The sequence below is a fragment of the Peromyscus maniculatus genome, chromosome 9 (genome assembly GCF_049852395.1).
Source record: "Peromyscus maniculatus bairdii isolate BWxNUB_F1_BW_parent chromosome 9, HU_Pman_BW_mat_3.1, whole genome shotgun sequence".
Classification (NCBI taxonomy): Eukaryota; Metazoa; Chordata; class Mammalia; order Rodentia; family Cricetidae; genus Peromyscus; species Peromyscus maniculatus.
Window position 1 is genome coordinate 68,668,596 of NC_134860.1, and position 72,089 is coordinate 68,740,684.

Genomic DNA, 72,089 nt, shown 5'->3' on the forward strand with positions numbered 1-72,089 from the left:
CAACTGTTTTTCCTCTCCATTTTTGCTTTGGTACTTGCTTGACACATTAGTGGGTAACAACTTAGGTTTGTAGATCTCATTAGAAATTCTAGTTTGGACAGAGCTGACTGGGGCACTATAAGAAAATGGTTTGTCACTTTCCATTAGAAAATTGACACTTTTGCTGAAAGTCATTATTTCTTATTAGCCAGGCATGGAGGAGGTACATGCCTGTAATACCAATACTTAGTATATGGAGCCAAATAGGCCCAGGAATTCAAGGCTAGCCTTGGTTACAACATAAGTTTGAGGCCAACCTGGCCATGAGAACACGTATCAAAGAACAGAATTTAAAAACCTATTATTTCCACTCTGGGTAAAACCCCTTCTTTGGTTTGCACTTTAGTAGGAAAATACTACATTTACTTGGGTTAAGCTAACAAATACATATGCACATAATAAGATTTAGTAGTTGTCTTTAAAAGAATAGGTGTTCAGAATAGCTGATTCCAGGAATCACTGTGTAGACTTTGATCTGATGAACCCAGTGCCCAGAAACAGCATGGATACCCACAAACAGTTTCCATGATTGCTAAGAAGATAGACATTGTCTCTTTGTAGTCCGTCCTGACCTTGAACCTCGATTTGCCTGCCTTTGTCTCTCAACTGCTGGGGTTAAAGGCATTTGATACCACACCAATTGAAGAGTAAAAGACTTAAGATTTACACAGTTTGGTGGGGCTGTGGAAGATCTTAACCACGGACACTTCACTGTGATGCACCAAAGATACCACCATCCCTAGTGAGTTTCTTGCCTTGGGATCATTTTGTGGGAGAGAAGGAAGGACACTGGGATTTTGTTGACCAACTGTTACCTTAACATACTTGCCATTCTACTTGCCTTGTAGACATGAAAACACAGTTTTTTGCCTTTTAGGACCCAGCAGGCAGTACCAGTTCCCAAAGGCTCAAACAGCACAGAAAAGTACTAACTAGCATACCTAAGAATGTGCAGATTGGCACCTGGGCCTGTGTAGGCAGATACACACACACAGCTGTCTTCTACTTTTGTGCTTTTCAATGGTCCTGGGCAATGGAGATCCCTCCTACTGAAGGCACTGTGTAGCATAGGGCCATAATCCCAGAAACTAGTGTTCTTTATTTGCTTGATCTTGCCCCTGCATTCTGTGGTATTCCAGGAGAAACATCTGCCTCTAACTTTTCAAGGCCTGATAAATGAAGCCCAGCCTATATCAGAGAAGCAGATGGAAGGACTAACAAAATGGGGCTTTCAACTACTGCTTATATGCAGGGAGTCATTTCATGACCTGAAAAGAGGAAGAGTGGCCTCATTCTGACAACTCTGGAGAGCAATACACTATGTTTCAAGTATGTTCGCTGAACCAGTCATATTTTTAAAGAATTGAGTCAGATACAGTGAGTTAATTTTTTAAGGCAGAGGGACTTCTGTATCCGGTGGCTTTTAAAAAAGAAAGCATGATTGATTAAATTATCTCCATGTGTTTAAGTGAGACACATCCCTGGACACACTACACTTGACTGCTGAAACCAGGTCAGTAGAAACCACTGAAGTTTATTGGCGGTCACAATGCTTACACTGTATGCAGCAAACACCCTTACAAGTCTATCCGCAACCTGATCACGCAAGAAAAGATTCACCACACAGTCGCCAGAGGAGAAGGAAATTAACAGGCTTGTTTGTGAGGGTTGAGGAAAATAAAATAAAACCTAATTGATTAATGTCCCATGGGTAAGAGCTGAACTAGAGAGTGTACAACTAGCAGCAACAGTTGTGGGGAAGTACAAGGCAAATAGCTTTCTCCATTGAATTTTCCTCTGTAGGTTAGCTTTTCTTTTTTAATATTCAAAACATTTATTATGGTTTTTATTTTATAAAAATGTATATTTTTCAAGGGAGAATGTTAAATACTTCATGCTAGGTAGACCTTGTTATTAAGAACCTCTCCTCTGTAGTAACTTCCTCCAGTTCATACATTCATGAGTGCAGGGTACATACATAAACACACACACACACACACACACACACACACACACACACACACACACACACACACACACACACTGCCTCAAGGGCTGGGGAAGACAAAGTTATGGCCACACACATCAGGCCTCTGGTGGACTCATGCAAATTGCTCAACAAGAGAGCAAATGGCTCAATTCTCCATCGTCTCCTACAGAGACCAAGAATCCTAAGACATACATCCAACTTTGAACAGCAAGAGGCATCTGTCTAAGGATGAGGGTTAAGTAGAATGGAAGAAAGGATAGCGATCAGAACACCAGACATTTTTAGCTGGAGTTGTTTGTTACTGCAGGAGGCTGGGGCCCAGGGCAGCATCCATGCATGGGGAGGATGGTGCTCCCGCATGGCTCCGAGTTCCTAATAACAAGGGTTACTACAGCAACAGGAACGCATCATTGGGGGCGGGGGTGGGGAAGGGCATTAAGAAAAAATATACATTTGGAGTTTTTCCTTTTTTTTTGCCTCTCTACACTGTGTCACTAAATATATCTCTGCACTTTCACACATCCTTGTCCAATAAAGCTTCAGGCCACCACAATACACATTTTTCTTCACTCACCATACATAACCCCTCACATCAGCATTGGTGCACTAGACTCTGTAAAAATTTTTCAGTCACACTTTTGTTTTTAAACTTGAGTCAATATAAACCTTGTTCAAAATGTTATGAAAAAATGTACATGTTTATACAAGGCAGGTTGTGGCAGGACACTGGGCTCTCCCTGCTTGGGTGGCCCCAGGAGGGGGCTGGAGTCTCAGACGTTTGTCTCTGTCTCCTCCCACCACCCTTCCCACCCAGTCCCCCAGGAACCAGCAGCGCCCTGCCCTTAGTGAGTGCACGCACACCCCCGTTATTTCTTGGGGAAATAGCTAGTTGACCTTTGCCATTTCCCCCACACCTCTGGAGGAAGGAGCTGGGATCAGCCAGGCTCTCTCCCTTGCAATTGTTCAACCTCTGGACCAGACCAAAGGGACGCTGCTCTGTACAGGTAGAGTCCAAGAGTTGTCAGCTCATCATGTCATTGCTATTCACTCCATAAGTGGAATTCTTCATTGAGTCGTTGACTTCTCGACGGAATGCTGACAGGTTCTGGGTGAACCTGCAGAAAGGATGCATGTGGTTTGGGGGAGGAGGTAGAAATGAAAGGTCTTTGCCTAAAATGTTGTTATCCTAAGTACAGAAATAGCTACTGAGAAGCAGAGCACAGGAACTGTGTCTAATCAGCTAGCCTTAGTCTCAGGACTATTAGGGAAAGGTAGCCTTGTTTACATTTCTACTTTTGCCTGGCAACTTCTCAGCAGGCCAGAGATGGTCAAACCTGGAGCTAGGAGGGCCATGCTGGGCTCATGGCAGCACCATAGGCAACATTAACTGCTTGACAAGAGATGGGTATTAACCTTAGGAAGTCAATGCTAAAAGACCGAAGATACAGAGCTGTGTTTTTCCAATATGGAAGCTGCTAACCACAGATGGTTAGTGAGCCAGTGAAACTGAGAGCTGAATCAAATTTAATAATATTTAAATTCAGTTCCCCATCACAGCCTAATCACTTATATTAAAATGCTTTCATTAGAATTAAATAATGAAGATAATCTAGATAGTTAATTAATTTCTTAGAAAACTTCCAAGTATGTTTGGCATAACCAGGGTACAGGAATCTATTAATCTGTGTCAAGTTTATGAAATGTAGTTCAGATTAGGTGTTTCTGACAAAAACTTAGCATCTCAGTTTAGATATGCCATTAAGTGTAATATATATGCATATATATGGTTTTAAAGATTTAGCAAAATAAAGTTTACATTCTCAATTTTAAAACATACACTGACATAACTTTAGATGTTTTGGGTTACTACTAAAACTTGTCATGGAGAAATTTAAACCAGACATGTAGCTTGCCTCTCTATGAGACAGGACTGCTTTAGGTAGATCATATCTGGTGAACAGAAATGTTTATGGAACTGCCCTTGTTTCTCAGTAGTCTGAAAAAATAACAGTACTTGATGGCAAGACCCAGACACTTACCTGTCTCTGTTTTTTGTCAGAAGATTCCGCTCAATGCCTTCCATCAAATTTTCAAAACATAGATGCATGGCCTGCTGTTTCTCTGGTGGTTGGCTATTGACAATGCTGTTTCTTAGGTCAGAAAAATACTGTGGGTCAAGGAGCAAAACAGAAGGTGAGAGAAGGCAGGTGAATGTTCTTCAAGGAAGGCAGTGTCTACTACAATTCAATATATACTGCACAGTTCAAACACTGGCCTCATCAGGACCCTCAACTTCTGGATCTACCTGCCTCTCTGTCCACTCCCCAAGTGCTGGAGCTGTAAGCATGTGCTACCAGACCTGGCTTCGGACTCCCTTTCAGGGGAATCGCAAGGCTTTGTGACAGCTGGATCTAGAGTGTAGGTCTCAGGTGCTCTGATGTCTAAGGGACAACTTTCCCTTTAAAGGATTTTTTTCACTACTTAAGGGAGAGTGCTCCTTCATCCTTCCCATTAACTGCCACCTGTGGATTGTTTTTATTAAAACGGTCTCATGTAGCCTAGACTGGCCTCAAACTCACTGTGTAGCTGTGAATGACCTTAAACTTTTGCTCCTCCTGCCTTCACCTCCCAAATGCTGGGATATTAGGCATAGGCTGCCAAATCTGACTGCAGACTTCAATAGGCAAGTAGGAACAGGACACATTTAGTCAATGGCCCATACCCCCAGGCCTCCTTGCCAAGTGACAGCCATGTGAAGGCTTATTACCTTATAAACCTCTGGCTGGGCCAGGAGCTGGCATTCCTACCTTTTCTTTTTGTTTTCAGAGATTTATTTCTATTACTATTCTGTGTGTGTGTGTGTGTGTGTGTGTGTGTGTGTGTGTGTGTGTGTGTGTGTCTGGGTGCCCTCAGATGACAGAAAAGTGTCAGACTCTTTGGAGATGGAGTTACAAATGGTTGAGTGCTGCCTGATGTGGAGGCTGGGAATCAAACTTTGGTCCATCTGGAAGAAGAGCAGACACACTTGTCACTGAGCCAGCTCTGTAGACCCCTTTTCTTTTCAAGCCAGGGTCTTACTATCTGGTTGTCCTGTAACTTGCTCTATAAACCAGACTGGCCTTGAACTCGAAAGATCATCCTGGTTCTGCATCCTGAGTGCTGGAATTAAAAGTGTGCACCACTACACCCAGCAACACACACACATACACACACACACTCTCTCCTAAGGGAGGGGTGGTGGCTGGAGAGATAGTTTAGCAGTTAAGAGCACTGGCTGTTCTTCTAGAGGACTTCAGTTTGGTTCCCAGCACCCATATGGCAGCTTGTAATCATCTGTAACTCTAGCTCCATGGGCTCTAATGCCCTCTTCTGGCTTCCAAGAGTACCAGGCACACACGTGGTATATATACATACATGCAGACAAAACACCCATACACATAAAATAAAGATTTAATTTAAAAAAAAAAAAAGTCTGAACTCAGGCTGTCAGGGTTGGTGTAAGTACCTATCTCCTGAGCCTCTTGCTGGTCCTTGCCTACCTTTTCATTAAGTAGTATCAAGCCAAGTAGGGGTCGGGACATAGACCACTGATTTCTACAGTCTTCAAAGATGATGATGTTCAGCACCGTGGACAGCATCTAGCAGCAAGAAGGCAGAGATCCAGTTAGCGTGCAGCTACATTAAGTAGGAGGACAGGCTCCAAACAGGGTTTTTTTTTTTTTTTTGGTTTTTCGAGACAGGGTTTCTCTGTGTAGCTTTGCGCCTTTTCTGGATCTAGCTCTGTAGATCAGGCTGGCCTTGAAGTCATAGAGATCTGCCTGGCTCTGCCTCCTGAGTGCTGGGAATAAAGGTGTGCACCACCACCACCCGGCCTAAACAGGTCTCTTCTATGCAGGGTAAACTAGAAAAATATCTGTAAATCTTCATGGTAAACTTTTATTTATAGGTAGTCTTTCCCTGTTCACTCTGACTTGTGGGGAATAGGATGGGGGGAAGCATACAAAATTTAAGCAGGCAAAAAGCTCCTTGTACTATTATTTCCAAGTACTGGTCTTAGAGAAGAGAGCTTTATGACACTCTGAGAGTGTGATTAAGATGTGAATAATTTTACTGCTATTTAAGAGAGCAGTGAGCAGTCGTGAAACTGGCTTGGACATTATCAGCTTAAACATTCGCCATATTACTGACTTCTACTTCCTTATCTATTTGGTGTTGTATCTTCCTCCACACATTGTATAACAGTCTTGGCTGTCCCGGAACTCACTTTGTAGACCAGGCTGGCCTCAAACTCACAGAGTTCCGCCTACCCCTGCCTCCCAGTGCTGGGATTAAAGGTGTGTGCCACCACTTCCCAGCTTTGTCTTGTATTCTTGCTCTAAGAAAGCTAGGTGTGGCTAACTTATGCTCTGTTTCCCAGCAGTGAGGGAGAAGAGCAATTTTCATGGAAGTGAGTGCTCATGAGATAGGACATGGGTAGATGACACTCAGATCATTTCAGTTATTTTTCAGATCTAGAAAATTCAAAACCCACTGCCATTTTAAGAACACGAACATAGTGAGATGTGCATCAGCTGGCTTGGCCTTCCCTCTCTCGCAGGAGTTCATCCACAGCGGGACACACCACCACTGCCAATTAACCCTCAGATTCCTTACCTGCTGGATCATAGCTGGATGCTGCTGCATGATATGCAGAAAGCAGTCACTCTCCCGGTTCAGGGGTGTTGTCCTTTTCTTGGTGCTTCGTGACAGCTGTTTGAAGAGGTATGTCACAATATGGTCCAGGCAGGAACAGCAGCCTGTGCATACCATGGTGTCTGGAAGAAAGATGTGGGAGAGCAGGAATGCTGAGCTGCGGATGACTTGGGCAAACAGATTAATACTGGCTGCAATCCCCTAAGATTATGTGGTTAGACTGGGAGCTCAGCCAAGGTCACTACTGAGTACACACAAGGCCCAGTTTAACTTTGAAATGGAATGTAATACATAATGGTAAGTACTAAATTATTGGCTTAATGTATTTTATTTCACTTAAAAAAATCTTATTCAACAAGTGCTATATTTGTGCCAAATACTTTGTTAAATGCTTCCCCCAAGACAGGGTTTCTCTGTGTAGTCCTGGCTGTTCTGAAACTAGTTCTGTAGACCAGGCTGGCCTCAAACTCAAAGAGATTCATCTGCCTCTGCTCCAAGTACTGGGATTAAAGGCATGGGCCATCACTACTTTATAAATACTTTAATATATGCTCTTGAGAACTCTAGGAGGTTAAGTATGGTTTCTGACAACAGAGACACCAGCCTGGAGAGATAATGAGACTCATCTAAAACCATACTGCTGGAAATAGAAAGAGCTATAGAACCCAGGTGTCTGAAGTATGAGCCTGAGTTACTGGTGGAGGAGGGCATCGTCAAATCCAATTTTATATGGCCTGCCCACATTGGCCTTGGTTAGAATGGGCTATGTACTGGCCCTTATCTCTAAAGCATCTTGGGGAGGTCCACAGCTTATCTGAGGAACGGGGCAATGTGTAGGCAGGCTCCCAAGGCAAGGTCTGATACCTTGGGGATGGACTATCCTAGATATGGCTTTGTCTTGGAAAGAAGAATGGAGGTATCACGAAAATGGCAGTGAGGTGTGAATAGTTCACAATAGATAATTCAAAAGTCCTTTCTCTCATGACTGCTCAGCCTAATACCAAAATGGTTGAAAGGACTAGGAGGGAAACGGGGAACTAGCTGAGGAAACACTTCTACAGCTTCTACTATGCTCAAGAGAGAGGACTGATCCTCTAATACGTCCCAGGGGACCTTGCTGGATGTGCACACTGTTTCTGCTTATTTTCAGCTTGACTTTATTTCTCTGTAGCCTTCCTCATAAGCCAGCTGGATTTCCTGGTTTCTTCTTGCCTATAAATGTTAGTCTTGCTGTGCCTGCAACTGTCATGGACCTCCTATCCAGCTTTTACATGTATACTTTGATGCCAGGCTTTCCCTGATCCCATCTTCTCAGGGCCAGGAGCTTACTTATTCCTCTGTATTCACTTGCCATGTGTCTTGTCTATTCAGGTATTTGTTTTACCCACCAGATGAAAAATTCTGTAAGGAAAAAGTATGTTCTGTCACTGTATCCTGAATATCTCACACAGTGGTACCTGAGCCAGGACCAGTAAGCACTTGCTTGATGAGACTATACCATGAGTATCATATTGGGTTGTCAAGGCCAACATTTTACAGCAGCAATGTTTTTAGAGACTGGTAAGTGGCACACACCAGACAACCTTGGTCCTTACCAAGTGCAGTAAGTCCTTCAGAAATAGAAGAGAGGATGTACATGATGACATGAGGTTCCAGGCTTGCAATAAAGTTCATATGGTCCTGGGTCAGGACTTCCAGTAGTGAATAGTAGGACTGGCTGAGCTTGGGGTAATCCTGGGCAAAAAAGAAGGAAGAAAATCAGTTGAATCATTTGGTACTTTAGCACAAAGGGAAAAGGTCTTTAATAAACTAGTTTCTTCAGTTGGGAAAACAAAAGACACAGTTATAGCAGAAAGGAATAAGGTTGCAGTTTCTTGTCTGTCTGAGACACAATCTCTATATAGCTCTCTCTGGCCTAGAACTTGACGTTGACGAGGCAGTTCTTGAACTCAGAGATCTGCCTTCCTCTTCCTCCTGAGTGCTGGGATTAAAGGCATGAAGCTGAAGTTTCTTAGAAAAAACATTCAGTTGTAGTCATAGGCATAAAAAATTAACATGATCTGTGCATGATACTGCCAATGGGGCTTAGGCTTACCAGGAGGTCACTGTGAGGAATAGAGAGAAGCAGTTTGATGAAAGTCTGCAGGGCATTTTCCAAGGCATCATCTCCATAGAGACGGAAGACCCCAAAATTGACATAACTCCCACTGAGAGCAGCTTTTAGCATGGAGAAGCAGATGGAGATACCCTTGAGCTTCAAAGCATAGACCTGATCTTTCGGCACCTCTCCCAGTGTCAGGATACGATTGCCTGAGAAAACACAGGAAGTATTTATACAACCATGTTCATAATACTTTTTTGTAGTCAGGGTTGTACTATGTAGTTCTGGCTGGCCTTGAACTCACAGAGATCTGCCTGCCTCTGCCTTCTGAGTACTGAGATTAAAGGCATTTGTGTTTATAGTTTAAGCGTTCACAGTTTAAGTCATCCCAACTGTCCTATACACAGGCATATACAACATATTTCAGCAGGCCTTTGGTGACATCCAGCAGTCTCATACTTATATATAAGGAACACAGCACCCCATGGGAATGCTCTCCTGGCTACTCTTAGTCTAACCTGAGACCACACACAGTTGGATTCACTTCCAGGGACATGCCTCTCTAAAGTACCTACCATACATTGTTATCATCTTGCTGGTTTCTCGGAAAAGTAAGATACCATTGGGAGATGATACATCAAACTGGAGTCGCTGAGATCTGAGCAGAAAATACAGAAGGACAAAAAGTTAAAGGTTTTTCTTGGTAGAACAGAACAGGATATTCTAGGTTCTCACTGGTGCTCTACTACTGCTGCAAACTGCTTGCTCCACCGAGGGAAGAACCATACTTTTTATACAATGATGGTGCTTTTTCTTAAAGCTCACCATTTTAGGTTCAAGTTCTGCTCTTCAAACAATGAAAACATTAAAATAAAACCAAACCAAACTAAACAACAGGACTGTAGACAAAATTAAGCCTTTTAAAAATTCTCAATTTTCTTTAAGGTATAGCTTCTACCAGTCATTTGTTGGTACTAACTCACAAGTTTTTGTTTGCATTTACCCACAGTCTCGGTGGCAAGAGACGGAGGGGCGTAGACACTATTACCACTTTCTAAGAAGAACACTAAGGGACTTGGAATGCTCTAACACTCAAATATCAGGCAAGGGAGAATACATTTCAATAATCTCAGTTTTGGTTCTTGACTGTTCATGAGCCAGAACATCTCTTTTAGCTACTTTGGAGCTAAATGGCACCTGACTAGTTAAGGCCTGCAAGATCCAGAGGTCCTTCTTGACACCCCACCCCTGCCTGTCTAATCATGCTCAAGTCCACTCACTTCCTACATGTTCTCCGTTTCCACTCTTGCCTCACTAGTCTATTCTTCACATGGCAGGCAGCTAGAATGACACCCTTAAATGAAGTAAGCAAGATCACCGACAAACCTGCATGAAATGCTTAGTAACTTCCTATTGCAGTGAGGATAAATGTCTGTTCTTCCTTTACTGCTGTACCAAGGCACCTCTGCCCACAAACTTGACTTCCTCTATATCCTCTGCTTGCTCACCATGATCCAGCCACAGAGGTGGTGCTCTGTCTCAAATTCCAGCAAGCCTTAACTATCTTAGGGTGTCTACAGTAGTATTAACTGCTTACAACAGCTTTCACCTGGAGTTCTACCAGAATCTTGTCATTCAGATGCCAGATCAGCTTCTCAGCAGGGTGGTGGTGGTACACACCTGTAATCCCAGCACTTGGGGAGGCAGAGGCACACAGATCTCTGTGAGCTTGAGGCCAGCCTGGTCTACAAAGTGAGTTCCAGAACAGCCAGAGCTGTTACACAAAGAAACCCTGCCTTGAAAAACCAACAAAACAAAGAAGCACACAAACAAAAAAACCCATCAGCTTCACTGAGAGGCTTTCCTTGACTTCCTTCCTACTCTTCTCAATTCTATTATATATTTTTTTAAATTAAGTTTCTCGAGGCAGGGTCTCTCTGTGTAACCGCCATGGCTGTCCTGGAATTTGCTCTGTAGACCAGGCTGGCCTCAAACTCATGGAGATCCACCTGCCTCTTCCTCCCGAGAGCTGAGATTAAAGTTGTGTGCCACCACCGCCCGGTTCAATTCTATTACTTTTAAAATAACATTTAATCACTGCTAAAATTCTCTTCCGTACTTTTTAAGTTTTTGGGGGGATAGGGTCTGATGCTGCAGTCCAGGCTGGCCTGGTACTCACCATAGCCTAGTCTGACCTCAAATTCATAGCAACCCACCTGCCCAGCATGTTACTTGTTTTTAGTGTCCTTCTTACCATATGTTACATCAATTGAGGGCAGAGATTCTGTCCACAATAGCTAAGAAGTTTCTTAACAGAGACTGGGTACTCTCAGATAACTATTTTATAAATGATTAGCTCTTGAATGTAGGCTTCATGGGAGGTTATGGCCCCTCTGAATATTATATTCACTTACTATAGCAGTTTTAAAAATTCTCAGCAGTATCATGAGAAATTGATTAACATACCCACAAATGCAAAGCTAAGGCACTATTTTTTTCTTTTTGCTCTAAAATGTAAGACAAATCTAAAATTTGGTGTATTGAGTTTTTCTTTTTATTATCTTGGTCTAGCTACAGTTAGGCTAATACACAACTTCGTGTGTGTGTGTGTGTGTGTGTGTGTGTGTGTGTGTGTGTGTGTGTATGTGTGTGATGATATATGCATGTGTGTGTACATGTGTGCTTGCCTATGTGTTTGGAGGCCACAGGCCTGGATCAGGAGTTCTTGTTACACTGCTTTTCATCCGCCCCCCCCCCCCCCCCCTGCAACAGGGTCTCACTATATAGCTGTGGCTAGCCAAACTCACAGAGATCCACCTGCCTTGCCCCTTGAGTGCTGTGACTAAAGGCATGTGCCACCATGCCTGGTTCCACTACTATATTTAGAGACAAAGTGTTTTACTGAACATGGAGCTCAGTGTTCTGCCTAGACTGGCTGGTCAGCGCACCATGAGAATCTGCCTATCTCTCTTTTCAGTATGGGTTATGGATATGTATAGCCATCCCTAACTTTTATGTGGGTGCTGGGAATACAAACACAGGTCCTCCTGCTGCATAGCAAACACTTCACCACTTTACACACTGCTGTTTTGAGACAGGATCCCACTTTGTAGCTTGGGTTAGCCTGAAACGTGGCAATCCTCCTACCTCAGCTTCCTGAGTGTTAGGATCCTAAGTTTGAGCCGCTTGCCACACATTAAGAAAAGGTTTAGGAGCTGAAGACATGGCTCAGCAGTTAAGAGCATGTACTGTTCTTGTAGAGGACCTGAGTTTTGTTGCCAGCGTCCCTATCAGGTGGCTTAAAACCACCTGTAATTACACTCCAGTTTTGGAGGTAGCCAAATGCCTCTGACCTCTGCAGGCACATGTACTCATGTACATACCCATTCACATAATTAAAAATAAAATAAGATCTCAAAAAAAAAAGGTATTTAAAACAGTATATCTTTCTTATATATCACTACTCTAAAATGGACAGACTACCATTATCAAATGTCAACTTGTGTATATTTGGGCAGGGGAGAAAACAAAATCTTGGTTGCCAAGTTTCCTTCTTATTAAGAATGGATATCCTGGTGGTAGGGGAAGAGGACAGATACCCTGGGTTGGGGATCTACCTCAGTTAGTAAGTGCTTCCTAGCATGCAGGAAGCCCCGATTTGATCCCCAGCATTGCACAAATCAGATATGTTGGCACATTCCTGTCACCCTAGCACCCAGGAGGAGGAGGCAAGATTAGGTTCAGGTCACCTTCAGTTATATATTATTTAAGGTCAACCTGGGCTAGTGAGACCTTGTCTCAAAACAACCCCCCAACAAACACACAAAAGAGGATGTCCTGAGCTCATCTGGTGATCTATTTCCTGTAGACAGCAATGGCTTTGTGTGGCTGGCAGTATCCTTCTTTCAAACAAGAACACATACACTTTTAGAGCTTTCAAATTTGATAGCAGTGCTCCCCAATCTGCCCAGAGTACAAGAAAGTGAATCACCTTAGGGGTTCTCAAGCAGCAGAGCAGCTACCATCCCGCTTACCTGTTATGAACTAATTCAGCCATCAGCTTGAGCACAGGTGTGGTACAGGCTGGGTCATGGTACCAGAGCTCAATTGCCCGCTGGAGAATTGGCATGTAGGAGGGATAGCTATAAAGGAGATGCTAAGGAAGATATTCTGAAGCCACAAGAAAGAGTTTAAATAATTTTTCAGTGCTCATCAAGCACAAACTCATATTACAGTTCTTTATTTTTCTGTTTTGTTTGCTAACCGCTATCCTGGGGAGTTTTTCTATGTGTGCAATCTCTCTCTCCATGCATGCAAATAAGCAAACATACATCCATACAATAGGCATTGAGAGATACATTTCAATTCTCAGTGCCTTTCTTCTGAAGAACATAGTGTATTTCCTATTTTTTAAATATTTATTTTTTAAAATTTATTTTTTGGTATTTTGACTGCATGTCATATGGATATATGGATACTGGGAATTGAACCTGGATCCTTTGGAACATCAGTCAGTACTCTCAATCACTGAGCCATCTCTCCAGCCCCCATATTCCATATTTTTATTTATACTTTACCATTTACACGACAAGAGATCAACTATTTCTTTTATGTTGGAAGAAACTATCGGAAAAACAAGTCCTCAGATTTTGATGACTGATTGAGCCAACGTCACAAGGTCAGTAAAGTTAAGGCTTTCTTCCTAGACAGATCTACAAGTTTTTTATGTCTCTCTTCTGCCTTTACTTTCATTAGACAGAACTTGCTATGTTGCCCAGGCTGGCCTCAAAGTCATGATTCCCAGTCTCGCTCTCTTAAGTGCTGGAATTACAGGCATGGGAGACCACGTGGCTTTCTCTTTTTGATTCCTTCCTTTTTTTGTTTTTTGTTTTTGTTTTTTTGAGACAGGTTTTCTCTGTGCAGCCCTGGCTGTCCTGGCACTTGCTTTGTAGACCAGGCTGGCCTTAAACTCAAGGATCCTCCTGTCTCTGCCTCCTGAGTGCTGGGATTAAAGGCCTGCACCACCACGGCTTCCTCATAGTAAAATTCATGTGCAGCAGTTCCACATTGGTGCTTGGTCCCACTGCAACTTTTAGCAGATCTTTTGAAAACCATTTTCTCGCCTCCCCAAACCTCGTCCTTCGCACTCCCAACACATAGCTTCACTCCAGTTACTGTCTGTGCAATAGGTTTCTAGTAGGAGTCAGGATACATCCATTCGAAGAGCATCATGAAGCTGGTCTTGGCATTGAAGGCAAAAGCTATCCCTCTCAGGTCTCTCACTAGGCCAACAAGAGTTCTCTGTAACAGGATGTAGAAACAGGAGAAACACCCCAACTATAACCCTCTGATAGGAATTTTACACAATTGCAATCAAAGTCTTCCTTTCGCAGCACCCCCTCCCCCAATATTCTGAATCCATTTCCTTCATGTTAGAATGGAATCTTTTCACCTGGAAAATTAGTTTTAGAAACTTGATACATGGGCTAGAGATTTCTTGTAACAAGATCTGAAATTCAAAATCCTCCAAAATACAAAATACTTTTCAGTGTGTCCAGTAAATGATGAAACTGTTCATACAGACTTACTGGGCTGGGGAGACAGGTCAGTGCTGTGTCCCCTAAGTTCCCTGCACTGCAAAAGAATAAGAAAGTCCCCATGATCAATAGAAAAAACAAAGTTACCTTTAGGCCACGTGCATAAGGTGGATGTGATACATAAGTGAATTTTGTATTCAGACTTGGGTCCCATCCCATTCTCAAATTATCTCATTTTATATATATGCAAATATACCAAAATCTCAAAAAAACAAAAAAAGCCCTGAAATCTCAAATATCTCTGGCCCAGATATTTCACATAAGGGACACACACACTCTATACTCAGAAAAGCAGTATGGCTTATGGCTCCTTATAGAGAAAAATGAAGTTAAGCTATCTTGCTCCCCATACTTGAGCTTGAATCCATAGCCTCATTGTCTGCTAGGAAAGGACTCTCAAGGACGGTACATTTTAAGACATTAAAGAGATGTGTAAAGATAAGGAAATCACAATAACTCAGTTTTTCAAAAGGGAAAATGCTATATAAAGGCAGAAAAGGCTTATGTCCAGAGTTCTTTATCTTAAAGGAACTCAAGAACACTCTACCAAGAGGAAGTGAACATGGTACCTTCCCTGGATCCTTAGTACCGAGAAATAAGACTCCTGTGTTCAACGCTGGAGCTGTAAGACGTCATACTTTCCCTTTCTGACAAGGCCTCGAAACTTTTCCACGGTCATGCTGCTTCTCAGAGTAGAGATGCAGTTTGCATCAAGATTCCCTCTCTGGTACTGCTAAGACGGCTCAGGGGGAAAAGTACTTTCTGTGTAAGTTGGTAAACTGAATTTGATCCCTGGACTACATAAAGGTAGAAGAGAACTGACTCCACAAAGCTGTCCTCTGCCTCCATATATACTCTGGGGCATGTGCAACCACCCCCTGCAAATTATAAATCTAATATTCTCTTTCTCAATAGAATTTCTACTTGGGCATCCTGATTAATAGAACAACTGCCTTAAAAATCTATTATTGAAATCCCTGGGAATTTGAGGATGTTGACTTGTTTAGCAAAAGCTGCTATACTACACTACGAATAGTCTCCTTTAAGCAAACAATTCTCTTTGAGCTGATACCATGAGCTTAACTTTCTAGCCTGAGATAAATCAATCTAAAAGACTTGTTACAAGGGCCATGGCAGAAATAATGGGTGACAACTATAGTCTACGGTCAGCCTGGTTTCTTTAGGTAATTTTACCTGCTTTGGATGGCACTACGATGATGGAAAAGAGCTAGCATTCACTGATACTCTTAACTAACTGGTATGTTATGTAAAATCACTCCCCTTAGAATGACTCAGATGCCCGAACACAAGCACAAAGTTGACAAAGTTATACAGAGTGCTATTGTTCTCTGACTACCTTGCTGTAAAGTCTCTTAGATTTCTATCTTTCAAAATTAACAAAGTTTCTAAACATTTTATTTATTTTTTGTGTGTACATACACATGTATACTCATATCCATGTCAGAGTGCATTTCAGAAGACAACCTGAAGGAGTTGGTCCTCTCCCTTCACTGTGTGGGCAACAGAGACTAAACTCAGGTTGTCAGGCTTGGCAGCAAATGTCTTTACCTACTGATCTACCTTGCTGACTCTAGAGGCTTTTACAAGATAAACTGTCAGGTCAAACCTCACATTTCCCTCTCATCAACACCCTTTTGCTGTTTGGTGTCTCTCTGCTCAGCCTGGGTGTCCTTAGGAATACTGCAGAAAGCATTACTACCAACACTAACATCCTCAGGTCTTCCTAGTTTGGTATGGGTATCTACAGGCCAGGAGAGTAAGCATGTATTAAGTAAAAACAGGAGAGTAACAATCAAATGATTCTGAGAGCCAGAATCAAGAACTAAAAAAGTGACTTGAAATTCTACACATGGGGGCTGAAGAGAAGGCTCAGAGGTTCAGAGCACTGGCTGCTTTTCCAGAGGTCCTGAGTTCAATTCCCAGCAACCACATGATGGCGCATAACCATTTGCAATGAGATCTGGCACTATCTTCTGGCCTGCAGGCATACATGCAGACAGATCACTATACATAATAAAAAACAAAAAACAAAACAAAAAACTCAACCCAAAACCCTATGCATGGACTATGGAATTTCAAAGACTAATCTCTTACGGTATTTGTTTTGTGGTGCTGGGTTTTGAAACAAGGTCTTCCAGTACCCTAGTTAAGTGCCCTACCATGAAACCATAATTGCTAGGCCCCTCAAAAGAAATCTTCACAGAAATAAGGAGTTACAAAGAACTCAATGATAATGAAATGGCATCTATCAAAATTTTGGGGTTTTGAAAAATCTGTTTTGGGTAGGTGGGGGAGGTGGGAAGGATCTGGAAGAAGCTGGGGAGAGTACACTATGTACTCAAAACACATGGTGTGAAAACATTTTTTTTTTTTTCAATTAAAAAAGAGAAAATCTGTTTCATGATAGTGGAGAAACATGTAACACTATACATGTAAAATAGTTAAGATAGTACAGTCTGTTGTCAAACTAAAAAAATTTCAAAGAAAAACTTTTGGAATATGACTAAAGGCTCTTATAGTTTTACAGCTTTACAGCAAGAAAGAACTGAAAAGAACTGAATTAACTCAAGAAAAGTATGAAAACAAAGGTAAGAGTAGAAAACACAGATAAAATAGTCTTTTTTTTTTTTTGCAATGACGAATTACCTGGTACTGGTCTAGAAAAACAGTGAAATCACTAATAAACACCATTAAAAATTAAAATGGGACATTATTCAAGATATAACAGTGATTCCAAAGACGGTAAGAAAACTGTAACCTCATGTTGATACATCTAAAAATGTATACAACAATCCCCAAACACTGTTTACGAATACATTTTAATATGAATAGGCTTTATGACTACCAGACCTTCAACTGAAAACTCTCAAGAGCACAAGAGATTCATATGCCAACCAGGGGATAGTTTGTAGATAAGTTGCACCATTTCAGCAGCTGGCAGCTGCCCAATCCCAGCTTTACCAGGCTCTGCCTTTAGCCGGAAGCCAACTGGTTCATAGGTGGAGGACTCACCTTTGCCTCTTGTTCATTGAAGCTGTTAGTGCTGAACATCTGGGCCACAGCCTCAAACGCTGCCGTGAGTGGAAGCATGAATTGCTCATACTGATCTTCATCCTCTCCTGCAAGGGAAACAACCCTAGGTGTGACTCTGAGGCCAACAAGTCCAAGCTGTGAATGCTTGAGAAATAAGATGGGGTGAAAAAGGTGGCTGTCCCAGGGCAATCCAAAGGCTCCCTTTACTATCCCAATGGGTGTTAGTAGTAATTAAAGTCAAATGTTAGCAGAGACCTGCATGTGCACAAGGTACTACATACTGTTTGGTTTGTACCAAGGCTGCCGTGTTAGAACTAGGCGAGATGCTTCTGGAGGCTTTAATCACATGCACTTTCCTTAGTAGTGTTTCATTTGAGTAGGAGTAGATTAAAATAGCTCAAAATCACAACAGCAAACACCACTGAGCATTCGTGATTATTAGTTGGACCACCAGTGCTACTCAGGTGACTGAACTTCCCTGGTTCCCATGCACTGAAGACTACATAATTAATTAAACCTCTGTTGACTGGGTAAGGTGGGTCTGCTTATTAGTGTGGGGTGGAGGTGGTTCTCGCCAACAAGATGCACTTAAGAATCTCAATAATTCTCTTATTTTACACATGTGGTTGTCAGAGAGAGAGAATTTTATAGTCTTCGAAAAAGTTCTTTTAGACAAGGATCTTATCATATTGCTCTGGCTCGTCTCAAACCCAGGTTTCCTGTCTTAGTCTCCCAAATAACTGCATCTAGTGGAACAACAGGTGCACACTACTGCATCTAGTGGAACAACAGGTGCACACTACTGCATCTAGTGGAACAACAGGTGCACACTACTGTATCTAGTGGAATAACAGGTGCACACTACTGCATCTAGTGGAACAACAGGTGCACACTACTGCATCTAGTGGAACAACAGGTGCACACTACTGCATCTAGTGGAATAACAGGTGCACACTACTGCATCTAGTGGAACAACAGGTGCACACTACTGCATCTAGTGGAACAACAGGTGCACACTACTGCATCTAGTGGAATAACAGGTGCACACTACTGCATCTAGTGGAATAACAGGTGCACATTACTGCATCTAGTGGAACAACAGGTGCACACTACTGCATCTAGTGGAATAAAACAGGTGCACACTACTGCATCTAGTGGAATAAAACAGGTGCACACTACTGCATCTAGTGGAATAAAACAGGTGCACATTACTGCATCTAGTGGAACAACAGGTGCACACTACTGCATCTAGTGGAATAAAACAGGTGCACACTACTGCATCTAGTGGAATAAAACAGGTGCACACTACTGCATCTAGTGGAATAACAGGTGCACACTACTGCATCTAGTGGAACAACAGGTGCACACTACTGCATTTAGTGGAATAAAACAGGTGCACACTACTGCATCTAGTGGAATAACAGGTGCACACTACTGCATCTAGTGGAATAACAGGTGCACACTACTGCATCTAGCTTGAAGAGAATTTGAAAGCCATGGCACATCAAGATTAAAACTTGGTTGCATACTGTTACTCTATTCCAGTACAGGGAGCATGACAGCATGGTGTGTTTTTTTGTGAAAAGAGGGTGTTATTTCAGATGTTTTTGTTACTATTGAAACAACAGAGAAGAGGTCCCCCATATCTACTACTCTGTCCTCAGATAAAAATTTAGTACAGGGCCAGATGACTTGAGCTACTAGAGTTCATTGCAGTACCTAAATCCACCATGAGGAGACGCCCAAGTGCTGTGTAGAAGGTAGTCCGACACCGCATGTCTGTCAGGTTGGACTGATTGTTAATACCCAAAAATGAAAAGTGCTCGCTCTATTAAAAAAAAGAAAACAAGTTAAAAAGGTAAAAACATGGGTTAGAGGTAGAATAGAAGTCAGTAATTTCAGAATTACTGAGCCCTTGCACACTAGCGGCCCCATGGTCACTCTTTAAGGATACACGGATGCTTTAATTTTTCAAAGGTATCATGGCTGTTACTACTGGCTTATCCCGAGTATATACAGCAGGAGGTGACTTTGGTACAGCCCAGGCATCCTGAGGAGCTCTGATGATGGGAGTGTAATCTGGCAGAATTGCAGGACCCAGGGCCTCAACTGAAGCAGCTGCTTTGCAGTGCTGAGGAAGTGCTATGTGGGTGGCTGGAGAACAGACAGGACAAGGGCCGCGATCACTCACCGTGTGATTGTTCAGCATGAACTGTACCGCGCTAAGCTTCACTAGCTTCCTTACACTACTGTATGTAAAGACAAAGGGACACAGTCAAGGAAAGTGTGGCACACACTAAGACATGTTCAGAGTTAGCATGCTTTCCCTAGACATCTTATTTTCTAAACCACAGGAGCACAATATGCCAAATAGGAAAGTGTTTGTTAGTACTTAATTGATTAATAAGAGAACACTCACACCAAACTGCTACTTTTAAGAAAATCAGTACCACAGCAATTTCTCCTCAGAGTCAGACTATCCCAGAGCAGCTCCTCCTGGCAGGATTTCAAGAGGGACTTTATGCCTTAAAGCCCTGCGCAAGTAACCACTGTGCATTGTGAATAGACTCCTCTCCTATCTAGAAAGGGACTAGCTATGACAGTCTTTGAAGACTGTGAGAAAAAGTTGCTGGGGAAATTGTACAGTGTTTTCTGCACTTACTGGCTCCCTCCCAACTGTGGAGTAATCCAAACTTCACAGCAGATGTTGTTCAGATCAAGGGTTCCAGGCCACTACTGGGGGAAAGCTTAGTGTTAGGATGAAGCTTTGCTAAGAGCTTAGCTACAGAGAGCATACCAGTGAGCCAGGTCCCAGGTCTCCTAGTATTTATGAATTTTAGGATCAGTCAGGGATATGTCTATAGTCAACTATTATATTGGGTTGAGCCTCACTTTTAGGGACTTGGAATTATTGCCTTTGGCTCCTAGGAAAATAGAAGACACTTGAGTCCCAGCTACACCCAAGTTAAAGTGGCAGCAGAAACCATGTGACTTTCTAACTTGCTCAGAGTCTCAGAGTCTCACTTAAAGGATATCCAATGGAGAGGTCATTGAGAAGCTGCAGCGTCTTGGAGGTGATTGGTTCACAACGCCCCCAGTATTTCAAGTTGGTGATGCTGGAGGGAAAAAAGAAAAAAGAAGCAAGAGAAACTTTTGTTGCACCTGATTTCCTTAAGGGATGAAAGAAGAAATTCATCAATCAAAAGTCAGCATACATCTGTATCACCAATTCACAGACATCACGACCACAAGAAAAAAAAAAAGGGTATAAAATCTCTGTACTTACATTTGGTTGACTAGAAAAATTATCCTTCAGATAATCTTCACTACTTGGTTCCAAAGCTACACTGGCCCATACCCAGGCCCTTGGAATTCTGGGGCACTCCAGGGCTGATTTCTGCAGCAAGGGTAAGAGATTTCTGCGGCAGTGATAACATGCAGACGTATGCACCTCTGCACCTGCACCATCCACTGTCAGCTGCAGAACTCTAGTAACCCTTGCTTCTGGTCTTGGCTGGCAGAGTCCTTTAGACCCCCTTGGCTTTTTCCATCTTAAATTAGTAACCAGCTCATGGGTATCAGTGTTTAGGCTGGGACAGTTGCAAGGAAGCAAAATGGTACTTTGCACACAGCCCTGGGTTATTATTTGACTCCTAGTGTGTGCTATGATAAATTGAGCTCCTGAAAAGAGGAAAATGTAACCAAGGGACATAACTTAAAAACAACAGAAACAAAAACAAGAAAAGGGCCAATTAGGAGCACCAACTTTGAAGACATTCCAACAGCAGGAGTAGATTTTGGAAACTCAAGACTCCTGGAGGGTATGATGCTTCCTGAGAAGAATAAGCCCATGGGAGAGTGAAGCTCTCCCCTTGAGGTTGGGCAGGCATTCCTAATGGAAATCAGCACCAGAAAACAAATGCCTACTTTGGGCATCCCGGACAGCTCAATGACCGAGAGTGAGAGGACAAATACCAATCACCAGGGAGGAGCTCCATTTTATGAATGCCTTGACAGGATTTCAACTGTGATTCCAAAGGCTAAAGAGAAGATTCGGTAAAATTCTACACAAGCCTGGAATGCTCTGGGGCCGGGCCATATCTCTAAGCACAGCGTGTCACACACTCAAATGCACAATTCTCTGACGCAAACGATCAAGGCTGGAATAGCAAGGCAGTGGCAACACAGTGCCTGGGTCACTGCACAGTTGCAACAGGACTGCAGGGCCTCTTGCTGACGGTGAGCCACAACACTTACACTTTTCCTATGAAGACACTCAGCACCATCGTCTCATCATTCAACCCCAGAACTTCTGAGAGTCGGCGGTACAGCTGGCGTCATGCAAAGTAAGAGAAAACAATCAGATGACATAGAACGAGTACAACCTGGGCTGTCTAAGTTGTGTCCACACTAAAGGGATAAGATGTAGGACAGCTCTGAGAAGTATGCACTGAAGGGATAGGCTAGCTTGAATGTTCTAAATACTAGAGAGACTATATTCTCTTATTGGACCACTTCAATCCTGAAATTCTCCAAACACTGCCAAAACTACCGGCTGTTCTCAGCATTAATTCATGTATAGAGATTAAGAACTGCCAATTTGGGAGAGTACAACAGATGTTTTGACTGGCCATTTGTTAAGCATATGGAGCACTAGAGAAACAGGCCCAATTCATTGATGATTCTCAGAATTCTCAGACTAAGAGAAAACATTTGGATTTTCCCAATACTGGAAATCTGGAGGCTTATTGTAACTGTGATCAACTGTTTCCCCTCCATCAGCAACTCCACACCCAGGAAGTGAGAAATGGAGCTAACTGTGAGTCTGTTACCTTCGAGGATTTCTGCACCTGGTCCCCAATGTAGATCTTACGGAACTGCTCAAAAAAGCTCAGCATGGCCAATTCGAGCTTCTCATTACCCGCCTGAGCCAAGCGGGAATCTGTCAGGTTCATAAGCTGGAGTACCCTGGAGGAAGAGGAGTGATGATTCTCTCAACAGCAAGATATCCTGGGCATTCTAAACAATGTAAGCTACTTCAAAATCATCACATGTTTCTCTCCTTATCCACACTTTGGAAATTGTCTTCTCTGCAGGCTCTAAATGGTGGTGAGGAAACTAAGTCTCCATATCTGCTTATAAACAGTAGTAAAATATGAATATAAAGGTAATTGTCTTTTTCTGGAACTCCTGAGAGATCGTGGATAAAGTGATCTTCTGCATTCAAATTCACCAATGCTGATGAGTGGGACTAGCCCAGTGCTTCTCAGTCTCTTTTTCTCAGAGAGCCATGAAAGGAAGGTCACAGAGCCATGGCGGAAAGGTCATAGGCAAGGACCACCTTCAGGGACAAAGAGCAGATGTACTACTACCTATGACTTTAATCCTTTGCTCTGGACCCTTCTCTCCCAAACAAGGATATGGCCAATGTTGAATGAGGAATAATGGTATGCCATTACCACACCTGGTAATGGTCTTCTTACAATTGAGTCATTTGGCATTTGATAGAATGAAGACAGCAACTATTTATAACATATCATGAGTAAATTAGACTCACTTACTGTGTTGCAACACCCAAGAGGAGAACAGTCCACAAGATACTGTCTACACTGCATTTATTATGACACACATGTGGTATCAGAAAGGTATTGGATTTCATTCTTATGGAATCTTTGTTCACTACCCTTAAAAAGTGCTAGTGAGGCAATACCATGTACACTTGTCATAATTAAGGTACCCAAAGTCAAAAGAAAATTTGATAAACAATATGGGAGTAAAAAGACACAAATGGGAATTTTTTTTAGAAGGCTAAGATTTATAGACTGAGATTTCTGGGACCAATACAATGCAAGACACCAGGTTCCTGTGGGTTCTCCCTAGGGAAGATACCTCAAGAGTTCAGAAGTCTTAACAATGGCTGCTCTCTGTATGGCCCTACAATCATTTTAAAACACACAGTAACATTCTGGCCCCTTCTATCCCACTCCTGCAGTAATAAGCTGCAGATGTGTGGTATCACCACAGACTGATGCAGGCATGAGGATCTAGCTATCTTAAACATGACAAAGGCTTGAAAATTGTAGATAACACTACTCTTCTCATAACACCTTTCTTGTTTACTTACTTGTTTCTGAGATGTAAAGCCCCTTTGGAAAAAGGGGAGGAGGATACAGTTTGGTAGTAGAGACGTGCCTAGCATAATACCTGAAGTCACTCTCAGAAACAAGTAAATAAACAAGAAAGGTTATGTGAGCATGCAATGGGCTTATTATTATAGTAAAATGAATTAATTTTTTTTTGAGGTAAGATCTCACTATGGCCCAGAGCTTGATATGTAGACAAAGTTGGCCTCGAACTCACAGAGATCTGCTTGCCTCTGCCTCCCCATTTTAACTTAGAAAACTTTCAGTAAGTTTTAACACTCACTTAGTGGTTTTTAATAAAAGGAGAACACAGATACAAAATAATGTGAAATCCTGTGGCTGTGAGGCTGCAGGAGTGACACCAAGGAACCGGTTTCCTTTAGACCTGGGTCAGCATTGCAAATAAAACCCAAGTCTCCAACTCTTAGATACTGGCCCTGAAGAGACCAACAGTTAGCCCTCAATAGCTTTCCCAACTCCATCTATAGCATTTCCTTGCTGGTTACCGTTAATTTTTTTTTTTTTTTTAGTGTAAATCATAGGTAGAGTTATTACTGCAGGCACAAAAGAGAGCTAGCTGGCTTAGCATAGTAGGTCCACATCCTCATTAGCATTATGTTGCCTAAGCAGGTTTTCTGCAATTGGTAGAAAGCATCAGGAGGGTCCAGTAGATGCTGAGTACTCAAGTAGAATAAAAGCTTCCATGGGGCACACTTACCGACAGACGAGCTCACCATCCATAGCATCTTGCTCATCGGTGCTGGCAAAAGAAACTCGGCCACCAATCACAGCTCCAATGATGTAAACCAACCATGTCAGTCGTCCTGGAGTAGGAAGAGGACTCTTTAGTGTCCCTTTGCTAGTGTTGCAAAGATACTTTTTACTAGAAGACTCTTCAATCTTTTTTTACCCCTTGAGACAGTTTCTCTGTAGCCTTGGCTGTCCTGGAACTCGCTCTGTAGACCAGGCTGACCTCCAACCCTCAGAGATCCACGTGCCTCTGCCTCCCGAGTGCTGGGACTAAAGGTGTGCACCACTACCACCTGGCAAGACTCCTCAATCTTAGGAGTATTCTAGCAACGCCATAAAATCTTACTTTCCTGATACAGGACGGCTGTCATTCTACTCTACTGAGGCTGACATCAAAGAGAAAATGATCAGAGAATAAGCACTCCTGTATCAGACCAGACCACCGTTTCTGGAGTGCAGTTCTTCCTTAACGCAACCCAGTGCAGGTATGATTATTCCACCCTAGTCCCCTGTGGCGTTTATTCATTCATTCACTCACTCTGTGTGCATGGAGGTGATAGCAGATAATCCTTTTTTTTTTTTTTTTTTGGCTGGGAGAAGGGCACAAAGGGAGGAAGCAAGAGGTGAAGGGGGCTGACAGTGTCTCTGTGCTCCCCGGACACTGCACTCACCCTCCTGCACGGCAATGTCCATTGGGCTGGCACTGGCACTCTGCAGCAGTTCCTGGTAGGACTGGGCCGACTGGTCAAACAGCTGCACAAGGAGCGCACATGTCTTCTCATACTCACAACGCCCAATGGTGGACAACTGGTCCAACTGCTGCTGGACCAGACCTGTATCCTCCAGGGGATCTTCCAGGCCATCCCTACTCCCAAGAAAGAAGGCAACCCTCTTAAAAAAACATGCCCATTAATTTCCCTGACAGCAGCTTTTTCTCCTCAATAGAGGATCAATTTTTCCCAAGGAAGGAAATTTAAAAAGTTCTCGTCACTGAACTTTCCCAATTCCTTAGCATTTGTCTGCCATTGAACCTGGCACTTACGTTTCTAAACCCTCTGAGCTCCTGGCACTTAGGTTTTCTTTCTTTTATTGATAATATATTTAAAATATATATTTATATTTTAAAAAGACAGGGTTTCTCTGTGTAGGCTGTCCTGGAACTTGATCAGTAGACCAGACTGGCCTAGAACTCAGAGATCCACCTGCTTCTGCCTCCTAAGTGCTGAGATTGAAGGCATGTGCCACCACCGCCCAGCTTATTTAAAATTGTTTTAAGATTATATTTTTACTGTAACTATGTATGTATGCATGCCCAAGTGCATATATATATGTAGATAATTTGTAGAAGTCAGTTTCCTCCTTTGCCAAGTGGGCCTTGGGAACTGACCGTAGTCAGGCTTGAAGACAAACATCTTTACTCACTGAGCCATCTTGAAGACCTGTAAAGAGTAGCTTCTTTTCCCTCTTTTTTTGTTTTTTTCCTTCAAAATTTGCTTTTGTGGTGCCGAGACTGAACTCGGGCTTTGTGCATGCCCGGCAAGCACTCTACTGCTGAGCTACTCCAGGCATCCCTAGTCAATCTTTCTGATTACTGTATATACTCCTGCATTTGAAGTTACTGTGGCCAAAGGAGGTCAGGGAATTCAGAAACTTTCAAGGGGAAGGCAGTATGTTTTCCCCAGCAATGTAAAAACTTTGATGAACCCCATATTTTATCAAACTCAATCTTGCTATATAGCAAACACATAACTATAATAATCATGCTAAGTGGGATTTTTTTTTTAAACAAAGTTTATAAATTGGCTTGGCTTATACCCAGTTTTTCCAAGTATATTTTGGTACCAAAATGATAGAGTTTAGTTTCCCACCTCAGATTTCAGAACTGTGGCTTTGTACCAGGTCTTACCTTATCTACTGGTTTCCAGAGTTTATAACACCTTGCCCTAGGCTGAGATCTCTCCAGTTCTACTGTAGCATGGCAATGCCAGATGCAGCAGCAGCCAAGAGTTGGCTGCTGTATGTTTCCCACTTGCTATGTACAATGCTAGGCTATTAATTTTCATAAGATCACAAGTGGTCTTATTACTATTGATAGTTTATAAAAAATGAAATGCAGAACATACTCAAAAGTATATAGTTATTAAAACTGGCTTCCTGTGTCTAGAATTTCTATACATTCCTCTAGCCTCTAGCACTGCCTCCTGGAAGCCAGATGAATCAGACAAAGGCTTTCTAGTGAGCTTCATGAATACTCATATTTTGAAATGATTTGTCATAAATAGTAAGACTACCAACTTGAGCCTGTGAGATGGCTGAGCAGATAAAGGCCCTTCAAGATTGATGACTTGAATTTGGCCCCTGGGACCACATGATAGAAAAAGAAAATTGACTCCTGATACACACACACACACACACACACACACACACACACACACACCAACCAACCAACCAACCAACCAACCAACCACAGACTAAAGACAATTGAATGCACCCACTCTGAGCAAATAAAGGACAAAAACCAAACAACCGTCAAACAACAACAACAAAACCACCAACAAAAACAAAGTAACACAAACAAAGGCAACTTGATTTAATATAAGACATGTCTTAAAAGGCCTGACATTTATTGTTCTTTCTTCTTGGGTTTTTGAGACAGGCTTTCTTTGTGTAGCTTTGGCTGTCCTGGAACCAGCTCTGTAGACCAGGCTGGCCTTGAACTCACAGAGATGAGTGCTGGGATTTAAGGCATTCATCACTCTGCCCGGCTCCTTTTTATTTATTCTTACTGTATATGCATTGGTGTTTTCCCTGTAGGTATGCCTGTGAGGGAGTCAGGTCCCCAGAACTGGAGTTACAGACAGTTGAGAACTGGCATGTGTGTGCTGGGAATTAAACCCAGTTCCTCTGGAAGAGCAGCCAGTGCTCCTATCACTGAGCCATCATCTCTCTAGCTGTGGTCTGACATTTCTTTAACTATGGGTTTCTGGTCCAGTTAATAGTTAAGGTAGATGGGAACTCTTATGCTAAGATGACAAATCCATGATGAGCGTGCTAGAACTACATATCCTTACAAGTTCTGAAATTAGAGTTGATTATGATCTGACCTTATAATCTCGTTTAGCTACTTTTTTCCTTAGGAAGTCTCACTAGATTCCATACTTAGACATTATAACTTTTACCCCCTGGGTTTTACAAACAATCCTCACATTTGAAGATAATAAGTGGCAAGCAAGGGCAAGCACATGTAATGTGTTTCTATCACAAACACTGCTGGGGACGGTGATTCAGGGGACATGAACAAGGTATGGGAGGGAAAGACAAAGGCAGATGGCCATAAACAAACACAGATTTTACACACGTCTCCCTTTGTCAGTTTGGGATGTGACTTCTAGTAAGTCTGACAACAAGGCTGCTGGTTAGGGAATATGGTGGTAGTCCATGTCTTCTTACCTTAGAATGATGTGCACAGATTCCAAACGGGATGTGATATAGGCTTTGGTGACTTCGGGAGTATATGTTTCCAGCATATGGGGCTCTGTGGCTTTGACATATGGCACGGAGGCTGCCAGCCGCTGCCACAGGCTCAGGAGATAGTGCACACTATTTGGGGCAAATTCCCAGTGCTGAGGATCGACAAAAGAAAAGGCATGCTTTTCATTTCTGTACACAAAATCCTAGGCCATTTGATACAAAGAATAACAAGATAACTAAGTTTCTAGGGGCTTGAATCTATGTATTTGGTAACTTATTTAAGGTAGTTACTAGTGGTGGTTTGAATGACAAATGTCCCAAGTGGGCTTGGGCATTTAAACACTTGGTCCCAGTTGGTGGTGCTGTCTGGGAAGCTTTAGGAGGTGCAGCCTTGTTGGAGGAAGTCTGTTATGGGCAGGGTTTTGTGAGTTCCTAACTTTGCCAAGTTCATTCTCTCTTTGCTGTTGAGGATGTGAGCTTCTTGACCCTGCCCATCATGCTTGTCCCTTGCTAACCCTCCCTCTACCACAATGGGCTCTTTTTATTGGTTTCTTTTGAGACAGGGTCTTGCTATGTAGCCCTGGATGACATGGAACTCAAAAGTAGACGAGGCTCATACAGATCCACCTGCCTCTGCCTCTTGGGTGCTGGGATTAAGACATGAACCACCATGCCTGGCCCATAATGGACTCATCCCTCTGAAAATAAACAAACTCTTCCTTCTGTAGGTTGCTTTTAGTCATGGTATTTTATCACACCAACAAAAAAGTAAAACACTAGTATTTCAGATTTCAGAGTTTAATGAGAAAGGTGGTCTGTGCTGGCTATATAAATCTAGATGACAAGGAAAGACACATGAAAGTAGGTTTGAGACATCAGAATATAAGAGAACTGCTGGTCAGCTTATTAGAAATAAGAGATGCCCAAGTTCCACTCTGGAACTTGTGAACCAGAACTGTGGGGATGAGACCCAAGCCCTGTGCTCCTTCAAGCTCTCAGGTGATTGTGATGTGAACCACACAGCAAGGGACTCTCAGTGTGCTGCTCCATGACAAGAGGAGGGGGCTCTGTCCCCTCATTCTGCAGTCCAGGTCCCAGTTCTACCTTTTGCTTTCTCTCAGTACTGGGTTAAACCCAGCGGGGCTTTAAGTATGCTAGGCAAGCACTCTACTATGTCCTTAGCCCTTCTCTCCAATTTAAATATTGCCCTTATTATTTCTACAAGTTCCTCTAACCAAGGCTATTACACTTGTTTTTCTTGTGGTGCTGGGACCAAATGCAGAGCCTCACAAATAAGAGGCAGGAGTTTAACCACTGAGCTACAACTCCAACCCTTTCCTTACACTCTTATAAATGTAAATAGTCTACAATAGTAACTATATTGCAGGGTATGTGTGAGTGTAATAAAAATATTCTTTTTTCTTCCTGTGATTCTGAGGACTGAAGCAGTACCTCACACGTATTAGGGAATTGCTCAACCACCAAGTTATATTCCAACTCCAATAATATTTTTATAGAGTTAAAACCAGTACGCAAGAGACGAGAACCCAATAATTAAACAGAAAGACAAGGAGATGAAAGACAAACCTGTAGGCTGGTCACTGTGAAGTTGGCTATCAATCGGATAACCTCAGGGTAGTTTTCCACTTTTACTAATTCTCCCAGTTGGTAGTTACTCTTTAACCGGGCCAGTAGTCTGCAGAACTCATGGTAATTGTTTGGGTCTGATAAACTCTGGCAACGGCATAGGAAGAAAATAAAATGGAAAATATGATCACCACACCCCAAGAAGGATATATGCTTGGCATGGCACGGGGAAGTCTATTTTTCAGCTTCTGGGCTGCAAATCACGGCTTCCAAACAAGTCAAGTATTACTTTTAAAAGGTTTGATCACATTTATTTTCCCATTAGCACAAAATATTCACCCATGGGATGGGATCACTAGCTTCAAGTGGAAGAGTAAGAAACAGGCCCTAGAAGGATCACACTACTTGCCTAAGGTTGTAAGATGGTCAATGGCAGAAATGGGCACCATCTTTGATGTGTCTGCTTCTTGTAGATCAAAGGGAATCTATTCATTTCTACATATGTCAAAACGATCACTAAGTGAAGCACCTTAGTTATCATAAACAAAAGCGGCACAAGTGTTTCACATTGTATCACAAGTATTAGATGTTTATTATATCCTAGTATATAATTATATCCAGTACTACAAAACTTTAAAGGTATCAGTATATTTGTATTTCCTTATAAATATTATTCTTTATTAGTGATCAGAGCAGAAACTTTGTTTTATTCATATACATAATCCTGACACAGTAAGTCTTAATACAGTTTGTTGAATGAATAAAGGCATTTTAAAAGAAAGGGACAAAGCTTAATCATATTTTAAAACACACTTCTTCTAGAATTTTTTCCCCAACTACAGAGAATATTTGGAAGAAAAGTAGTATTAGATGAATTTTGGGGCCAAAAAAAAAAAAAGAGAGAGAGAGAGAGAGAGAGAGAGAGAGAGAGAGAGAGAGAGAGAGAGAGAGAGAAGTCATCAAATTAAGGAATGTATCTCTGAAAAAGAAGTATTTCCCTTCCAACCTAAAAATAGCCTCATAAGTTAGGTTATTCATATTAATGTAAAACACTGAGAAACAAAAACCAATCTTTAGAGTTTTAATTTCTTGAGGGAGTAAGAATCACTGGTTCCATCTTAGCTAGCTTGTATCTGATGACCCTGTCCCATGATTTCTGTATTCTAGAGCTACGGGACTCATACTCCTCCCTTGGAGCAAATGTACCCCAAAATCATCCATAGATCTTCAGAAGAGCAGCCTAAGCTGCTTCCTGGGATTTCTGCCATGTGATGAACTTCCTCAGACTTCAGTCACACAAATTCAGTATATACATACATTCTCAGAAACCTTACCTGTGGATTTTCCAGTATTCGTTTAACACCATCAACAAGATGAGAGAGAAACTTGGCCCTCTCGGCGTTGTTAAATAGGGATCTGCGGACGGAGGCAATCTGTACTAGGCAGGACAACACCTGCAAGCAGGACACAGCACAGACACACTCAGTGAGACAGGCAGCTATGGCCTCCCTAATATTCAGCAGCTTTATCAAAGAAAGAAGCATTCAATCCAAGTTCATCAAAGCAACGGCCATGACTACATCCAGCTTGGACATTTTCCTTAGACAGTATCTTTGACTACTCCAATCACTTCTTATGATTCCTACTTATATATAGTTAAGCTGCAAAAAAAGTCAAGCAATGTATAGCTTCAATAAAGCTTGAGGTTTAGATTTTTTTTTTCCTGTTTCAATAAAATAAAGCTCTGCTTACAGAACTATATGATAAAATAATCAGGTCAAATCTATGCCCTGAAAAAAATGTTTTCTTCCTTTTCCCAGAGTGTTAATTACGTGTTGTCTATCTGTACATGTCAGTTTCTGGCCTTTTCTGCACGCTGTGTTCCCAGGAAGGTGGACTTGCAGCAGCAGCAGCAGCAGCAGCAGCAGCAGCAGCAGCAGCAGCAGCAGCAGCAGCAGCAGCACAGCTGTTGCTCTTGCTTTGGGCCGGCTTCTCCCTCAGGGAAGCACTAGGAGGGCAGGAGGAGAAGACAGAGAAGCCCTCCTTCCTGCTGTATGGCTGTCTCCCAGTGTGCAGGCTCAGTGTGCAGGCTGAGCTCTCCTAGGCTTGCACTCACCAGCCTTTGCAAAGGGCACATGTTACCATGCCTTGTTAGGTCACTGTGAGTTTGCTCAACTACAAACAGGGTTTTCACCCACTACCCCTCTTGACTGTGCTCCTTTTTCCTGAAGTGACTTAAGGATGTACATAACACTGAACTAATATTTATGCTAAAGGGAAGGCCTGTGTTAATTTGGAAAAGTACAATGGCCAGGAAAGTGATCCACTGAAGAAATCTCCATTACTTTACTGTGTTTCTATGTATATTTCATGTAGAATAGTATTTAAGTCCCCAAATCCCTGGACCAACAACGTTTTAGAACCTGAATGACCTTGTGATCTAAGGTACATTACCCACTAGATAAGAATTTTAATGCTTTTTTGGAAGAAAGGCCTATTTGTCTTTCATTTTATCATTTATCACTGTGTAACTTTGGCCTCAGAGACTTTCTTTTCTTCTTTCCCTCAAACTTGGTATATGGGAGATAGGATCACTTTAAATTCCCAATATAATGGCCGCCACTTCCCATGTGCTGGGGTTACAGGAGTGCCTGAAGGATTTTAAAAACATCTCATGCCAGTCTCAATGTTAAGCTAGACAAGTATCAGATGAATCCTCACACAGTAACTTGTGGCAATCACTAGGGTTACAGGCACAAGATGGGACAGAAAAAGCTTGACAGTTAGCCATAACCTGACAATAGACAGGAAGAATTAAAAACAATGAAGACTCTGCTGCTAGAACTTTTAGGCTATAACCTCAGCATCAACACACTGGGTAACTAATCCTAGTACATCCATCCTATGACATATTTCTATCACCATTCCCCTCCCCCCGCCAAAAATAAAACCCACAGGGTTTTCCTATTAGCTCTGGCTGTTCTTGGGCTTGATATGTAGACAAGGCTGTCTTTGAACTCACAGAGATCTTCCAGCCATCAGTCTGGTTTATTTCTATGATTTTGCAAAACAAAACAGACCTAAGGTTTATTTACCAATGCTACTTTCTAGAAATAGGTTTGTTTTAAAAACTGTGGTTCTGACTTACCAAAGGTGAGAATGAGGGAGGGATGGAATGATACAGGTCAAAAAACAGCTGCAGAGTAGAAGAATCTAAGAACGCTAGGAGGAAAAAGATAAAGGATATGACTTGACTCTGCCGCACAGGCCTACATGCATTTTACAGCTTTATGTATTAGGGACCATAGTCTTCTGATTATTTGTCAAAAAAATATCTATTTTCTTAGAAAGTTATCAACTAGTAAGAGCTGTTTTCTTTTTCTCCCTCTAGGTTAAAAACTACTGATTTCAGCTCCTCTATGAAGTGTTTATCTTTTTAACTTTCAAGGAACTTTAAGATAATCTTAACTCCTCTTTCTACAGTTTTTCCTTAGAAAAAACACACTCTGAAATTCTTTCATTTATTTTTGGTTATTTTAAGACTAGGTCTTGCCATATACATGCTGGCCTTGAACTTGGGATCTTCCTGTATCAGCTAGGACCACAGGTAAGTAAAACCTTATGACACCCTGTTTTTAAGTAACAGAAGTGGGGGCTGGAGAGATAGCTAAGCAGTTAAGAGCATTTGATGCTCTCCCAGTGGCCTGGGTTTGGTTCCCTGCACCCATATGGTGACTCACAACTGTCTGTAACTCCATTCCTACAGATTCAATATCTCTTGTGGCCTCTGAGGGCACCAGGCATGCAAGTGATTCACAGACATACATGTAAGCAAAACACCCATGCACATAAAATTAAAAAACCAACAGACAAACACAACAACAACAACAACAACAACAACAACAAAAAACAAAAGCCCTCCTACTTCCCAGAAGTCTGGTATTATTTAGTAATTTTAAGTTCTCTTATGCTTGGAGGAATTCACAAGACTTCTCCATGAATCCTTACCATGTTGTAAACAAACACATGAAACCATTAAATTTTGTTAAAAAAAATAAAGAATTACGGGGCCTCTCTAGATTAACCTATAGACACAGGGCAGGCAGACTTAGACTTAGGCTGGAGCTCTGTTACCTGATCTCCAGCTGGTGGGGATCTGTACTGTACACAGGTCATCTGAGGACTCATCAGTAGATGTGCCGATGAAATCAAAGTTCAAACAGTTATGGGTGAGTTTGAGTAGCTGCATTAGCAAGCCATGCTGACTTTCATCATTCAAGTTCAGATTCTTTCCCGATGCCTGCAAAAATTGTCACATAATGAACAAGCTCCAAACAAGTCTCTTTTCCCTGCTTCAGAACTATGCTGCTAAGTTGGAAAAGGAGGGCTGTACTTCAGCACAGTAAGATGTTTTTACTCCAGAAAGATGTTGCTGTTTTATTAACAATGTTATCATGAAAAAAAAATCTTACTTTTTCCTTTAGTATCAACACATATAAAAATATGAAGCTGACATTTAGAGAAATCCCCTGGTTAACACTTCTTTTTCATATGTAGTCATAATGGCCACTGGGAATCCTAAGCAATACAGGATTTGGCGTTTGGGTGTGCGATCTTAGTAATTTCTAGGCATGGCTTAAATAAAGCTATGGACCTAGTTCAGAATAAGCTTTACAATTCCCTTCCTCTTTGTAGAACCATCATTACCAAATATTTTTCTAATGAGAACTAAAACAAAATTACTCCCGAATATTACATATTTATCTGCAGTGTATCTGTAGACTTAAGAGCTAGATACTGGTCCATAGTATCTGAGGCCTTAGTGATGAGCTGATAGGATCAGGGAGGATTTCATCCTTAGTTTTCTCAGAAGTGCTTTCTCTCAGCAGATGTTACAGCTTTGTGGGTACTACAGCTTTGCCCGGCAGCTTGCTGGACAATGGAACATTTATAAATTTGCAGTATAATCAAGTGAATAAAAGATGGGTGTCATAAATAGGGCAACAGAAAGAATATAAATTTGTTTCTGGAGCTAAAACAGAGGAATATCAGAAAATGAGAGCAACAACACATAAAAGTGAACCAAAAAACCCAGAGGCTATCCCCAAGTAGCTTCCCATGTTGAAAAAGCCACCTGACCACTGTTACAAAAGTGTAAGACTCTCCCTGCTCCCTTCCTTAATTATTTGTGAGACAGGGCCTTATTCTGTAGCCTAGGCATACCGCATCATGACAGGCTTACTGTTTTTTGTGACACCGGGGATTGAACCCAGCCAGGCTCTCATGCATGTAAGTACTCTACCTAACTTTTTTTGATTAAATTTAATGCTATCAATAGATGAAATTAAAACCAGCTCTCTACTTAAAGCAGTTAATTCCCTTATGTGATATTGCCTATTCCTTCAGGTTATTAAATCTAAGTGGATGCTAAAAAATTCAAAACCTACTCTTTAAAGAAGATGCTGCTTGCTTATTTGCTGCTTTTAACTCAGCAGGGGATAGAAGACTCACCTAGTTTTGTATGGTAACAATGTAGTCTAAACCTGCTTGCAGAACACTTAGGAATCTAAACACCATAAAGCTAACAGGCTTCCATTCTGTATAGAGACATTTTATGTGGCTATAAAGTAACAAACAGCAAATTTCTAACTTTGTAGTAAACTAGATTTCTTGAAGACAGGAACAAGGAATAAATGTTCTCTTACTGTCTTTTACCCAGAGGAGTAGCTTTTAAATGGGGGAACCACGCAATCCTTTTTCTAAGTCAGTGATCAACCTGGTTAGCTGTTTCTCCATCTCCAGATGATGGCCTCAGTCAGGTGCTGACGTCTAACAAATCCCACCCACTCTTACCCCGGAAAGGGACCAGGAATTATAACCGAACTTATAACCATACCTGTTTTAGTAAATTGCAGGAAAGTGTGAAGATATCAAACAGTGATGAGTCTCGGAAAGAAGAAGCTATTTTTCTGTGTTTGGTTAAAGGATGGGTGGTGTCTGCCTGTGTAGACAAGAATAAGCCAATCCAAGTTTTAAAATAATTCCAGTGTGTGGGGGTTCATGTAGATTTCAAATAAACCAGAAGAATTTCCAATAATGCAATATAAACACGAAATTCATTTTTACAGCTTAATTTATTGTTAAATCAGATCTAGTAGGAAGATGTGGAGAATAGGGTGATGGGTGTTGCTCATGGCTACCATGACCTCATTTTTCTCTAGTGTATAAAGGAAAAGCAAAACTGCACAAACTGTTGGTATGCATTGCCAGCAATTGCTATCATGTCATATTATGGCTTATCTACAAAACCAGACAGAGCAGCAAGGCTGGGCTTTGGTAAGTTAACTTACCAGGCGGAAGCAACTGCCCAATTTCAAAAAATCACTAATGGCATGAACTTGAAAATAAATGAATGGCCTGTAGCCTCACTTCACTCTCTAGCCTATTTCAACATGGAATGAGATCTGAAATCATTCTAAGGGTCTCTCATTCCACTGTTTTTCCGCTGCTATAGAATAGTGATCCCTGCATTTTTAACGCGTAGTAGACACTCAACAAGTGGAAAAAAAGAATTATGGTTGTCTATAGTACTTGTAGTCTAGCCACTTAATTGAAACTTAAATTTCTTCGATTTATTGATCAATGCACCCAAGAAGGGTTCATTTTGTTTTAGTCACACTGAAGAATCATAGTAGCAAACCTTCCAAAATGTCACCTCTAGGTTCAAACAGAAATGGTAAAGAGAAGTATACTTTCTAATTTGAATGTGCCAACCAGTAAGTAATGGAAAATTACTTAGAGGTTCAAAATATTCCAGTTTTACTGTCCATGTCACTGTGCTGTATATCTTACATGATGAAGCTATGCTTTTTGTTTGTTTTTGAGACAGGGTTTTATTAGTGTTGGGGGAGGGCGAAGACAGGGAAGAGGGAAAGAGAGAGAATGGGAGGGAGAGAGGTAGAGAGCAGAGGTGTAGACACAGCCTTGTGTGTGTGTGTGTGTGTGTGTGTGTGTGTGTGTGTGTGTATGGAGAGAGAGACGGGGTGGGCCAAGGTATTGCTTGCTTATTGGCCAGGTCCCCAAGGGGCCAGTCTGAATGCTAACAACCATGCCAGGCCATTGCTAAAGTTTATACATATATAGTACCATATACTGTTGTAATGTTCATAACAAACGTGTTAACTATGTCAAGCACATTTTCATTTACACCCCGCCCTCCACTTCCAGTGACCAGCTGGGGGTTCAGATCCCAAAGAAGATATGTGGAGTAGGAGACAGACAGGATCTGAGGGTGAATCCAGATGGCTGCCACCTTTTAAACTCTATAGTTGCACATAGAAATACATGGGAGATAGGAGGCATCTAAGCTGGGGTGTGGCTTGAGGAAGCTACCATTGACCTAGACAATAGGCAGTCATATGTTAATGGAAGCACCACAAGTTCCTCTTGATAAGAATATCTCCCTTTTTAGCAAGCAAGAACTTTCTTCAAGCTCCTGAGGGAATAGGGACATATAAAAATACCTGACGATGGGAAAACGATTTTCTTGGGGGATCAGACACTCCATTACAGAATATTGTAGTTTTTTGTATAACTTAGTTTATCCAAATAGCTAAAGCTTAAAAGTGAGCAAAGATGAAGCTAGACAAACACTGCTGTGAACCTGAGTAGGCCTTAGGAATGTCTAAATCTTGATTATCAAATATCAAGCATATGTTACTTCCCTAAATTTTCTAGCACCTTGGTGTTAACTTGAATGGGACTAGGCAGAGTTATCATGCTATATGGTTCCAAAGTGTTGGGGATTTTTCCCAAAGAATGACTTTATTTAAAGAGGCTACCATTGTACACTTCTTAAAGCCTGCACAAAATTTCCCCAAGGGAAAGGTATAATAGTTACAATAATGAAAGTAAAAAGGTGCTGGAGAACTGTGATTCGAAAAGCTGAAATGCTGGAACTTTGTCAAGCAGCAATGGTCACCATATGGTCCACTCCACACCACAATCACTTAACTAAAACACATGGAAAATGTTTCTTTAAAAATTACCAATTCTCATGTTATTTACAGGGTGGGGAGCAAGCTTTGAGAGAGAACATTAAGCCTATGGTTTTTGTATTTGGCTAATGGATGCTCTCTTTACTGTACAGGCAACAGTGGTTGAACAGTCTGTTGTTAACAACACAGGATCTGGTATAAGACTATCTGGGCTCAAATTTAGACAGCATTGCTCACTAACTGTGAAACTGTAGACAAATGATCATGTATCACAGTTTCCTTATCCAGAAAATGAACAGCCACAATACCTACCTCACAAGATTGTTGAGAATAAAATAAGTTAACTTAGAATGGTGGCTGGCCCATCATAGTTCCTCAAAAGCCTAAGCTATTGGTACTGCTGCTCACAATGGCAACTGCACTTAACAGATGATACAATATAGATGCCCAATCTGAACAGGTTATAATCTAGAGCATTAAAAGAGTACCAACTTAACAGTTTGAAGTTCTTAGGATTAATAAAACATCTGCATAATTATTAGCAATAGCAACAATAATGCCAATGTAATTAATATGCTGGCAACTTAATGTGGGATGTTACAACTAATATCAATACTTGCCTGTTTAATAATTATATAATTTTAGTTAAATACAGAAGCAAACAACCAAAATGATAATAGCCAGAGCAAAAAGGAGAAAACATGAAAAAAAAAAAGAAGAAAATAGCCACTGGTGCTTCCTCTGTAATTCTTGGTGACATCAATGACTACTTGAAAAAATAACGGGAAAAGAAAAATTTATTCATTCTGAAAGATCACCAGGATCACATGGGAGCTGACTTCTATTACTTATATTTTAAAAATTTTACTTTACCTTTTTTTGGGGGAGACAGGATCTCTAGCCTAGGCTGGCCTTGAACTTTGATCATTCTGTCTACACCTGTCAGTGCAGGGATTTACAGAAGTGCACACCATGCCCAGTGGGTGTGTCTCTAAGAACCAGGGCTTGATGTGTGCTCCTTAAGCACTTTACCACTGAGCAACAACCCTAAGCCTGGGGACTGATTTTTAAATAACTTTAGCAGATAGGAATGTACACAGGAGCAGACGGGCCACAAACATGTAACTGATTTCACCTTTTTTTTTTTTTTGGTTTTTCGAGACAGGGTTTCTCTGTGTAGCTTTGCGTCTTTCCTGGAACTTACTCTGTAGCCCCCGCTGGCCTCGAACTCACAGAGATCCGCCTGGCTCTGCCTCCCGAGTGCTGGGATTAAAGGCGTGCGCCACCACCGCCTGGTCCTAATTTCACTTTTATAATTGCTATTTCACAATTAAACTCTTTCACTAGAGTAAGGCAGTATTTTTTTTTCCTTTTTGAAACAGAGTCTTCCTACATAGCTCAGCCTCAAACTCATGATGATTCTCTTGCTTCAGCCTCCCACACTCTGGTATGGTTTTGACACAGATGACATCATTATTCTCATCTCTTAAAAAAAAAAAAAGAACACTAATACTAATAAGGAAAACTGATATGGGAGCGTAATATACTTTGGTGATCTCAGAAGCAGGCCAGATTAAAAAGAGTGATGTGGGTTGCATTTACAGAGGAAAACCGAATGGGTCTATTTTGTTTGAAAAAGGCATTAATCACTTACCGCAAAAGCACACAACTGCCAAAAAACATCACCCCACAAACAGCAGAAAGCACCAATACCAAGAAAAAATGTGTCACTTACTTCAATAAGGAAGGCTGTAGCACTTACTTGATTAATTTCATTGGTGAGCTGAGATAAAATTGTGACGCCAATGATGCAGTATTCAACACTGTCCTGGTAAGCAAATGCACAGGAGAAAGTTGGCATGGCCTGGCTTTGGAATGTACTCATACTACTTAATTACACATTCCCTGTTACCATGAAAACTGCCTACAGAAGGCAGCAAGGAATTAGTTTCAGCCTGCTGCCTTATAGAAAACAAAAACCACCTTCCCTAAAGAAAGACAGCTGCATTTAACCTTATCAAATTTGGAAGTTCTCCAAAGCACCACAGCATAAACATTATTAAAAGAGAAACTGCAAAACATACCTCTAGGCAAATGAATAAAATGAAATAAATAACCAAGTTTGAGAAGGGATTTTTTTTTTTTTCAACATTAAGAAATAGGTATAGAGGTGGGCTGGAGAAATGGCTCAGTAGTTTTCCAGAGGACCTGGGTTCACCCATATGGAGGATGGAGTCACAACCATCTGTAACTCTAGTCCCAAGGAATTCAAAGCCCTCTTCTGGCCTCTGCAGGCACCAGGCCTGCAGACGTACATGTGCATAAAATACCCATGTACACTGGACAGGAAGTTCACAGAAGAACAAGTAAAGTAGCCAATAAACACATAAAAGTTTGTCTCACTCATAACCCAGACAATACTACTAATTATTTTTACCTAAGTTATTTTTACTAAGTTATAAAAACAAAAATACTTAGCTTATAGGGCTGAGATACAAAAAGAGGGTACTCTTAAAAAGTGAACTTTTTTGAAGATTATTTGGAAATATCTTTGAAAGCCATAAATAGTTTTATCCTTCTGATTGATTAACTTTAAGGTTAGGAGTTCACTGACAGATACTTACTCAAAGTGTGGTAAGATGTGTGTGCTGTAGTAATTACTGAAGACTTGACAGCCCCTAATTGAAGCAAACTAAATGTTTACCTATAGAACACCAGTTAATTATTTTATGACATTTTAGCTTGGTACAGTGTGTAGGAATCTTCAAAATAGACAAGATTTATTTATGCTAATATGCAAAAATGGTCACACATATGATAAAAAAGATGGAGTATTTCAGATAATGATATTTTATGTAATGAAAAAAAAGTAGATAAGCATCAAGTCTATTTCTGTTGCTTTCCCCATTTCTGTTATAGCACCTGTGTGCTCACACACACACTCTTTCTCAAACATATATGTATACTGTACCTGTAAAAACCTTGTGACATCTGTGATTGCATTTCTGAAGACATAGTCATCCTTCTGACAGTCAAACCAGCCCAGCTTTGTGATTCTGGCATATAACTGGATGAGTGCTTGTGTCACGAAAGTAGCCAACTTTGGCCGAGTGGCAAGGTAGTTGAGCACATAGTTCCCTAAGAAACGAAACAGTCTGCATGCTAAGGAGGCTTTAAACACAGAGGCTTGTCTTTAGAATACATTTACTAGGCAGAAACAGTAAATTCAGACTGAACTCTCTTAGTTCTTTACACTCCCGAGAAATGAGGTTTAAGATGATGACAGTGACGATGATCTTCATGGTTCTGGGGACTGACCCCAGGGTTCTGTGCATGCTTTAGACCACTGTAAGCTTGCCCTGCTGACCTCGGTTATGGGCAAGGGTTATCAAGATCACCAAGAGTAATTAAGAGATTGCCAAGGACTTGTCTAACTTAGAATACTGTCATTTATAAATAGATAGGATGGGGATATTTAAAATCACAATTTTCTTTTCAGAAAAGTTATTATAAGCTTTTGAATTTTTCATCATCACAGTGACAAATCTAAAGTATAGCAGCCTTAAATGTACTCTTACATGGCTAAATAATGCTGTATATGCAGAACTAAAAAAAGTTTTCGGAGGTATCAGTGACAATAAAAAATGACAGGCTGGGTGTGGTGGTGGATGATTATAAACCTAACAGGTGTGAGGTGAGATGAGAGGAATGTGGGCTTGAGGCCAGCCTGAGGTACACAGGAGGCCCTATCTCAAAAACAAACAAAAGAAAACAAAAAGTGAATAAGGAAATGTGTTAGCAACCAAAGGGATGGTTCTGGACCCAAAACTCTTGGAAAAAAACCTAATCCTAGATACACTTAACTACACTCAACTACTTAATTATTTAGTTACTATCAGCACACTACAAACTAAATTTCTTTGAGACAAAGCAGAAAGCTCTATACTTACGGATATCTATCCGCTGTTCCAATGGTAGTGGGTTGTTTGTTCGTGACACAAGCTTGGTAAGGCATGTAGCTGCCAGCAACTGGGAGTAGGAGGACTGGAAAAGGAGTGAAAAAAAAAAAAACCACTGACCATCGTATCGGGGCAATCAGCTATAAGGTTTTTGTTTCACCTTGTGACATTTCTTCAGTGTTGAACTAGAATAAAAGGAAAACTGAACTGTGGTACCGAAGAGTCCACTATACTACAGAGTTCATCTCCAAACTGTATCTGTCCATTAGTACAGCCCTAGGAAGTGCATATGACCATTTTATAGTAAACTTCAGGTCAACTATTTCTGAGAAAAAATATGTCCTAATAATGGAATATCATTTTATTCTCCAGTGATGCTTTTAACAAATTTTGGACTTTCAAAGCACCAAAACATTCCAGCTGGTCATGACACAAGAAGGAATCACGTATGGTAATCTTACATAAAATCATGCAACAGGAACAGATTCAGAACCACTAAAAATAATCTAACTGAAGGTCAAAAATAACTGTCATGAAACTAAGTTTTAAGGACATTCACTCATGTTAGTATTTTTACATAACACCACCAGGCAGGAAAGATTCTTAAGACTAAGAAAAAAAATTGGTGGTGGTGTACTCCTGTAATCCCAGCACTCAGGAGGCTGAGGCTGGAGGACAGCTAGTTCAACGCTAGCTAAATGCTATATACATCGAGATCCTATCTCAAAAAACAAAACAAAATGAGTAGTAATACAACAGAAAAAAAAGTTACAAAGGTGACTTGAATTTATACTCATACACTTAAACAGTTTACTGTAAAAATAGAAACTTAAGTTTTTAGTCATAATTTTAATAGGCTTGCTGAGCCACTGAGAAGTGGGCACAGATGCAACTGTTTTCAGTACTGTACTGATTCTGCTTCTTTCTCTCTTGCTAACTGTTGGTGAGAAACTACAGTCAACAGCTCAGAGAGTATGTGGGCTCTGGCAGCAGGAGTGAAAGAGTTTACTGTACATCTCCCAAGACACATGCTCTGGACCAGTATGCAAACAGTGACTTCAAGAAAAAGCCTCAGTCAGACCACTATTCAACCTGACATGACTTTGTTTGTTTGTTTTTTTGTTTTTGTTGGAGCTGAGGACCGAACCCAGGGCCTTGCACTTGCTAGGACCACTGAGCCAAATCCCCAACCCCCTGACATGACTTTGTAATCTTCACCTATTTAGAAAAAGAGCTAGATTCCTGAACTGATGTTTTTTTGAAAAAGGGTGATTTTAACCAACTATTAATTATTACATAAATATTTGGACAATACTAATGAAAACTAAACAATAAGTCAATTAGAATTCTAATTTTCAACAAATTAGCCCTTTCACACATTCATAATATTTTGGCCTAAAGGGTATTTTTTACAAGTAAATTATTATTATTTTGGCAGGTTTTTTTTTTTTTTCTTTTTTCTTTTTGAGATAGAGTCTAACTTTATAGCAAAGGCTGGCTTTGAACTCATGGCAATTACCTCACAGCTATGATTACAGGCATGAGCTATTCACTACCCCTGAAATATTTATAAACAAAATTTTTAGGGACACATTGTTCAAGACACAATACTGTATCATCATTTATATTTCCACTCTACCAGGCTCACAGTAATTATAGCTAGTATTTGTATCTTTTCTTAGTTTCTTCCCTTTTATCTGTGAAAAAGATAACACAGATAGGCATGTCTAGAAAGTTGCTAGAGCATTAAGGAAAAATAGCAAGAAAAATAAGACCAAACTGGGTATGGTGGCACATGCCTTTAATCCTGGCACTTAGGAGTTAGAAATACTCGGATTTCTGAGTTTAAGAACAGTCTGCTCTACAAAATGAGTTCTAAGACAGCCAAGGCTACACAGAGAAACTTTGTCTTACAAACAAACAAACAAACAAACCAAAAAAAAAAGGAGAGAGAGAGAGAAAGAAAAAATTGAAAAAACAGAATGGAACTTCAGTTTATCCTATTCCTTTGTCTAAGGAAGGCTAGGCCAGGGGTTGATCCCCCACAGCTGGAATTACTAGTATCTGAGAGCTGCCTGACATGGGTGCTGGGAACCAAACGCTGGGTCCTTTTCAAGAGCATTTGATGCTCTTAACCAGTGATCAATCTCCTCAGCTTCAGTTGGCAGGGATTCCAATTCTAAAACCCAAACTTCCTAGCTAGACATGGTCTCACTTTAAATCTTAGCATGGGAGGCAGAGGCAGGACGATCAGGAGTTCAAGGTCATCCTCAGCTACATACCAAGTTTGAGACTACCCATTTTGAGTTTGAGACATACTACTACGTGAGATTGCCTCAAAAAACCAACAAAACATTTTAACTTCCATTGTCATGGTCATTTTCCTCAGATCTGTTCAGCAAGCAGTAAGCAGAGCTGAGGAGAAAAAAGAGACCACGAAGTTTATCAACAACAAGGACTGACATACCCCTTACATCCTACGAAGGACAGGAGATGACACTGAAACATAAAATAGAGAGAGAATGCATCCCAGGAATCTGGTGCAGGACAGAAATATACGTATAAAGAGCTTACTGATTAGGAGGCCACTGTCAACAGATACTCAAGACTCAGAGCAGAGACTATCCCAGTCTGTCCCTAGAGTTAGAAGCAGAGCATTTTCCTTAGTTCTAACAAGAACCCTTTAGGACTAGTTAACTCTTACGTACACTTCCTCTCTCGAGGAGCAGCTGGCACTTGCTCAGGCAATCAGGGCTGTTGGTGAATTCAACCAAGGCTTTCTCTGCCTGCAGTCGAGTGGTTGTATCTGTTGTTTCATACAACTGTTTGCACAGATTCTCTAGTTGGGCCAGGCTCTAGAAAAGATCAGTAAGAAATATGTCAGTTTAGGCAATTACCTATCTATTACACTTGAACTTGAAATTCCTGGACAGAGCTAACCATGCCAGTGAAGCAGGAACTGCCACTCATCAGATGCTGAGTAGCCTTTATTTTATAAACATGTGTAGCCTCTTTATTTGAAGCATTAGAAAACAATATGATAGAATTCATAAGATACCTATACAGTTCTGAGTCATTACTTTGGGAAATAAACACAAATGAAATACTTTCTCTTACAAATAAATACCTCCTAAGTTCTTTAAAAAATTTCACCAACCCCACATCTGACAGAGGACTGATCTCCAAAGTTTACAAAGAACTCAGGAAACTAGACATCAAAATACTTAACAATCCAATTAAAAAATGGGCTAAAGAGCTAAACAGAGAATTCTCAAAAGAAGAATCTCAAATGGCTGGAAGACATTTAAAGAAATGCCGCAACATCCTTAGTCATCAGAGAAATGCAAATCAAAACGACTCTGAGATACCACCTGTCAGAATGGCTATGATCAAAAACACTAATGACAGTCTATGTTGGAGAGGATGTGGAGCAAAGGGAACACTCCTCCACTGTTGGTGGGAGTGCAAACTTGTACAACCACTGTGGAAATCAGTATGGCGGTTTCTCAGAAAATTGGGAATCGATACACCTCAAGACCCAGCCATACCACTCTTGGGCATATACCCAAGGAATGCTCAATCATACCACAAAGATACACGCTCAACTATGCTCATAGCAGCATTATTTGTATAGCCAGAACCTGGAACCAACCTAGATGCCCGTCAACTGAAGAATGGATTAAGAAAATGTGGTACATATACACAATGAAGTACTACTCAGCAGAGAAAAACAGTGACAGCATGAAATTTGCAGGCAAATGGATGAAACTAGAAAATATCCTGAGTGAGGTAACCCAAACCCAGGACAAACATGGTATGTACTCACTCATAAGTGGATACTAGATATAAAGCAAAGAACAATCAGACTACAACCCACAGAACCAGGGAGGCTATATAGCAGGGGGGACCCTAGGATGACTGTGGTTTATAATAAGTTTTGGTTTTACTCAATCACTGGGCAAGCCTCACTGAAACATTTCACTATTAGGATAAGAATTTGTACTGTATCAAGCTGATAACAGAAAAAATAAATAAAACAGAAAAAAAGAAAAAAATTCAAACAAAAATTCAAAACTTATTTTGTCACCAATTGTAAAAGTACCAGTAGAAGAATTGTTGCTAAAATCAAGCACATAAACTATAATTTAATGCAACACAGACCTTTACATGGTTTTAAATATTTTCCTTTTGTGCAATAGTTGCTAGCTTGCAGCTACCTGCGTAGATAAAGACATCAACCTTACAAAGCTTCTAAGAGAACATTTGAGAATATGTTACACACCTTTCTCCCCGAGTCTCGCATGTCTCAAGTGCAGCACACACTTTTCTGATATATTTAAATTCTTGCTTCAGCTCCACATTTAAAGTGAAAGGGTCCAAATAAATTCAACCCTAGCATCTGCTTACTTGTAGATAAGACAAGGGAAACGCCCCCAAACAAACCTGTCTCCAAATCTTGAACCTGTTCCAGAGGCAGGAAGGGTTTGGGTGTGGCTTTGTTTACAACCAAAGAGATACAAACAAATCTACTTCCACTCAACAAGTGTTCAAGGCAACATTGAAAAGAACTAGTTAAAACCACACTTAATTACCCCCTTTCACTGACTGAAGACAACAGCAAATGTTAGTCTTTAACGAATTGTTTGGACTTTAAGAACTTTGAACAGTAAGTAATATGCAAGGCTCTGGTTAGTCGTTTGAGGGATCTGGCTATTAGAAGTGACCATTCTGACAAGAATAAAAATAGTGAGACTGAAACAGGCTGTGGAAACTGTCTGAAATGCTTTTCATTATGCTGCCACTTTCCCAAGGCTCTTCCACAAGGCAGGAAAGCCCTTAGGGCAGGATTTCTATTTTATTCAATGTGATTAATAAATTCCCACCAAAGGTAGACTCCAGAAAACCCTAAAAGAGTCAAACACCATCCTTCATCCTCAAAAGGGAACAAACAAAAGTGTCTTGGGACTACAGTGAGACTCACTTGTTTCTCCTGACTTCCAGCTACTTCTCACTAGCTTCAGCTCATAGCAGAGACTTTGTATCTGTGAAGTCAAATCTTAAGCCTCAAGTTCTGTGAATCTACTTGATCCCCCACTCCACATGGCTCACAGACATGGAAATAGAGGGGGAACCTAACTGCATATGTGCCACAAAACACTTTCAGATGTCATTTTATGCTTGCTAGTACCGGCCTAAGACCCCACTGAAAGTGGAATCAATTTAATTATAAATCCCCACTTTCTTCTTTTTTGAGACAGGGTCTCTCTACAGGGCCCTGGCTATCCTGGAATTCCTTATGTAAATCAGGCTGGCCTTGAACTCAGAGATTCACCTGCCTCTGCCTCCTGAGTGCTGGGATTAATGGTATGCCACCATACTCAGCCAATCCACTCATTTTAAAACAAAGGATTAAAGTCTCCTTCATAAGGTTTTGTTTGAACATCAAACTTCAATTTCCTCATGTAAAATGATCCTCTTATAACAAAAGGAACAAGTTATTTAAAACAGATAACAGGGACAACATCAAGAAGACACCGTTACTACAGAGGAAAGTTTGGCTTTACATTTGGTATTAGGTAACTGCATCAACCGCCTAAGCTTCACAGCCAGCACACATTCTCTAAACAGAACTGCTGCTGCTTAAGGTATAAGGAGGCTCCTGAAGGTCTGATCAACCAGTTTTAGCAGCTTCCCCACAGCAACTCTTCTTCCATGTTTATTTCAACAAAGCTGTTCATTCTAGGATGGCTAAGCATCCCTTATTACCAGATCCAACATACAGGTCACGGTGGGGCTTTCGTTGCTGTTTTGATTTGTTAATTTAGCAGACAAGACACACTGAGGAGTAAGACTGGTAATGAATTCTCAGCTCAGGAAACAAGACTGTTTAAAAACAACAAAACCAACCTGGCCATTTACACAGAAGTCTGAAGAACAACAGCTTTACCTCCGTGTTTCCAGAACAAATGGGTAAGAGTTTTATTCCCACAAAATCAGTGGCAGTATCTTAAAAGCACAGGGCTAAGAGTCACCTTTAAATGGGTAAGAGTTTTGTTCCCACAAAATCAGTGGCAGTGTCTTAAAAATACAGGGCTAACAGTCACCTTTTCTATGTTGACCCAAGTACCCATGGAAGGCAAGAGGAATGAGGTGTGTATGGTCTTCTGTTCCTAGTGTTTCCACAGCAAATCTAGCAGTTAGGGAGACTTTAAGTCTTCTCTTTTTACATAAACTAAAATAACTTATCTCATTATTATATGATTAGCTATCAAAGCTACTACTTCCACTCGAAAATGGCAACAACCCACCACAGCATGAAAACAGATGGTCAACTTTCTCTCTACTGCTATTATATGATGCTACTCTTGTCACAGAAAAAGCCTCCAGAGATGAAGGGCTATTTTCTGTTCCTGAAATTGTCATGCCTATAGTCTACAGAGCAAATTCTATCTGGTGCCACCGAAACAGAAAAGCAAAGTTACAAACTTTAATGTGATCTTCAAACTAGGAAAGTACTGCTTTATTACAAGAAACTCAGACCATTAACCCTAGCCTAGAACCAGACTGATTTTGCCAATAGCCACGTGATGTTAAAATACATGTTAAACATGTATTCGTTTGTGCATACACACATATAAAATACAAACTATAAAATGCAGCCCAATTACTCATATTTCAACATAAGAAGTACTGTTGAGGGCTGGAGAGATGGCTCAGAGGTTAAGAGCACTGGTTGTTCTTCCAGAGGTCATGAGTTCAATTCCCAGCAACCACATGGTGGCTCACAACCATCCATAATGAGATCTGGTGCCCTCTTCTGACATGCAGGTGTATATGCAGACAGAACACTGTATACACAATGAATAAATAAATCTTTAAAAAAAAAAAAAAAAAAAAAGAAGTACTGTTGAGACCACAGACCTTACAGTATGATTTAACTGAAAAGCTGATTCTACATAAGGAAACTAATTTTGTTTGTACATTAGATACCATATTATACAACAAAGCAGAAATTAGCTTGGAACCTATCTTAGTTTGTATACTTTTGGTTTTCAAATACCTAACAGTCAAATTAGCCTCGTTGCTTAAAACAAACAAACAAACAAACAAACAAACAAACAAACAAACAAACAAACAAACAACCTACTTTGGAGATTTCTACTCACAGATTAGGATATATATATATGTATATGTATATGTATGTTTTGGAAGGGCTCAATACTTCCCCATTAATTAAATATAAGTATTAACTGGAAACAACAACGAGCATAACCCATGGATCAGATTTGTAAGTGTTTTTCTGAGTGTGTCCTTTACCTGACTGCTATCTGACAGAAGCCACCATGGCATTACAATGAAGGTGCAGGACACCAGTCCTAATGGGAAAACAAACACACAAACAAACCAAAACCAGAGAAGATTTACTAACTTAATAGCTGAACTTTCATAATTAGGATGATTCAACTAAAAAAAAGAATTGGGGAAAAAATTAGGCCATGCCCAACCCATTTAGATCCTCCTCACTGGCATTCTGCACACTGAAAAACATTAGTGTTAGGGATATTAAAAGAGAAGATACTGAACTTCTGCCAGTATTCTGCCTGGGGACCTAGAAGGTAAATGGGATAGATGGACAAGGGTATACTTAGAAAAAAAAATTGAGTCAAGACGGTATCTTATTGTTAGTAATGAGTATCCAATCAACACAGGCATAACTAAAGAACTCTTAACCACTGAGTGGCAATTATTGGTAGGTTAAAAGAACAAACAGCGGGCCAGCAAGACGGCAGGTAAAGGTGCTTGCCATGCAAACTGTTGCCGCTGTTCATTACAACCAAGATGTTCACTCTAGGATGGCTAGGCACCTGCCATTATTAAACTCACAGATCCCAGAATCCACATAAAAGTGTAAGAAGAAAATGGATTCTACAAAGATGCCCTCTGACCTACACATAACCAATGTGGCATACATACACACATCCACCAAACAGCAAAATAGAAGTATATTGTCATTTGTATGTTAATTTATATAAGAAAATCTGGATGAATATAAAGTCATTTACAACTGAGAAGTTAGGTTATGGGAGATTTGAAATTTCTGTAACTTGAAAAATGTAAAGGTTAGCTTTTTAAAATGACATTAATCAATTTATGTGTGTGTGTGAACTTGCTGTGGCCCGAGTGTGAAGAGAAGGACAACCTGCAGGACTCCTCTTCTTCTACCACTTGGGATCCAGTTTCTAGAACGCAGGCTGTCAGGCTTGGTAGTAAGTACCTCTATCTATCTCCTGAGCCATCTTGCTGGCCCTTGAAGTTTTTTTTTTTTTTAAATAAAGAAAACTGAGACTTCTATGTAGCCTTGACTGGCCTAGAACTTGATAAGCAGACCAGGCTGGTCTCAAACTTGCCTCTGTCACTTGAGCGCTAGAATTATAGGTGTGAGTAACTATACCTTGCTTATAATTTAAATAAAAAATCATTTTTATTTATGTGTACGTATATGCTTAAGTGAGTTTATGAGCATCACGTGTGTATGGGTACTCAAAGAGGCCAAAGGGTGTTGGATCTCCTGAAAGCGGGGTTACAGGCAGTGGTTAGAAACATGATTTGGGTACTGGGAACTGAACCTAGGTCCTCTGGAAGAACAGTAAGTGCTCTTACCCAATGAACCATCTCTCCAGCCTCATGATCTGAAGTTTTTACTACAACTATGTGATTTAAGAAATATTTTAGCTGGGCAGTGAGTGGTAGTGCCCAAGACTACTCAGAGAAACCCTGTCTCAAAGGAAAACACAACAAAACAGTCCTGCCTTGCTTCATGGCCCAAAGCTACGGACTAAAATCTAAGAAATATTTTATTTTTAAATGTGGGTATCTGTGAGCATTAATGCAGGTGCCCATAAAGACCAAAAGTGGGCACGAGATCTTAAAGAGCTGGAGCTACACTGTCCTACATGGGTGCTGGGAACCAAGCTCCAGTTTTCTAGAACAGCAATATGCCTTTTTTATTTTTGGTTTTTCGAGACAAGGTTTCTCTGTGGAGCCCTGGCTGATGTGTCTCTGTAAACCAGGCTGGCTTCAAACTCAGATATCCGCTGGCCTCTGCTCCAAAGTGCAAGGACTAAAGGCATGTGACACCATACCCTGGGACAGTATGCTTTCTTAACTTCAGGCATCTCTCCAGCCCCTATGTCAAAGTTTATAATACTCTATAAGCAGGAAAAAACACCTTATCTTTAATTATTTTAAAGACAATTCAAGTTATTCTTTTTCTTTTTTTTCCAAAATCAACTCCTTTAATTAGTAATGACCTTATTTACTTAGTTAGGGACAAAGACTAACGATGGAGCCTTCACTGGCCTGGAATTTGCAGCAATCCTCCTGCATCTGCTTCCAGAGTCATGGGATTACAAGCATGTGCCATCAAGCTTGGCAGGAATAATTTATTAACAGCAATCAGAATTCATAAAGCCAAAGAAAACAGAAAGTCTCCTCCAGAAGCTAATTAAAAATTTTATTCGTAACCAGTTTCTATTTTGTTCTTAATATTGGTAGTTTTGTTTTGTGTGGGCCCGGCTGGCCTGGAACTTACAGAGATCCTGTCTGTCTTGGCCTCCCAACTACTAGGATTAAAAGCATGTGCTACCAAGCTGGAAAATATTGGTAGTTTAAATGAGAAGAAAAAAACAATACAAAACCAAACAAATACCCCCCCCCCCAAACCAAAACCAAACACTTAAAAGTCTCTTCCTACTTATACTTACCAGTCAAGTTCTCACAAGTTATTTCAGAAAGGCTTATTACACTGGAGTCAGTAGGAAAATTTCCAGCTCTCTGAATGTTTACATATGCAAATTATTTATTTTTAAAAGTAAGTTTAAGAAAAATGTTTATGAAATCAGTATAGATTAGACATTAATATGCATTTCAGAGGCATCCAAACAGCCAACAGGCTAAGGTTTGTAATCTCTGGCATCTCCAGGAAATCGGAGTTTAAATCACAAAGATACTCATTAGGACAGTTAAAATGGAAAAGCCAAGATCACTGTTGGGCTGCACTTCAAGAAGATTCACACACTGTTAGGCCGAGCTGATTCAAACATGTCAGAAACGTGGTAGTGTCTATTAAAGCTAAACTTCCAATACCATAAATGGAATGGTTCCCAAATGGAAAGCCAAATGCATTTAAAGTAGAATGGATAAATATTCTGATTTCTAGCCTGGGTGCACGTTACCCAGGAATGATTACTTTATATCAATCGAGCTGTGTATTTATAGTTTGTGCAGCTTTCTGAATGTGTAGACAAATAACACAGCTCTCCCCAATTCTCCAGGTATTTATTCTGTCCATTGCTTTCTATGGTAATGGGAGAGATGTTCCTCGACACCTTGGAGACTGGAGACTAGTTACATTAACTCATGCCATTGGAACTAGGCCTCCTGTATTTGCTCAGCAAATAACTAAGGCAAGGTTTCTGGATGTATTTGGCGATATCCTATTTTCAAAGAGTACTGCGGAGGTAACACTTTTTAGCTACAGGTGCTGTGTAATGTCTACTGACTAAAGTAAGATAAAATACATACTTCCGCAAGAGATACTACTCTGCAGAGGGCTGCATGCATTAGATAAGGATAGTAAGAGTGCCACTGTGTGAGACTGCAAAATTCCATACTGACTCAAAATATGAATCAATTCTAATATAAAAAACACACACATGATCTTTGCATTGTGGGTAAAATATAGCCAAAACATGTTAACAAATTATTTTATGAGGTAAACAGACTGACTACCTGGACATTTAATGTTCTTTTTAATTATATATTTAACCCATCAGCATTCACTTAATTTGTCTTAAGCTGGCTTAGGGTCCTTGTCACAGTCACAAACAGTACAGAGGCCTACAAGTTGCAGCATTTAGACCTATTGAGGTTTCATACAAGCAACCTGAAATGACCCAGAGACATTGCTGTTTTGGCCTCACAGGGTAGCTTTAAAGTTTGACAAAACTGCTGAACAGTATCTGGTTTTACAGCTTTTCATAACAAAATTAGGAGGTCGGGAAACACTGTCTCTTAGCCAGCTGTTGCCAAGAAGTGCTTCCCAGGGGGTGGGGGTGGGGCAGGCTCCTATACTTCCCCAGAAAAGACCTGGCTCTTTCCTTGTGCTCCACTGCAAATTCTGACTTACATGGTTCACTACAGGGTGAGAGATGCAACAGTCCTTATTGTACAGTAGACTTTGGCTTAGCTTTGGTTATTAACTCTGACAAATTTGTTAACACAATCCTTTGAACATAGAGGGCTACATACAACTTAGGTAGAGAAAAAAGTTTCTAAATGTTAAGCAGCTTAGATACTCATCTCATAACTGTGTGACTCTGGACAAGTTAATTACAGGAGCATATTTCCCATAGAAGTAAGTAGGTTTAATTATATGAGTGTTTGTATTTTGGAGATAGGGTCTCACTGTGTAGCCCAGGCTGTTCTGAAACTTGATGTCTAGATCAGGCTGTTTTGGAACTCAGAGATGTACCTATCTCGGCCTCCCTGTGCTGGGAAACTGAAGGGATGGCCACCATACTGGGCTATTACATGATCTTTGAAAGAAATTCTAGTTCTACAACTCTATGAATAGTACTATTGTCCATTTTTTTCTCTTTTATTTGTTTTTGAGACAGGATTTCTCGGTGTAGCCCTGGCTGTCCTGGAACTATGTAGACCAGGTTAGCCTTGAACTCAGAGATCTGATGCCTCTGCCTCCCTAGTGCTGGGATTAAAGGTGTGCACCACTATACCCTGCTTATCTTTCTACTTTTAATTAGATGGACAAATAGTAAAGTGTTCATGAAGACAACAATCAGGGCACCTGCTTTTTTTTTTTTTTTTTTTTTTTTTTTAAACTTAAGAGTGAATTGTAATCAGAGGAGTTGGTCAGAGTCAGTAAAGTGCTTGTGCCTAAGTTTAACCACTAGAACTTGTGTTAAGGGTAAAAAAAAAGCTGGACGTGGTGGCACATGCTTAAAATTTCAGTGCTGGGGAGGCTGGGACAAGTGGACAACCGAAACTTGCTAGTCAGCCAGTTCAGCCTAATTAGTGAACCCCTAGGTCCCAGTAAGACCCTTCTCAAAAAAACCAAGATAGACAGCTCTTGAAGAATGACACCCAAGGTTGATCTTTGACCTACACTTGTACACACATAATACACTTAATTTCTTTCTTTTTTTAAAAGATGTACTCATTCATGTATATGAGTGCTCTATTTGAATGAATGACATGACAGAAGAGGGCACCAGCTTACATTAGAGATGATTGTGAGCCACCATGTGGTTGCTGGGAATTGAACTCAGGACCTGTGAAAGAGCAGCCAGGGCTCTTAACCACTGAGCCATCTCTCCAGCCCCCCATAATACACTTATACACACATAAAAAATACAGAGCAAACTATATTTAATCCTATTCTATTAGCTGAAGGTGGGGAAGGAAAAGAGAATGTATTCAAAATCATCTTAATTTCTCCTTTTAAAGTCACCTACTTCATAAGGTTGTAAAAAATCAATGAGCTAATAATGTATGTAAATTGCTACTGGCTATTATCTATTAGAATAGAGCAGCCTTTTGTTTGCATACAAATGCACACAAAATCTGCAATGGTTCTACTAAAGGGATTATGAATGTTCTGTCCCTGTGGAGATACAGGTCCTTATTCTTCATGAATTCTGTTCTTCTGAATTCACCTACTTGCTAAAATATATTTACAACCCACAAATCTACATTCACTCACAGTGCTTTCAGTCACTGGACATGCACAGGGAAAAGCCTGAGTTGCTGGAAACACATTCCTCTCTAAAGGGGGACTCTCACAATATAAACAAGTATATAGTCCTTTTTGTTGTTGTTGTTTTATTTCCTACTATGTTTTGGGCTTTCACTTTTTGTAGTTTTGTGCTTTTTATTGGTGATTTCACTGCTGAAAATGAACTCCTCCGTCCCCCACCACAGCGCTCAAATGGTGGTTTCTAGCTGGTGCTCCTTTATGAAGAAATTGCCTGATAAATGAAAAATGTCTGATAAAGCTTTTTCAGGCATGGGTGATAGTGCTTTTGGCCAATGGTTCAGTGTTAAAGTGTCAATAATAGTACTAAAAAATGTGTCTTTAAACAGGAGCACAGCTTATATACTGACTAGTTGATGAAAATGTGTCCAGAGGTTGGCAGGTACCTAACCTTGTATTTTTCCTCTAGGAGAAATGGTTCAGAACCTGTCAATTCAGTGTTCCTAGACATTTTATATAGATAATTACAGGGAATAATGAGGTTACAACACAGTTGTGTTTTTGGCCTCATATTTGATCAAACAGGTATTTACTATCCTATTTATATAACATCTATATTAATATCTATAATGTATTTCAAAATCTTGAACAAGTATTCTAAATATTTGCTTCAACTGCCATTTGTCTTACATATATTTAAAATGACCTTACTGAGTACTAATACAAACATGATTGTATTAATGAATGATGAAAAAGACAAAGAGTATGTCTAGCACACAGTAGGAATGTCATAAAAATGCCTTGCATAGATAGGTAACTAAATTTGTAAGAAGAATTCTACAGTGACTTTGGGTTAAAATTTCAATTGACCACACACTAATTTTACTTTTCCCCAAATTCAACTAAAACAACACTAAAAAGATTAGGGAGAAAAAAAAAGATGTCAACTCAACCCAACAAGGATAGGGAAGACAGAAAGGACTTTAAGAGTCCAGAAATGCCAGTAGTAACTGATTTAAATGACCTAAGACAGTGGAAATTCCTTTCCAGCAGGGATAAAGGAGAAAACAAACTTGATTTATAATGCACGCTTACAGTAGAGTGAAGTGTGCTGTCCCAAAAAAGGACGATGCAAGCATTTAAAAAGTCAGATGCTCTGGCATTCTCTCTTACTCCATGTTTCTAAATGCCTGTCTTTCTTAGAATGGGTGATAGAGAGGCAGTAGGAGTACACTTGAGGACATTCACTCCACATACCAAACAGGTTCACAACTGGCTGCCTCCACATGGAATATGACCAAGCCTTCCCTCACCATGCTGGTAGACTGACCTTGCTCTTCAAGCAGGAGTATGGAAGAATTTCACCTTTGAATACTGAGAATTGAAGATACATTGACATGGAGTTACTCAACAAATGCACACAGACAGCTCTACTGTGATGCCCAAGCTCACCCACCTCATCCTAAGAGCTCCCATAAGCTCCAGAGTAGGTTCTACCTCTTGATTACAAACAAGCAATTGAGGATTATCAGCAACCTGCAGAAAACCTTAGCCTAGAAGGCAGAGCTAAACAAGCAACAAGAATCAATTGAGAATAGAAACTAAGCAGGAAAGGACAAGAAGAAAGGGAAAGGGATGAGCCCACCAGAGATTTAAAAACAACAGAAAACCACAACTGTGGAATACAAGGGTGTTGGGGAAAAGAAACATTGAAGTGATATAGAGATCTCAGGAAATACAAATATGACAGCAGAGACAGAAGTTTGGTAATAAAATTAAAGTTGCACAAACAACAGAACAAAAAGCCTAAGATGGAAAATAAGAGCAAAGTTAAGACAAAGAGTAGTGAGTGCAGGTTTTAGTAATATCCAGGCAATAGAAGTTACAGACATAAAATAGAATGGGGAAGAAGAAATTCTCAGCAGAGTAATTAAAAAAGCTTTCCCAGAACTCAAGAACAGTAGACTGAAAACAATTCACTGTAATGGATGTGCCCAGTGTAAGGGCAAGCTACATCAAAAGGCACTGGGGACAAAAAGATACAATAGTATGGCTCAGCAGGTAAAGCAAAGCTACCTGCCACCAAGCTTGATGACCCAAATTCAAAATAGAATGGAAAATTGATTGGCTGAAGGAGGGGATAGGGCAAAACAAAACAACAAAGGATCAAGAATGTGATGGCTCTGGCCATCACTAAAACACTAGTGGCAACAAAAGCCCAAAGAACAGTGCCTTCAGAAAACTGAAGAAGAAATGATCTTAATCTAGATGGCTCTACTCAAGCAAAGAGTGAAGGCTGAACAAAGTTATTTTAGGACATGCAAAGTCACACTCATTTCTTATCCATTTGCTCCTCCTTTCAAGGAACTGCTTAAGAATGTCTTTACTCAAACAGGAGGACTCCATAAGAAGGTAACAATGGAATCAGGCATGAGAAGTTCAAGATAGGCCAAGAATACCAAGAGGATGGTTTAGTGTCTTCCTAAGAAGACAACTGTGAGCTGGCTGCAGGGAGCAAAATAGTTTAAGGGGTAAGTCATGTTCAGTCATCAAGACCACTTCTCAACTCTTTAATTGGAGACAGAATATAAGAGGAGGGAGAGCCCAGCTACCTCAGTTGGTAGAGCATGAGACTCTTAATCTCAGGGTTGTAGGTTCGAGCCCCACGTTGGGCGCCAAATGTAGACAAATTTCTAAATGGTCTTATTAAATAAAAAACACAGAGCCATATATAGGGGTGAAAGCCTTAGAGATCAGGGAAATAGGAAAAGCCACCAGCCAACCTTACCTCACCAACTCTGTGGCTTCCAAATGCGAGTTACTTCCTGTCTACCCATGCCTTTATATGCCTTGCTTTTCTGCCCCCTCATTGGCTATTAGCCCAGTTACCTCACTTCCTTGTCACTGTCTGTCTTTATAGACCTCCAGGTCTCTATGGTTGGTACTGGGACTAAAGAAATGTGTTACCACGCTTGGCTCTGTTCCCTAATATGGCCTTGAATACACAGAGACCCTGCCTGCTAAGTGATTGGATTAAGGGTGTGTGCTGCCTGACTTTGTTTACTTAAAATGGCTGGCCTTTTTCCCTAATCTCCAGGCAAGCTTTATTAAAGCACAAATAAAATATCACCACAGGGAATTCTCATTTTAAGCTTTCATCTAAATGTAGGGATTTCCAACTTTCTGACATTGCAACCTTTCACAGGTTGGACACACCTACCCTGAGGTGTGGTTAAAAGACCCAGTGAGACTCCATTGGAGAAAACAAAAAAGATTTTTCTTTTGACAGTGGGTATTAACTAAAGATAGCTTCTTGGTTAGTGGTTAGAGCCCATGTCTATCTCCCCTTCTCAGTACTGATACCTGTTGGTTTGAACATGCACAAGGTTTATGTGTGCTTTTTTTGGCTTTTGATTTATAAATGGTGCTATGATAAGGGAAAAAAAACCACTGTTTTTTTGTCACTTTCACTTCCTTCTTCATAAAAACCTTAAGGTTGTCTCTCAAATGTCTTTTATAAAACTTGATTCTGCCATGTTAACAGTATTAAAAGACCAAAACAGTACACACTGCTATGAAAATAGCAAGTATGTAAGTCAGGAAGGTCACCCCAAGAAAGGATGTGATCACCTAAGTTATTTGGGAGTCCAAACCTGCAGTTTAAAACAACCACATGCAAATACATTTTTCTGCTATTTTACCATTTGTTATGGTTTGAGTGTGTAATGTTCTCCATATCTCATGTGCTTGAGCACTTGGTCCCAACTGGAAACACTGGTTTGGGAGGTTATGGAACCTTCTAGACATGGCTCACATGGTGTAAGGCCACAGAGGCTGAATTCATGATTAGAGGCTGAAGTCTTTTACTTCTTAGTCAGCTGTCAAGAAATATGAACCAGTCACTGCATGTTCTACTGCCACAGCCCAGAGATTCTCCCACCGCCACACCCTTCCCAACATGATGGGATGCATTTCCTAAACTGTGAGACGAAATGAGTACTTCTTCCTTTAAGTTGCTTCTTTCAAGTGTTCTATAACAGCAACAAAACACAACTAACAAACCATTCTCCTAAAGACTGTTTCTATAAGTAGGACTATCTATACAGGGAGAATGATAACAATGTTACCCCACATCATTAACTAGTTAAACTAGTGATATTATCTTAATATTATCTGATTTTGAAGAAACTTAATACTGATCTTTATTATGTAGCAAGAATGGTTAAACAGTTGACTTTCAAAGTTCAGAAAGCGATAACCTACTGGTTAGGCATTACAGGAGTCAAAGTGTGAATGTTTACATAAACTTTTACATCAGGTAGACTTAGTTTCCAAGAGCTATTTGTTTTGAGTTATTAGGTAACTTACACTGTAATGGGATGCTGTTGGGTAGTATACATTGATGATTTTAAAGGTATGCTTTTTTTAGGGGTGGGGAGTTTGAAACAGGGTTTATTTGTGTAGCCTTGGCTGTACTGGAACTTGCTCTGAAGACCAGGCTGGCCTCAAACTCAAATCCACCTGCCTCTGCCTCCCCAGTGCTAGGATTAAGGCATGTGCCATCACTGCCCAGCCTAAATCTATGCTTTTAATAATTTTTGCATATTCAAACTTAAGAGTATTTTATGCAAAATCTTATTAAAATAGTAAAAGCTTAATCATTATAATCAATAGAGCAAAGGAAGTGCTCACACGTCTCTGAGGTCATTAATCATCAAGTCGCCTCACTGTGTTGGAATGACTAGAAAAGAAGGATTTCAGAAACTCCAGGGTCTCAGGGTACTCTCTCTTTTCCTCTTTCTTTTCTTTTCTTTCTTTTTTTTTTTTTTTGAGACAGGGTTTCATCTATCCCAGGCTGGCTTTGGACTAGGTATATAGCCAAGGATGACCCTGACTGATTCGATTGTCTATATGCCAGGATCCCCACTTCTCTTTATACTTCTAGTCCTTACAGTTTCTAGACTTATGTAAAATGCACTTACAAAGGGAATCTAACTTGCTTAAAAGAATGAAAAGGCTAGCAACAGACTGGAAGAAGAGGCTGAGGCAGGTGGACTGCCCTGAGTCTAAGGCCAGCCTGTGTTACAGTTCAACCCTGTCTTAACAAAACAAAAAACAGAAAAGAAAACAAACAAAATAAGCAAAACTTCCTAAACCAAAGCAAACCCAAAACCTTCCTAAACAAAAATCCCCTCAAGATCAGAATAGGCACCTCACCAGATATACAGATGGCAGGTAAGTATGTGAAAAGCAGCTTAACTTCAATATCACCAGGGTCCTGACATTTAAAGAGCAGTGAGCTGCCCATGCACAAATACTGACAGTACAGTTGTTGGTAAAGATGTCAACAATGAAGACTGCTATTGTGGGTGTGCACTGGCACGGTCCCTTTAGAAGGCAGTGTGAAGTTTTTATGAAACTAAACACACTCTAAACACAGACCACCTGAGCTCCTTGGTATATATATACCCCTCGAAACTGAAATCTCACGTCGGCATCAAAACTTACAAACAAACTTTATAGTAACTTAAATTTATACAGTCAAAACTTGGATACAAAAAGACACTAAGAACTTAAGTACACACAAAACAAAAGTGAAAAAAGAATGTCATACTGAATGATTACAACTGTATTTTACATCCTGGGAAAGGCAAACATGACAGAGTAGAAAAAGTAAAAAATTAGTTCCGAGTTAGATGGATGAAAAAGAGCACAGGGGATGTTTAGAGCAGTGTAATGACTCTCTAACAACAAATACATAATATTTTAGCCTTGCTAAAACCCAAACACGCACAACACAAAGTGGAAATGGAAAAACAGGAAACTATGGGGGACAGGAGATGGGAGGTTATGTAGAAACCACTTACTAACCAAATTTTCAGTAATCTAAAAAAAAAGTACAATAAAAACAAATTTAACAACAAAAATAAAATTAAAAACAGGGCTGGTAAGATGGTTCAGTGGTAGTGATGGCCTGAGTTCAATTTGTGGGAACTACATAGTGGAAGGAGAGAACCAACTCCTGGAAGTTGTCCTCGGACTTTTACATGTGTAATTCCTCAATGAGTAAATGTAATAAAAATAATGGAAAATCCAGCCAGGCAGTGGTAGCACACACCTTTGATCCTAGCACTGGGGAAGCAGAGGTGGGTGGATCTCTGTAAATTCCAGGCCAGCCTGGTCTACAGAGTGAGTTCCAGAACAGCTGAGGCTACACAGAGAAACCTTGTCTTGAAAAAAACAAATAGTTCTGAAGAAAAAACAAACAAACAAACAAAAAAACAAAAAAAACTCAACACCTTTATGACTGGTAATAAAAAATATCCAATTAAAAAAATCCACAAACTCAAAATCAATTTATTGCTAAGATCTGCTTATAGAAGATGTGAAAGAACATTACAGCTTCTTCATTTTTAGCAGGATATTTGAAACTATGAAATTCTTCTACATTTAAATATAGGAAAATAGTAATTTGGCCCAAGGTAAACTAAATTATATAATTGAAAAAAAAAAAATACATCCACCCTTAGAAATCCCTAGTTAGGTGATCCCATGGAGTAAACTGAACAGTGGTATTATGAAATAGACATGATGACCCGGCCAGTGTGACCCACACTGGCCACTGCCCTAGGACTTCTAAAAGGAACTATGAAAAATGGATTGGAGATGGCTTTAGGATCAGAGGCATCAATAGCATCCAGAAAACTGTCCCCAAGATCCCTTAGGACAATCCATGTAGGCAATGGGGTACACACTTCCAAGGAGGCTGCTGTTCACAGCCACACAAGGCTTCAACGGAGAAAGACGCCTGGTTGGCTTAATTGGTGAAGCTAAAATATGCTTTAAAATTTCTTTTTTATGTGTATGGGTATGTGCCTGCCTGTCTGTATGTGCAGGTACCCACAGAGGTCAGAAGAGGTTGTTGGCTCACTTAGGGCTGGAGTTACAAGTAGCTATGAGTGGGTGCTGCGAATCAAACTTGGGTCCCCTAGAAGCAGTACATACTTTTAACTGCTGAGCCATCTCTCCACTCCTACTAGTATTTGCATTAATAAACTTGTTGCAGGAAAGGACTAAAGGTAAGTCACTATCTCTTTACTTCCTAAACTGGCATTATGTTTTTTGAACTAATTCTCATAAAGAGAACCGACAGGGTGAATGCCATGCTAGGAGGGTACAATGTGAGGATAGGATGGATGATTTTTACTTAAGTCTGCCCAGATTGGGTTGGACTGTCACCAATCCTGTTGTGATGAACTGCTGCATCTCTAGCACTTCTAGGGATTCTCACTATCTTGACATCACCAGCATCAACATAACCACACGACTCGTAATCAGATACAAGCCATCATGTATATAATTATTGTTAAGAGCATAAAGTCAGTTTGAGTACCATATTCTTTAAAAAGGATTTTTCAAACTACTGGTTAAGAACACAATACTCTGAAAAGCAGCAGTAACTCAATAACACACCAGCTCATCATATATCTAGGGCTGGCTGCTATTTTCTTCAAGTGTGACCCAATGCTGAGGGCTGATTGATATTTAAGCTAAATGGACAGAATGGTAGCCTAATGAACACTGACTTCAAAATCAGAGGAAGGCTTTGCAGTGGCTTATGTGTAGTTCCACTGGACTACACACATGACATCAGAAAATTCTCTCTTCAAAGGCCCCTTTCTATCATATGGAAAACAGGATCCATTTAAAGACAGGTATGAGTGCCTACTATGTGCCAAATACTGTTCTAAATGCTTGGTAATATTAGTGAGCAAAATAAAGAAGATGTTGGCTTCCTGGCGTTGGCATTAGTGTTGGCATTAGACAAATAATACCAAACATATGAAGCACATTATAGAAATGTGAGAGGTGATAAACGCCATAAAAAGCAGAAAGCATCATAAGGGGGACTAAGACACCCCTCTAGCCGCACTGTGTTTTTGAGACAAGGTTTCTGTGTGTAACTAATCCTAGCTGTCCTGGAACTTACTCTGTAGACCAGGCAGGCCCAAAACTCAGAGATCCGCCTGCCTTTGTAAAGCATGTGCTACTACTGCCTGGCTGGAATACCAAGACTTTATGTGGGTACACGGGGAGGTAGACAGGCTACATACAGTCTTGGATGGTTAAGACAGATCTCAGAGAGAGGTTTAAAAAAAAAAAAAAAACGAATCCAAACTTTTAGTGGCCAAGTGGGGTTAGTCAAATGGGCAGATTCTTCAGTGGATGTGAGAGCACACCAAGTCTACCCAAAAGGAGACAATTAGTTTGCTAGACGCCAACTATGTGCTAGGCACTGTATAGATGCTTTCTTTTCTGTATCAATTAAGATTTGTAATAATGCTCATTTAAAACAAAATTAAAGGCACATATGATTTTTACAGCAGTTAGCTTAAGGACAGTATTCTGAGGAAGACAGCGGAACGTTCTGTGTACACTACCACTTGAAACTGACTTGACGTAGCAGCTGAAAAGACAACAGCCGTATTCCCAGAACACAGACATAAGCTTCCTAACCATCTCAGCGGAACGTCACCAAATCTTGCACGTCTGACAGGGAGACAATCTGCTTTTCCTCAGACAAGCAGAAATTAGTTCCTGTAGTTTATGAGCATGAAGCATTCCTTCCACAAATGGTACTTGGCTAATTAAATCTTCAGGCAAGTGTTTCTTTGGAAATGTCCTTAAAAGTCTAGAAATAAGTAAGATTAAAGGCATTTCATCCAAGGAAATGAGGTAATTTTAGGTCCATTCAGCCCAACTCGATAAAAAATATTTTAGTGTATGACTGTGAAGTAACAAAATGAAACAAAACCAAAACCAAACAAAAAAATTGAACTATTTAATACACATACAATTTTTAAAACCTCAAACAAACAAAACTTAGATCCCAAATAAGAAATGATCCTAGTCAATCCTAGTTGCTGGGCGGTGGTGGTACATGCCTTTAAATGGGAGGCAGAGGCAGGAAGATCTCTGAGTTTGAGGCCAGCCTTGTCTATGGAGCTAGTTCCAGGACAACCTGGGCTGCACAGAGAAACCCTTGTCTTGAAAAAACAAAACAAAACAAAACAAAAAAAAAAAAACAAAATGAAAATGACCCTAAGACAGATTTTGTATCTTCAACTCTTATCTTTCCATCTTGGTAATTAAAGTGTTTACAGTCAGCTACAGTTTCTTCAGAAACCCAGGACTTCCAAAACTACAATAAACTGAGTATCTGTTGTCAAGCCCCTAACAAAATTAGTCAACAATGATCATTGCCCTAGGCATTACTATTGTGGAATAATCTTTGTACACCGTGTGAAGATATATTGCTGTGATTGGTTTAATAAAGAGCTGAATGGCCAATAGCTAGAGAGGCGGTATAGGTGGGACTTCCAGGCAGAGAGAGGAAGTAGGAGGAGATACCAATGAAACATGGAGAGTTGGACATACAGAATGAAAAGAGACAAAAAGCCACAAGTTAAAACATAGATTAATAAAAGCAGGTTAACTTAAGTTAGAAGAACTAGTGGGGGATGGGGCTGGAGAGATGGCTCAGCAGTTAAGAGCACTGGCTGTTCTCCCAGAGGACCCGGGTTCAATTCCCAGGACCCACATGGCAGTTCACAACTGTATCTAACTCCAGTTCCAGGGGATCTAACACCTTCATACCAGTGCACATAAAATAAAGTTAAATAAATAAAAAAAAAAGCTAGTGGGACAAGCCTAAGCTAAGGCTGAGTTTCCATAATTAATAATAAGACTGTGTCTTATTTGTGAACTGTAAACCCAAAGAAAAATCCAACTACACATGACCTCACTTGACTCCTGACAGAGTTAGGGGATGGTTGTCATACCTTAGAAGTAGACTAGGGAAAAGTTAAGCACTTGGCTTTTAACACACACACATACTTTAAAACTCTGCTCCATCACACTGCTTTTAATGAATGGATTTTTAAATGCTAGTTCCCTCTGTTACTCAGGAACAATTAACACATAAAATCAACTTCTTCTGAGTGGCAGTCATGGGGAGGCATCACACACCTCAGTTTCTGTCAGGGCCATGCTATTCAGTGGACAGTAGCCCTGCATGTAGTGGCCTCGGTGGGCAAAGAACCCGAGGCTGTCTGGGTCAGTCTCTGATGGTTGCTGGAGCCAATAACTGCATGCCAAAGAGCAAAGATAGCTCTACTATGAAGACTTGGACTTAGCAGAAGCCACTTAATGTGGAAATTGATAATAAACTCATCTGGCTCGTGGTGCTCTGCAACTACTGTGTAAGGTTATGAGGTTTTTGGGAAAGATGTGACCCAACAGTGAAACAGAAGCAAGCAGCAATGTATCCAGAGCTTTCTCCAGAGATCAGCAAACCTTAGAACATTACTTGTAGAAACATTTGCCTGTTCTCATTTCAGGACCCTGACCTGCTAATTTGGCACTGACAGAAGCCCAGGGGCCTTGGCACAGCAAGTCCTGGTGAGGACTGTCAGCCAGGGATGAGACCATATACATTCCATGCCCACACTAACTCAACCTCCCACTGCCTTTTAATAGGACATATTTTCACTGAAATAATCCCATATCCACTAGTTTGAGAATGTGACAGTTTACTAGCACCTGTGATGCATTCTGGGGTGTAAGATAGTAAACACATTCAGGAATATTCTGGTATAGATGCTTTTGAAAGGATGTTGAATATGGCCCAATGCTTATTTTCCTGAGGATGAATAAGAAAACAAATCCAGAAAAGCTCAATTCTTCATTTTCTGTTAGGTTGAACGGCATGAAAGTGTCAAAATGCCCACTCCTCTTAACCTGCAAAAACAGTTATTTTTATATGGCTCAACCTAGTATTTATAAAAATGACAACTTAAAACTTTCTTAGAGTGATTTCTAAAAAGAAAGATCTTATTTTAAATTGTATGTCTATGTGTCTATAAGCACATGTAAATTCAAGTGACTTGGAGTGTTTGATGCCCTGGAGACAGAATAACAGGTGGCTGTGGGCATTCCAATGTAGGTGTTGGGAACCAAATTAGGATCTTCTACAAGAGCAGCAAGTGCTCTTACCACACTGAGCCATCTCTCTGGCCTCCTCTACTCATTTCTGTGTCTCAAGGAATTGTATATATCTAAAAACAGCAGCAGCAGCAATAACAACAATATCAGTGTTCTTAAAAAGATTTGATAATAATCACTGCTGGGGTTATAGAGTAGGTTTAGGTACCTGCTGAGATCATATAGGACAGGAAACTCATTGTTTTCTTTTTAGATTTTGAGGACAGTTTTGGTATATACAGTTCATAGAAAACATAAAATAAATATACTGAATAAAAATCCTTATCTAGGAGCTGGAGAGATGGCTTGCTCAGTGGTTAAAAGTGCTTGCTGCTCTTTTGAGGACCTTCTAGCACTCACACAATGGACCACAACAATCTGTAACCCAGTTCCAGGGGATCTTCTGGACTCCACAGGTACCAAGGCACACATACATACATGCAGGCAAACACTCCTCCGTACAAAATAAATATTTTAAAAACTCTTATTTAAGTTATCAATGAACATTTTTTTACATAAAAAATACAAATAAATAAAAAGAAAAGAAAATCAGAGACTTTGGCCAGAAGAGAGACTTTCCCCTCAACATCAATGATTCATTGATTGATTTACACTCTTGGATACAGCACTTGATCGAAGCATTCAATGATCAACAAATACTTGACATTAAACTTCATGTTCCATCTAGTTGCCTAATATCTGAGGGTACTGAGATTTTTATCTTTATCAAATACATCTCTGGCCCCCAGATAAAGTATGTCTACATGTTCTTTGTCTACCAATTTAGTGGTTTGTTTTAAATCTCAAGAATATGGTTGTGTATTCTTAAAACCCCAGGATTCTAAAAGCTGAGGCAGAATGATGACAAATCTGAGGTGAGTCTGGGCAACAATATGAAAATCTGCCTCAAAAATCAAAAAATAAACCCCTCATGAAGTTTTTCTGAATATTCAGATCATACTGATCAAGAACTCAGCAACAGGTATTTTTACACCATAACAATGCTAACTTATCCTTTAATGAGTTTATACTGTACTTACTCACAATATTCAATAATATTGAACATATAAATGCTATATATACATATATGCATGTCGTCAATAACAGGTGCGTTTTTTCTTTTTGTTTTGTGATACAGAGTCTCACTTACTGAAGGTTAGGAGGTTGCCAGGAACTCACTATGTAGCCCAGGCTTTGAACGCACAATTCTCTGCCAAAGCCTCCCAAGAGCTTGGATTACTGGCAAGAGCCACCAAGCCTAAGTACAGACTCCTTTATTATAGAGGCAGGGATTTTAAATGTCTGTGATTCTTAGGGAGAAAATGAGAACTCTCCTTTTAGCCTTACCTTCAAAACAGGGGGGAACAAAATAAGGAATATTGTGTCTGTTTGATAATATAACTCATCTCTTAGTACTATCAAAATTTGTTTTTCTATCCTTACATTTTTTTTCTTTAAACATATGTACTATAGCAAACATATGCTTGTGAAAGAAATGTGCTCAGCTACAGCAATCCAAAGAGTAAAGGGGCTTATATGTTTCTCAGATGATGTGAAGTAGAGTGTTTTGAAACACACTGTCAATCATTCTTACACTACAGCCCTAAATATTTTATTTAAGGAACAGTCATAAAATACCAAGTTCTTAATTCCAGATGAGCCAGGGAAAGCCAGTGTGTGCCAGTGTCTTAAAAACAAGTTATTTTCAATTTTCTTTTTTCTCAAAATATAACCAAGAAGAGTGGTGAATATATCAGCCAGGGAGAATACATAAAATTCTCCGGTTTACAGTTCTTAAACTCCTGGAGTTTCCTGAAACTTCCAAGAGGTCTGTGAGACCCAAGCCATTGTTCACAACGGCCCCAAATCCTTCGTCTTTTTCTGTATCGATGCCTGCACAAACGGCAGATGCCTGCAAGAGCACTGAAGCAACGGCAGGCAAACCCAATGGCACTTTAGCACACACCACCACCACGACGACAGTGACCCCAAACATGTGCACAGCTTCCAATTCTTGGCTGCCATCCACTCCTTTAAAGCAAAACAAAAACTTAGCCAGTTTTACTTGAGATTGTGCTTGATGGTGAAAACTTACTAAGTCTCAACTGTGAGGACCAGAGAGTTGACTCAGCAGGTAAAGACACCTGCTACTGAGCCTGATGACCTGAGTTCTCCACCTGAGGTGGAGAGACAGAACCCACTCCCACATGTTACTTTCTGGCATGCACACAGTAAGTATGTGCAATAAAAACACTGATATTTAAAGACACTGCATGTGACAATATGAGAATTATAAAACACTTCTGCAGACCAATGGGTTTTCACTTACCAGAGGAAGGAATGTTCAGAAAAGATCGGATTACACAATGCAACTAACTTTCACAAAACTACCATTTGCAGAATACCCACAACAATCTCAAACTCTTCCCTCCCCACTACAATATTTGTGTTAGACTAGATTTTGTTCAGACACTGTATTCAACATAATATATCATCACAGGCTAAATATGGAAGTAAACATGAAAATCCAGCTGTATTCTATAAAGCCAGAATTTAAAGAAAAACTGAAACACTCAGGAGGCTGAGGTAGGTGAGAGCTTAAGGCAGTCTGGGCTATATATATACTGAGCCAGTCTCAAAACCAACAATTCCCCCTCCCCCAAAACACACACACACACACACACACACACACACACACACACACACACACACACACACACACACACTTGAACTCAGCCTGTCTCTGCAGTACTTGGATTATATCGATGTAAGCCATCAATCCCAGCTTTGTTTTTCATTATCAGTTGGCTGGTTCACTGTAGTGTGTGAAGGTCAGAGGGCAACCTGTAGGAGTCAGTTCTCCTTTTCCACCACGTGGGACCTAGGGATCTGTGGTGGTTTGAAAGAAAATGGCTCCTAAAGGGAGTGGCACTATTAGGAGGTGTGGCATTGTTGGAATATGTGTGATCTTGTTGGAGGAAGTGTGTTAAGGCGGAGGTGGGCTTTGAGGTCTCATATATGCTCAAGCCACACCCAGTGAGTCAGTGGATTTCCTGCTGCCTTCTGATCAAGATGTAGCCAGCACCATGTCTGCTTTCACGCTGCCTGCCGTGCTTCCTGCCATGATGATAATGGACTGAAGCTCTGAAACTGTAAGCCACCACCTCAACTGAATTTTTTTTTTTTTTAAGAGTTGCTATGGTCATGATGTCTCTTCACAGCAATAAAAACCCTAACTAAGACAGGATCAAACTCAGATTCATCAGACTTGGTAGCAAATACTTTTACCTGATGAGCTACCTCTCTGGCTTGGGTAAACCTCAATTCTCTAAGTTTTAATTATGTGTATAGTGTGTGTATATGTACACACGGGTGCAGGTACCCTCGGAGTCCACAAAAGTGTGTTGGACCCCTGGGAACTGGGGTTATAGTTGTGAGTCACCCATATGGGTGCTGAGAACCAAACCCTCTGCAAACTACCCCACCTTTATTTTTGGGTAAGAGTAAAGGTAGATTAAGAAAAAGAAAGAACTCCCAAGAGTGGGAGGGACTCCAAGGAGAGAATACTCACTGTACATTCTTCTTAACTCACTGAGCAATCTTTCCAGGCCCATCTCAATTCTTTTCCTTGCCAACTTTCAAGACAATACATTGATTTCCTACCTTGCTTGAAGATAACTAATTATTTTATTATGCTTTTAAAGTATTAAGAATTCATGGACTTTGAGCCAGGCGGTGGTGGTGGTGGTGGTGGTGGTGGTGGTGGTGGTGGTGGTGGTGGTGGTGGTGCACACCTTTAATCCCAGCACTCGGGAAGCAGAGCCAGGTGGATCTCTGTGAGTTCGAGGTCAGCCTGGGCTACCAAGTGAGTTCCAGGAAAGGCGCAAAGTTACACAGAGAAACCCTGTCTCGAAAAACAAACAAACAAACAAACAAACAAACAAACAAACTAACTAACTAACTAACTAACTAACTAACAAAAAGAATTCATGGACTTTGACTCAAATGTTTAGATAATAAACTTAGATGAAATGTGTTTCCTAATTATGTTCTTAAAAATGCCTAAATGAGTACTCTGACCAGGGAAACAGGTAGGCTAACTGCAGATCTTCACCCCTCCCTCAGCTCCTCCAATCTGATCCTCTAGTCTCATCCCCAGCTCTGCAGCAGACCACCAGCTGTGGCCACTGTGGTGGGTTGAATAAGAATTCTCCCCCACCCCCTTAGGCTCATATATTTGAATGCCTAGTCATCAGGAGTGGCACTACTTAGAAGGATTAGGAGGTGTGGCCTTGTTGGAGTAGGTTGGCCTTGTTAGAGGAAGTGTATTACTGGGGTGGGCTTTGAGGTTACAAAGGCCCATGCCAGGCTCAATTCTGTGTCTCTGCCTATGGATCAGGATGCAGCTCTTAGCCATTGCTCCAGTGCCTGCCTGCCTGTCACCATGTTTCCTGCCATGATGATAACAGACTAAACATCTGAAACTGTAAGCAAGCCCCAATTAAAGGCTTTCTCTTATAACAGTTGCCTTCATCATGGTGTCTTCACAGCAATACAACAGTGACTAAAACAGTCACCCCTCCCCAAATCTTCAGGGGATCACACAGATCTTTTCCTCCTAACTCCCTCTACTCATTGCTTTATCCCAGACCTCAACTCCAGCAGGCACTCCCTGGGAACTCGCAGGCCATTCTGGCAGGAAACCAGGCAGGCAAACTGCAGATCTTCACCTCTCCCTCTATTGCTTCAAGTCCAGTCCCCTAGGATCATTTCCAGCCCTGCAGCAGATGTTCTCCCGTGGCCTCTCCTCACTCTCTGGCCCCATTCCCAAGAGACTAAGCAGATCCTGGTGGAACACTCAGCTATCCTTGCCTCTGTGGACCCCTCAGCCCTACCCAGTCCATCCCCTTTCCTAAGTGTCAGCTCTCAATACTCAGAAATATATTTTTACCCGGAGTCTTTAGAAGCCACACCTATCAGGATCCTTGAAGTACTTCCTACCATGCAACACACAGACACCACACTCTCCTAAAAACCAGAGAGGAAACAAGAACCAAGGAATAAAACACCCACCCAACAAAGACCAGACCAGACATCAGCTCCTAGAATCACAATCACCCCAAACCCAGATGCCAGTGTGAAAACACAGTAATAACAGCCAGGACAACATGTCTCCTCTAGAGCCAGGTAACCACACTACAGCCAGCCCTGAGTATTCCAACATGGCTGAAGCACAAGACAAAGACCTCAGAACAGCCTTTCTGAATATGATAGAGGTCCTTAAAGAGGAAATAAATAATCTGTTAAAGAAATCTATGAAAACACAAACAGTGGAAGGAAATGAATCAAACTGTTCAAGTCTTAAAAGTGGAAATAGAATCAATAAGGAAAACCCAAACTGAGGAAAATCTGAAAATGAAAAATTTAGGAATTCCAACAGGAACCACAGAGACAAGTCTCACCAACAGAATAACGAGATGGAAGACTCTCAGGCACTGAAGACACAATAGAAGAAAACGGATACCTTAGTCAAAGATAATGCTAAGTCTAAAAAAACGCCTGGCACAAAACATCCAGGAAATCTGGGTCATTATGTGTCTTAGGGTTTTTACTGCTGTGAAGAGACACCATGACCATGGCAACTCTTACAAAGAAAACATTTAATTGAGGAGGTGGCTTACATTTTCAGAGGTTCAGTCCATCATCATGACAGGGAGCATGGCAGCAAGCAGGCAGACATGGAGCCGGCTGCATCTTGACCAGAAGGCAGCAGGAAGTTGACTGACTTTCACATGGAGTGAAGCTTGAGAAAATAGACCTCAAAGCCCACCTCTACAGTGACACACTTCCTCCAACAAGGCTACACCCCTAAGAGTGCCACTCCCTTTGGGGGGCCATTTTCTTTCAAATCACCACACTATGAAAAGACCAAATCTAAGAATGTCAGGAATAGAGGAAGGAGAAGAAACTCAGGTCAAAGGCATAGAAAACATTTTCAACAAAATCATAGAAGAAAATTTCCCTAACCTAAAGGAGATGTCTATCAAGGTACAAGAAGCATAAAGAATATCAAATAGACTGAACCAGAAATGAAAGTCCCCTTGGTACATAATAATCAAAACACTAAATGTGTACATTTATGTGTGAACACAAATAAAAAATATTAAAAACAATAAGGGAAAAAAAACCAAGTAGCATATAAAGGGAGACCTATAGAATTACACTTGACTTCTCAATGGAGACTATAAATGCCAGAAGGGCCCAGACAGGTATGTTAGACTCTAAGAGACCACAGATGCCAGCTCAGACTACCACACCCAGCAAAACTTTCAAGCAAAATAGAGAAAATACGACATTCCATAAGATAACCAAATAAAAACAGAATCTATCTAGAAATCCAGCTCTACAGAAGGCATCAGTAGTTCTCAACCTGTGGGTCATGACCCTTGGTGTCGAACAGCCCTTTCATAGGGTCACATATCAGACATCCCGTGTATCAGAGATTTACATTTTGATTCATAACAGTAGCAAAATTACAGTTATAAAGTAGCAACAAGCCAGGAGGTGGTGGCGCATGCCTTTAATCTCAGCACTCGGGAGGCAGAGCCAGGCTGATCTCTTTGAGTTTGAGGCCAGCCTGGGCTACCAAGTGAGTTCCAGGAAAGGCACAAAGCTATCTCGAAAAAACCAACCAACCAACCAACCAACCAACCAAACAAACAAACAAACTAAAAGTAGCAACAAAAGTAATTTTATGGTTAGGAGTCACCACAGCATGAGGAACTGTATTAAAGGATCACAGTATTAGGAAGGTTAGGAACCATTGCACTAGAAAGAAAACTCCAATCTAGAGAGGTTAACTAACCAAAAAACACAAGGAATAGATAATCCCAG

The 72,089-nt window shown here is 40.6% G+C and overlaps 1 protein-coding gene and 1 pseudogene across 2 annotated transcripts; both read right to left on the reverse strand.

Annotated features, from left to right (window-relative positions):
• Nucleotides 1–1,553: 1,553 nt before the first annotated feature.
• On the reverse strand, nt 1,554–45,799 carry Xpo7 (exportin 7). Of its 2 annotated transcripts, none has more exons than XM_076545339.1 (28): nt 45,663–45,799; nt 44,089–44,235; nt 41,372–41,465; nt 40,393–40,559; nt 39,157–39,249; nt 35,321–35,425; nt 33,559–33,724; nt 32,573–32,646; nt 30,759–30,878; nt 29,425–29,571; nt 27,817–27,989; nt 25,038–25,231; nt 24,335–24,440; nt 22,306–22,441; nt 21,731–21,804; nt 20,506–20,589; nt 19,665–19,725; nt 19,193–19,301; nt 17,453–17,559; nt 14,035–14,123; nt 12,857–12,964; nt 9,398–9,480; nt 8,817–9,031; nt 8,317–8,455; nt 6,683–6,843; nt 5,569–5,667; nt 4,069–4,196; nt 1,554–3,144 (listed from the first exon to the last, which is right to left on the reverse strand). In XM_076545339.1, the coding sequence occupies exons 1-28, from the start codon at nt 45,681–45,683 to the stop codon at nt 3,051–3,053; spliced, it is 3,294 nt and encodes a 1,097-aa protein (XP_076401454.1). In that variant the 5' UTR covers nt 45,684–45,799; the 3' UTR covers nt 1,554–3,050. The 2 variants fall into 2 exon arrangements, with proteins under 2 accessions (XP_076401454.1, XP_076401455.1); XM_076545340.1 differs by having other exon boundaries at nt 39,184–39,249; nt 45,663–45,798.
• A 15,056-nt stretch (nt 45,800–60,855) lies between these two features.
• On the reverse strand, nt 60,856–60,979 carry LOC121832456 (small nucleolar RNA SNORA70; annotated as a pseudogene).
• Nucleotides 60,980–72,089: the final 11,110 nt, after the last annotated feature.

Coding starts and splice junctions, on each gene's coding strand:
- Xpo7 (XM_076545339.1), bottom strand. CDS start 45,683: ATGCGAGACTCGGGGAGAAAG. Junction 30,879..32,572: donor CTCCCTCATTCTCACCTTTG/GTAAGTCAGAAC, acceptor TCCTGCTTGCAG/GTGTTGTCCTGCCTAGTACA. Junction 19,726..20,505: donor AATGACCTCTCCATTGGATA/TCCTTTAAGTGA, acceptor TGTCTTTACATA/CAGTAGTGTAAGGAAGCTAG.